General features: G+C 41.4%; 3 protein-coding genes across 4 annotated transcripts; 1 reads left to right on the top strand and 2 right to left on the bottom strand.

Annotated features, from left to right (window-relative positions):
- Positions 1 to 12,692: 12,692 nt before the first annotated feature.
- dact2 (dishevelled-binding antagonist of beta-catenin 2) lies at positions 12,693 to 21,363 on the bottom strand. The gene is made up of 4 exons (XM_062994945.1): positions 21,100 to 21,363; positions 16,596 to 16,728; positions 15,293 to 15,589; positions 12,693 to 14,663 (listed from the first exon to the last, which is right to left on the bottom strand). The coding sequence occupies exons 1-4, from the start codon at positions 21,361 to 21,363 to the stop codon at positions 12,802 to 12,804; spliced, it is 2,556 nt and encodes an 851-aa protein (XP_062851015.1). The 3' UTR covers positions 12,693 to 12,801.
- An 8,350-nt stretch (positions 21,364 to 29,713) lies between these two features.
- On the bottom strand, positions 29,714 to 44,618 carry eif3s6ip (eukaryotic translation initiation factor 3, subunit 6 interacting protein). 2 transcript variants are annotated; one of them, XM_062995774.1, is made up of 15 exons: positions 44,490 to 44,618; positions 43,854 to 43,893; positions 42,308 to 42,521; positions 41,636 to 41,715; positions 41,433 to 41,494; positions 40,614 to 40,683; positions 40,410 to 40,483; positions 39,286 to 39,457; positions 37,709 to 37,863; positions 36,811 to 36,981; positions 35,796 to 35,929; positions 34,353 to 34,526; positions 33,457 to 33,646; positions 30,336 to 30,416; positions 29,714 to 30,003 (listed from the first exon to the last, which is right to left on the bottom strand). In XM_062995774.1, exons 1-15 carry the CDS (start codon positions 44,520 to 44,522, stop codon positions 29,932 to 29,934), a joined length of 1,722 nt encoding a protein of 573 aa, XP_062851844.1. In that variant the 5' UTR covers positions 44,523 to 44,618; the 3' UTR covers positions 29,714 to 29,931. The 2 variants fall into 2 exon arrangements, with proteins under 2 accessions (XP_062851844.1, XP_062851845.1); XM_062995775.1 differs by having other exon boundaries at positions 44,496 to 44,617.
- A 5,905-nt stretch (positions 44,619 to 50,523) lies between these two features.
- Positions 50,524 to 54,781, top strand: LOC134314361 (eukaryotic translation initiation factor 4 gamma 1-like). Its single transcript, XM_062994944.1, has 13 exons — positions 50,524 to 50,548; positions 51,138 to 51,290; positions 51,523 to 51,628; positions 51,769 to 51,890; positions 51,984 to 52,047; positions 52,160 to 52,761; positions 52,916 to 53,032; positions 53,190 to 53,429; positions 53,718 to 53,822; positions 53,924 to 54,070; positions 54,222 to 54,316; positions 54,446 to 54,581; positions 54,661 to 54,781. Exons 2-12 carry the CDS (start codon positions 51,153 to 51,155, stop codon positions 54,558 to 54,560), a joined length of 1,851 nt encoding a protein of 616 aa, XP_062851014.1. The 5' UTR covers positions 50,524 to 50,548; positions 51,138 to 51,152; the 3' UTR covers positions 54,561 to 54,581; positions 54,661 to 54,781.
- The last annotated feature ends 6,971 nt before the right edge of the window (positions 54,782 to 61,752 follow it).

The following is a 61,752-nucleotide window of genomic DNA, read 5'->3' as shown; positions in this document are numbered from 1 at the left end:
GCAGACAGGATGAACCTGAGACATTTCATCTTCTGTCTGGTCAACTTCATTTCATTTATTAATAAACATCCATTCCTGCATTCCAGGCCTACAACACATTCCCAAAAAGTTGGGACAGTAAAGCATTTACCACTTTGTAATGTTGCTATTCCTTTTCACCACACTTAAAAGACATTTTGGCACCGAGGAGACCAAGTGATTTAGTGTTTCAGCTTTTATTTTGTCCCATTCTTCCTGCAAACATGTCTTAAGATGTGCAACAGTACGGGGTCGTCGTTGTCGCATTTCTCATTTCAAAATTCTCCATACATTCTCTATTGGGGACAGGTCAGGACTGCAGGCAGGCCAGTCCAGTACCTGTACCCTCTTCTTCCGCAGCCATGCCTTTGTAATGTGTGCAGCATGTGGTTTTGCATTGTCTTGTTGAAAAATGCATGAACGTCCCTGGAAAAGATGACATCTTGAAGGCAGCATATGTTGCTCTAAGATCTCAATGTACTTTACTGCATTAATGCCGCCATCACAGAAGTGTAAATGACCTTTGCCAAGGGCACTGACACAGCCCCATACCATGACAGACCCTGGCTTTTGGACTTGTTGCTAATAACAGTCTGGATGGTCCTTTTCATCTTTGGTCCGGAGCACACAGCATCCATTTTTTTCAAAAAAGACCTGGAATGCTGATTCATCTGACCACAATACACGTTTCCACTGTGTGATTGTCTATCCTAGATGCCTCACAGCCCACAGAAGGCGACGCCACTTCTGGACATGATTAACACAAGGCTTTTTTTTGCACAGTAAAGTTTTAAGTGCCATTTGTGCATGTAACTCTGTATTGTAGTGCTTGACAAAGGTTTGCTAAAGTAATCCCTCACCCATGTGGTTATATCAGCTATTGTTGAGTGGCGGTTTTTGATGCAGTGCCGTCTGAGGGATCGAAGATCACGGACGTTCAGCTTAAGCTTGCGCCTTTGGCTTTTATGCTTTGAAATTCCTCCAGATTCCTTGCACCGTTTAATGATATTATGCACTGTAGAGGGAAAAATATGCAAATCCCTTTCAATCCTACTTTGAGGTACATTGTTGTAAACATTTCAATCATTTTCCCACACATTTGTTGACAAACACATTTGGAGACCTCTGATCATCTTTGCTCATCAAAGACTCAACCTTTCCTGGATGCTGCTTTTGTACCAAACCATGATTACTATCACCTGTTGACATCACCTGTTTGGAATCACATCATTATTTAGTTTTATTTATCTCATTACTAGCCCTAAATTGCCCCCGTCCCAACTTTTTTTGCAATGTGTTGCAGGCCTGAAATGCAGCAATGGAGGTATATTAACAAATGAAATGAAGTTGAGCAGACAAAACATGAAATATCTCAGGTTCAAACTGTCTGCAATCAAATAAAAGTCAAAGTAAATGTAAGAAGCTCTGTGTTTTTTTTATTATTTGCATTTTCCATGCTGTCCAAACTTTTTCTGATTTGGGGTTGTAGGTAAAGGTATTTACATGGGCTCAAAATGGCTCCAGGTTGATCTTTTAATTAGCCCACATAATGGAAATTAATCAAGATCATATGATGGGCCAGCAATTGATGTATAACATATGGGACCCACCTAGACTAATAAACATGGGCCCCTCTGTAAATGGAGGATGTTTTGGCTCACTTTGTCTTACAATTTCTAAATTAAAATAAAACCCACCTGATTTTCTTAACCCTTTGATGCACAAGCTAAGCAAACCCCTTCTAATGCACAACATGGGTGGAAAATGACCCATATTCATCCATTCAAGAATATTTTCATATGCACATTAGTCAGTTATTCATGTATTTACTGTCTTAACTAATAAAAGCTATCTATACTAGAATATGTAAACAGCTAGCAAGCAAATAGTATTGGATATATTCAAGATTCAAGGGCCTAATCTTTGGTTGTCTTTCAAAAGATCAGTAAATATGTTTTTGACTACAAACACTTACAAATGTCAGTAGTTCCTGTCAAATTCCATAGTAAATACATAAGGGTCATTTTTGACCCATGTTGTGCATTAGAAGGGTAGTGATACAAAAATGATTTTTATTAAAAAAGTAAAAAAATATAAAACTGAAATAAGGATTTGTGATGATCAAAAACAAGTTAATTGAGGAATTCATGGAAGCTTGAATGACAAAATTAATTTAATGCAAAGATATAGAAAATAAAAACTCAGTTGGGTCACTTTTGACCCAGGTTGTTCATCAAAGGGTTAAAGTGTAATAATGAAAAACAAACAAAAAGGCTTAAACAGGGCTACAGAAAATGAAACACTACAACAACAGCTGAGCAAACGGTCCTGTTGCTGCGATTACTATTGTTATTGGTGTGTTTTCTCTCAAATTGTGGTGGAGAATACTGTCACAACCACAATTCAAATTGTACAGATGCATACCATATTGTACTTTAGGATACCTTACAATAGAAAAGGGGATTGTGGCTTTATTGTTGGCCCACAGAGACTGACAGCAGGAATAGATAATGTCCTGTCCAAGGATAGACACTGTCCTGTCCACACTGGCTATTACTGACACATATGGATTGACACAATGGGGCTGATAGGGTGCCAGATGATGACGTCCCACATGGACCTCTTTATGGGCCCCATTATTGCCTTACACCGACTGCCACCAGGAGTTAAAAGGGCCCCATATGTATCTAATCTCGGCCCACTGGTTAATATTGGTTAACACTCACAAGATGCCCAAAAGAGACCCGAATTACAGCCCATTTTAAATGTATGTCCTGGCATGCAAAAACCAAGCATGCAACTTTTTATTATACAGTTAAGGTCATTATTTTATCTACATGTATGAGCCAAAACTGTACGACTACATACCTAATATGCTGTCAAAACAGCTTTGCCCCACTAAGCCGTAAACTCCACAAAGCCTCTGAAGGTGGTCCAGGTGTCCAGTGGTGCCTGGTACCCGAATGCTACCAGCAGGTCCTTTGCAAGGTGAATTGTCCTACAGTGGTTTGTAGTGCCATCTTTTTAATAGAATAGAATAGGATGCCTTTATTTGTCATATATACACCGATCAGCCATAACATTAAAACCACCTCCTTGTTTCTACACTCATATTTTATCAGCTCCACTTACCATATAGAAGCACTTTAAAGTTCTACAATTACTGACTGTAGTCCATCTATTTCTCTACATACATTTTTAGGTTGCTTTCACCCTGTTCTTCAATGGTCAGGACCCCCACAGGACCACCACAGAGTAGGTATTATTTAGATGGTGGATGATTCTCAGCACTGCAGTGACACATGGTGGTGGTGTGTTAGTGTGTGTTGTGCTGGTATGAGTTTTTAAATACCGTGTCCACTCACTGTCCACTCTATTGGACACTCCTACCTAGCTGGTCCACCTTGTAGATGTAAAGTCAGAGATGAATGCTCATCTACTGCTGTTGGTCGTCTTCTAGACCTTCATCAGTGGTCACAGGACGCTGCCTACGTAGCGCTGTTGGCTGGATATTTTTGGTTGGTGGACTATTCTCAGTCCAGCAGTGACAGTGAGGTATTTAAAAACTCTAGCAGTGCTGCTGTGTCTGATCCACTCATACCAGCACAAAACACACTAACACACCACCACCATGTCAGTATCACTGCAGTGCTGAGAATGATCCATCACCCAAATAATACCTACTCTGTAGTGGTCCTGGGAGAGTCCTGACCATTGAAGAACAGCATGAAAGGGGGCTAACAAAGCTCTATTCTATATGGTTAGTGAAGCTGATTAAATGGACAATGTGTGTAGAAACAAGGAGGTGGTTTTAATGTTATGGCTGATTGGTGTACATATACACGTGTACAGTGTTTGGAAGTTGGGGTCAGAGCGCAGGGTCAGTCATTGTATGGCACCCCTGGAGTAGAGAGGGTTAAGGGCCTTGCTCAAGGGCCCAGCAGTGGCTGCATGGCAGGGCTGGGATTTAAACTCTGAACCTTTTAATTAATAGTCCAAAGCTCTACCCACTAGGCTATCACTGTCCCCCTTCTTGGGTTAAACAACACATTCATAGGCACAAACCATCCACATGATAAAAAAAAAAAATAGGATTCACCAGACGACCTTTTTTAAGTCCAGTTTACAGTACAAATGCACTTTGGCGCCTGTAATTAGTGCTGGCTACTTACCTTGATTAGATCTCTGAGATGCATTTGAATGCTGGGTGTAAAAGGTGCCTCTGAGTTGTGCTGGTCCAGTTGTTTTTTGAGAGCAGCTGCCGAAAGCTTTTCTCATTGTCGTGACAATGATGTTCCTAACAACAAGGCTTCTTTGCACTCCATTGTGTTAAAGCCACATCTCAGTTCACATTCTGTCTTTACAGAGATGTGTGAATAGTAAGCCCTCATAAAGAACCACAAATGGGTATGACTGACATACAGATATAAGCATGTAATAAATGTAGTGTGTCAGGTAATGTAATAATAAATGGTAGTCAGTGCAACATATACAAGAACATGAAGTTACAGACAGAATGAATGGAGGTGAAATAGCATAGAATGCCTTTATTTGTCATTTTTTCGCATATCCAAGCTTATTTGAAAGCTGGGGTCAGAGTGCAGGGTCAGCCATTGTACGGTGCCCCTGGAGCAGACAGGATTAAGGGCCTTGCTCAAGGGCCCAACAGTGGCTGCATGGTGAGCTGGGATTCGAACTCTCAGCCTATAAATTGATAGCCCAAATAATAAGATAACCCACTAGGCTGTCAGTGTCCCTAATGGTGGAATAGGGCTTGGGAATTAAACATTGCATGGTGTATTATTTGAAATATTTTGCCACTTTGCAGCATAACATGGATTATACCAAACCGCTGAGGAAGCCTATCGCAGTTTGGTTATGAGAAATTGTGCTCATTGAGTCAACAGAGCATTTGTCGAGTTTGGTCAGGACTAGCAGACCTGAATTCAATCCACATTCAGAGATGCCTATTAAAGTAAGGTCATGCTGGAACAGAACTGAAACACCTGAACTCAGTAATTACGAGTGTCCATGTACTTTTGGCCATAAATTGATGTTTAATACTTTAGCAATACATACAGCTGAAACGCATGAACTCCTATTCTATTTCAGCATGACCTTAAAGTAAGGTGTAGGTCCTGATTAAGGACCTGATTGTCATGCAGTTAAATAACAGGATGTTAAATTACACTTATGGGGTAATTGTGTGGTGCAGCAGTCTAAAATGCTAGCCCACCATCTGGCTTCATTACTCAATACAATTGGTTGTGTCAGATAGGTATTGAACTCCTTGCTGCTGCAACAGTGACCACTGGAACGAATAGTGTGGCCCTATGTGAATCTGCTGCTAGGCGATGTAAAGATGCAGCTGTAAATGGTTGTAAAATTTGGCTATTGTAACAAAGTATTTGCATTAATATTAAATTACATCAAATAAAACAGTTAAATTATGCTAAATTATGCAATCCAGATATCCTACAGTAATTTGTAGATCTGTAACCTGCCACTCATGCCTTAAAACTGTCCCATTCTTTGTTTTTAGACAAGGATACATACACAGAGGTAATGATTTGTCCGATATACTGAGCAGTCGGCATGATGTCACATTCTCAAACCCCAGGGAATCACTGGTGTCTGACTAGACTGCAAATTCTGTGATTTGTAACACAGCCCTAGAGGACCATCATTTGGTTGGGCCGAGCTGGAGATGGAAATTACCTCATCTTAAATTGAAACCCTAGAGGTCTTACCTCCTCCCCCACCCTTTTAAAATTCTTTTTCTCTAGTGCCATGACCTCACCTTCCCACTACTGATTTAATTACCATAAAGCTGCTGGCTGGTTTAGGTAGTCTCGTTTCTTTCCAGGATTTACAGCAGTCGATGTTACAGTGGCATTATGACAAATGGGTCTCTTAGTTAATACAGGGTGTCTGTGTATATTTCTGAACCATCTAGCAAATGTGCATAAGCAAGTCCACTTACTGGAGTGTTTTTAAGAAGTGAGCAAAATAGCAAGCAATATATACCGTAAGGTGAGTCAAGGTGAATCAAACCCAGATAACCAAGACCCAGGGTTCTGTGAGACACTCACTCTACCAACTGCGCTTCAGTTTTGGTAAATTCATATTAGCGTAAAGGTACATGCCTGTCATGTTGGAGCAGCAGGTACAGTTTAGAGCTCAACCCTCTGTTACTATCTGTGTAAGGTTGACACATTTCACCCATGTCTATTTGGTTTTCCATCAAGGGACAGTGGTAGCCTAGTGGTTAGAGCTTTGGACTACTCCATACAATGGCTGACCTTGCACTCTGACCCCAGCTTCCAAACAAGCTGGAATGTGTGAAGAAATATATATATATTGCCTTTGTGTTGCCTTTGTAATGTGTGCAGCATGTGGTTTTGCATTGTCTTGTTGAAAAATGCATGGACGTTCCTGGAAAAGATGACGTCTTAAAGGCAGCACATGTTGCTCTAAGATCTCAATGTACTTTTCTGCATTAATGCTGCCATGACAGAAGTGTAAATGACCTTTGCCAAGGGCACTGACACATTTTCATTTTTTTTTTAATGTGTTGCAGGCCTGAAATGCAGAAATGGATGTATATTAACAAATTAAATAAAGTTGAGCAGATAAAACATGAAATATCTTGGGTTCAAACTGTCTGCAATCAAATAGAAGTCAAAGTAAATGTAAGGAACACTGTGTTTTTATTTTATTTGCATTTTTCATACTGTCCCAACTTTTTCTGATTTGGGGTTGCAGTTTCTATCAGAATACATTGGCACACACACAAGTTTTACAGTATTTGTGACCTTATCATTCATGCCAAACCATAATACCAATGTTATAACTCTCTTTGCAGAACAGAAAATCCCTTCTGGTCATGTAGCCCAATCCACTATTTCACCCAGAATTCTTTATTTTTCCTCCTTGCTTTTTCACTGCATGGGATTTACATAGGAGAGACTGGAGCAATAACAAACTGAGAAACCCATTGATAACAAGCAAAGGCACGTCTAAAGTTTGTTGCTAGTTTTAATGTTCTAATGACTAATCAGTAGGGCAATGACTAATGTTTATGGTAGACCCGAACTTTTGTATTAATTCTACATGCACCAGCCTGATAGTCATGTTGTGTACATATTAATATATGGGTAAAGAACTGGTAGGTTAATTGGCAGCAAACCCGGATCTAGTCAGATCTAGAAATGACATGACGGGCCCTTTTCTGACCAAACCTGAGTATCATTTATAGTTTTTGGGAGGTCCTGGATAGCATTGTTTTAAAAAGAAGATAATTACTGCATTGGCAACCAGGTTAAACAGGTTACAAAACTGTTACTCTTTTTCAAAGCTCTTTATCCAGAGCTTAAAATTTTGACTTTATGTCAACATTTACTGAAATCGAGAGGGACAAAAGAGATTTAGAAGTATATAGGGATTATCTGTGTAAGATTATTTAACCCGATAGTTGAAAGAGATGAGCACAAGCACAAGGTCAGGATCACTGCTTTCAACCAAACTTCAAAGAAACACAGCTGTACACCCCCTTCCCCATCCCTGGTCTGTCCTCACCCCTCTTTTTTGGGATTCATTTCCCTACCACACCATTTGTTGTCTTTTCTAAAAATTCAGGGCAGTACTATCCTGGCTTAATCCCACTCCTCATCAGGATCAGAGGTCATCATGGCCAGATGAAGTGAGTACTAACCAAAATCCAATGATATATCATAATCAGTATGCAGTCACTCAAAAAATAAAGGGTTCTTGTGGACAGTGTGACTTATGTTCCAGCAACTTATGATTCATGACATAAGTCTGATCATTATGACACTTCCTTGCAGCATAAGGTAACTCTTTGGGTTTTTATTTTTCAGACCTCGGAAGTACACTGATCAGCCATAACATTAAAACCACCTCCTTGTCCATTTTATCAGCTCCACTTACCATATAGAAGCACTTTTAGTTCTACAAATCCTGACTGTAGTCCATCTGTTTCACTACATGCTTTGTTATCCCCCTTTCATGCTGTTCTTCAGTGGTCAGGACTCTTTCAGGACCACTACAGAGCAGGTATTATTTGGGTGGTGGATCATTCTCAGCACTGCATTGACACTGACATGGTGGTGGCGTGTTACTGTGTGTTGTGCTGGTATGAGTGGATAAGACACATCAATAATGATGGAGTTTTTAAACACCTCACTGTCCCTGCTGGACTGAGAATAGTCCACCAACCAAAACACACAGCCAACAGCACCCTGTGGGCAGCGTCCTGTGACCACTGATGAAGGTCTAGAAGATGACCAACTCAAACAGCAGCAATAGATGAGCGATCGTTACTGACTTTACATCTACAAGGTGGACCAACTAGGTAGGAGTGCCTAATAGAGTGGACAGTGAGTGGACACCGTATTTAAAAACTCCAGCAGCGCTGCTGTGTCTGATCTACTCATACCAGCACAACACACACTAACATACCACCACCATGTCATTGTCACTGCAGTGCTGAGAATGACCCACCATCAACTACAAAGTGCTTCTATATGGTAAGAGGAGCTGATAAAATGGACAGTGAGTGTAGAAACAAGGAGGTGGTTTTAATGTTATGGCTGATCGGTGTAGACTGTCATCTACCAAAATGCATTTCAAATGTACCCACACCTTGTGCAATTCAAAGTCGCAGTGGGAAAAATAATAAACAGATATGCAGAGCAAGGCCCACAGAATTGTGCAGCACCAGCAACACTTGTACCACAAGTTGTACCACAGTACAACCCCAAAGTTATTCTTACAAATAAAGTTCCTTTGGCAACGTAACGTAAGTAAGTAAAAGTAACTAATTACTATTCTACTCTGTCACTTGCTTCACTTTCCACATTTCTATTGACATAAGCATTTGGATTGTGCTAACCTTTTAAGAATGGAGAGCAGGCTATTGCATCGTCTGCGGTTATGAGGTGAGGTTCAAGCAGAGCAACAACATATAAGTAAAAGTTGATGAAATCTTTAGACAGGCTGCCACACACTTAATCCTCTTAAATCCCTGTCAGACAGAGATAAAAAGAACCATTATGAAGGCTCCACCTGTGGCTCAAATACGTACTTAAATCCCATTTCAACCTCTGACATGGCAAGAATGTGAAACTACTTTTCCAGTGTTGCGGAGGCCTTTAGAGAATCATACTTTTCAGACAGCATTAATTAACTTTGGACTTCTGGATTTGAACACAAAGTTCATACACCAATCAAGCATAACATTATGGCCACCTTCCTAATATTGTGTTGGTCCCCTTTTTGCTGCCAAAACAGCCCTGACCCTCGAGGCATGGACTCAACTAGACCCCTAAAGGTGTGCTGTAGTATCTGGCACCAAGATGTTAGCAGCAGATCCTTTAACTCCCGTAAGTTGTGAGGTGGGGCCTTCATGGATCGGACTTGTTTGTCCAGCACATCCCACAGATGCTCGTTTGGATTGAGATCTGGGGAATTTGGAAGCCAAGTCAACACCTCAAACTCGTTGTTGTGCTCCTCAAATCATTCCTGAACCATTTTTGCTTTGTAGCAGGGCGCATTATCCTGCTGATAGAGGCCACAGTCATCAGGGAATAGGGTGTACATGGTCTGCAACAATGCTTAGGTAGGTGGTACATGTCAAAGTAACATCCACATGGATGGCAGGACCCAAGATTTCCCAGCAGAACATTGCCCAAAGCATCACACTGCCTCCGCCGGCTCGCCTTCTTCCCATAGTGCATCCTGGTGCCATGTGTTCCACAGGTAAGCGACGCACATGCACCCGGTCATTCACGTGATGTAAAAGAAAACGTGATTCCTCAGACCAGGCCACCTTCTTCCATTGCTTCATGGTCCAGTTCCAATGCTCACATACCCATTGTTGGTGCTTTCAGTGGTGGACAGGGGTCAGCATGGGCACCCTGACTGGTCTGTGGCTATGCAGCCCCGTACGCAACAAACTGTGATGCACTGTGTATTCTGACACCTTTCTATCAGAACCAGCATTAATGTCTTCAGCAATATGAGCTACAGTAGCTCGTCTGTTGGATCGGACCACACAGGCCAGCTTTCTTTTGATAGAAACTGACCTGCAGTTTTCATCTAGCCACCACAATTTGGCCCTTGTCAAACTCACTCAAATCCTTACAGTTGCCCATTTTTTTTCCTGTTTCTAACACATCAGTTTTGAGGATAAAATGTTAACTTGCTGCCTAATATATCCCACCCACTAACAGGTACCGTGATGAAGAGATAATCAGTGTTATTGACTTCACCTGTCAGTGGTCATAATGTTATGCCCCCTTATACTGTATATCGGTGTATATATCACCTTAGAAGTGGTGAGAGCTGTGTCTGAAGGTTTGTATGTATTTGTGGGGTTAAATGATTTTGCTCAGAAATGTGATTGTGTGTGTATGTACTGTATTAGGTGGGGGTTTTATTCCACTTACATTCTGTTCATAATTATATCACTCCAATATTTTGTGACATTAATAAAATTTATGCCAATAGGAACTTCTTTCCTGCATCATTGGTCATGTAGATCACAAGTCATGCAGTGCAGATGTGTTTAGAAAGTTCATCAGCTGCTTATTATATGTTGGTTCATTGCTAGATCAATTATTGCATGGAATCAGCCCGTGGGTACTGTGAAAGTTGTAAAAGATAATATATATATATATATATATACACTGCCTGACCAAAAAAAGGTCACACACTCTAATATTTCGTTGACCCGCCTTTAGCTTTGATTACGGCACGCATTTGCTGTGCCATCACTTCCACAAGCTTCTGCAATGTCACAACATTTATTTCTGTCCAGAGTTGCATAAATTTTTCCCCAAGATCTTGTATTGATGATGGAAGATTTGGACCACTGCGCAAAGTCTTCTCTAGCACATCCCAATATATTATATATTATATACAGTATATATTAATTATAATATATATATATATTAAATAATAAAAAGTTGTGCACTTTTGAATGGTGTTTGTTTTCTCACTAAAGTTATTTGCAAATGGCAAAAGTGGTCACTTTGTGGACTTGGGTTTGTGTAATGGGCTCAAAACCTTACAATTCCTAACCAGCTCAACTTTAAAAAGTTTAAAAATTAAATCTTAGATAACTGCCACGGATCCTTTGCATTCCCACACACCTTATCAGGTTTGTGGTAAGAAGAATACAGCCATCCAACAAAATCTTAACTGGAAATGGAGTCTTTATAGATTTACAAGACTGATGACCACCAAGGTTTGGCTAGTTAAGTCTCCTTTTCATGTCGTCCAAAAATGATCTAATACACAGTGTCCCATAGCTGATCTAGGAGTTTAAAGGTGGACAACAAGATCTTAAAACTATCTGTGCTTTTAGACACAATGGGTGCCATTCAGGGATGATGTTATGCATGGTGTCCCATGGACAACATACATGATTAAATGGTAAACAAGGGCAATGAAATCTTAACAGGTCATATGAAGTGCCTTGTAACTAGAAATAAGGTTTTGCAGACTGGCAAGACTGGCAACATCCACACATTATCTGGTCTCCAATAGGTGATGTACAGGGTTAAAGGTGAAGAAAGAGCAACCAAGTCTTGGATGGTCATCTGTCCAGCCAAATACTACAAGTGTGTCTTAACTAAGATAAGATAAGATAAGATAAGATAAGATAAGATAAGATAAGATAAGATAAAATAATCCTTTATTAGTCCCACAGTGGGGAAATTCACAAATAAATATTATAAATATTTATTTATAAAAAACTATAAATATTTTTGCTGCCAAGCTGTAATTGCCCTGGAAATCAACTTCAAATATAATGATTTGTCTCAACAAACGAATATTATTATTATCCAGACTATGGTCTTTTCTGTGGTTCTTTATGAATGTAAAAGCTGGACTGTAAAAAAAGTAGGACAGGAGGAACATTGATGTCTTTGAGCTTTGGTGCTGGCAAAGACTTTTGAGAGCCACACCTTGAATGGCAAATCAAACCTAACCTCTTATTTAAAGCCTAGATAATTAAACTGAAGCTCTTCTATTTTGGACACATAAAAAATAAATTCATTGGAAAAGACATTTAAGCTTGAAGGACTTAAAGATAAAAGAGGAAAAGGAGTGCCAGCAACGAGATTGATGGATATAATTAGAGGAATAATAAATAAGCCATTAAGAATCCTGAATACACAACTGCAGTACCAATAACAGTATGTTCTGGAGAAACAGTATCTACATGTTAGCCAGGAATCAGAATCAACTTGACAGTACCTTACCTTTGCCTAAGCCCTCTTGCCTCCCAATAATCAGTAACTTCAGGACCAATGAATGAATGCAAAGCTTATTTTAATATTAAATAGAATTTATTTGGCAAAGAATAAGTTGCATAGCTAGAATCAAATGTGCAAAACAATTACACAACAGGTCTTAAAAGATGTTCAATACAGTATTTATGAAACACAAGGTATCGTCTTACTATGTATTTTTGGCTATTCTGAAATGCAAAATGAACATATATACAAAGAGGCTATGAATGTAATGCTTGATGTCAACTGGCAATCAAAGCAGTCTTTGGTAAATAGAAGCAAGTTCGTATTTAGTACTAGTACTAAAGTCATTTAAACAGTTTAACTCTAGACAAGTCTTGACGCATTGCATAATGATACACATATACATTAAATCTAAGAACTTGCATGTATACAGCATTAGTGCCACTTAAAAACAGGTGTTTAAATCATATACCCTGTTGACTTTGGGTAAGCTAGAGGTCTACACTAGAGTCATAACTTTAAGTGAGGCTGGTTGGAAGCGCCGGATCTTCTTTTTCAGTGCCCTGGAAGCCTTTATACGACATGCAGCCGGCTCGGGACGATGGTGCCCGGCTGCCGTCGGACCCACAGCTGCCTCAGCCCATACCAGACCCCCTTCGTCCTCATCTTCCTCAAGGAGATCATCTTCATCCAAAGATAGGCTGCTGTCTGAGTCAGAAGCAGTCTGAGACTCTTGACTGGACTCACTGTCTCCAAAGCGGTTAGTGGTATAGTCACTCAGCTCTCCCTCGCTGCTCTCTACAATTGTGGAGTGGAAGAGGGAGGCACACTCTGCTGAATATTCTGACTCGCACTTGGGTGGGTAGCGGGTAGAAAGTGGTGCAGGTGGGTATTTTATATCCAAGTTGCTAAAGTAGGAAGAATAAGACAGAGATGGTGGAAGCGGACGGGCGAGACCACCCCAGTGACCCGAGCGGGGTCTCATGCTTACACTTCGAAGCATGCCTGGCTTTTGTGGGATTCTGTGAATGGCCGCATCTTTGGACCTTTGGTAATGGCTCGGGACGGCAGGTGGAAGAATGTCTGCAGCATAGGGCCATTTTTCAGAGCTTTGCTTCTTTTTGGCTTGGAGAGGGAAAGGGCTCTCCTGGTCTGCAAACTGAGCCTTGTGGGACTTGTTGGACTTGGAGGACTGTTTTGGCTGGCGATATATCTGATGGTAGGTTCCACATGGATTTTGCGGTCCCAAAAGACTGGACTCTGAGCTTGAACGAAGCCGAGGCTCAACAAGGTGACCATCCATTCTCTCCCTCTCTTTGAAGATCTTTGAATCTCTTTCCGCCCGATTTAGCATCCTGCATCCTTTGCCCTTCTCTTGTCCGTCTCGATACGAGTGCCTCTGGTGCTTTTTGCTCGGCGGCTTCTCATTTCCTCTCTTCCGAAGTTTAACAGACTTGGGTTTCTTGTCTGCCTGACGAACCTTTACCCTCTGAGACCCTGCAGGCACAAACTGGGCACAAACAAACTCAGACTGAGTAGTATGAGTGGGATCTCCATCACTGCTTCTACTCTCTTCATTGGTGTATCTGAAGCTTGGTCGCCTCTCTGGTTGATTTGAGATGACTGGTGCACCCTTGTTGCTTTGGTCGACGTAAATACTCTGCTCTTTCTCTTCTGCCTTCTGAACCTTGCGACTGACGCCCATCACTGCAGCCTGTTTGTGATCCCTGTCACTCGCTGAATATTGACCATGACACATTTGAGCGGGGTCTTCTTTCCTAATGCTATTCAAAACCATTGGCTCCTGGTCAGATTGTGTCTTTGGTAAATTATTTTCACCCTGAAGTAAATTCTCAAAGGATGCTGTTTTCTGCTGAAGCAGTCCATGAATGTTAGCAACATCCACAAGTCCACTGTTCACTTGTTTGTTTCTGAATCCATTTAGTCCTTGACCCTGGTTATCCTTACAAGACATATGACTTTTGTCTGCACCTATGTCACTGTGGAGGCTCATTTTACTGGAGCTACGCTGAAGCAGTTTGACAATATAACCATCAGGTCTAGTTGGCTCCTGCTTGGGAAGTGTATCCATAGGAAGTCCCGCACTGGTCTGCTTCTCTTGGAATTTAGAGGCCATGGGTGATGTAGGATCTTCACTCAGGGAGAAGATAGGACTCTGGAGGGCCACAGCATGCAAGGGGCTGGGGTAGCAGTACATTTCCGTGCCGTTGCGGGATACAAGGTTGCTCTGGTATTTGGGGTCCACGGTGGGATCGCAGAGCTTTCTGTTTAGGGTGAAGGTCTTTACTTCGGTGGGTTTGTAGGAACCAAAACCAGGATTTATCACTCTGTCAAGATCACCTGCAAAAAAGAGTACAAGAAAGTGTCTTCATCAGTTCTACTAAAGATCCCAGAAGAATATTCAGAGTTCTTGAGAACATACGTTTTCCTGTAGTGTTCTACAGTGACACTTGTGGTCAAAAAGTATATTGGCTACATTTAAATAAGCAAATTAACGCACTTGTGGATTTATAGTACAGACACTTGTATTAGACTAGTATTGCCTATTATCATTATACTGCAAAATATTAACATAATAATAGCATAAATCAGTGGTCCCCAACCACCAGGCCGCAGACCGGTACCGGTCTGTGGGTCATTTATTGCCGGGCCGCACAGAAAGAATAAATAATTACAGATTGCTACAAGAGCAATTACATTTCCATAACTCTTCAGGTGTTACTGTCTCCTATCACCACTAGGTGGGAGCAGTGTCTCGTTGCAGCAAAAAAAAAAAGCTTAGCTCCAGCAATGCACTTGCACTGATTTTCCACTCTACAATTATTCTATTTTAAATCCTCCTTCCCCCACCATTCTGTGAAATTATATCTTATATGAAACCGGTCCGTGGTGAAAAAAAGGCTGGCTTAAATGTGTTTGGTTCATTTTCAGGTGTGAAATACAGCATTAATGAATGAGGTCACACTCACCAGTTGACACAGGTCTCTGCCTGGCTCTCTCTGAGCTAATAGACCCTGTGCGTATTCCGCTGCTACCCAGCCGTACTCCCAGTCCCCGTGGAATGTCCGGCTGAGCCGTGGACTCGTCTGCAGAGCGGCGACGTGGCACATCTGCCTGCAGTAGAGTGCAACGACTGAGAGGAGCCGAGGGGCCCGAGGACTGTGGTAGGAGGCTGACTTGAGACGAAGACGAGAGGCATTCACTGTAGACCGATGTGCAGGAGTTGGACAGGGAACCTAAGCCACCATCGCTGAGCTCAAAAAATCCTAAATGTCAAGAAATACCCCTCATTAGTCATAGTACATAAATTAATTATACAATTAGAATGAGCGATATCATATTTATTGCTAGTTAATTGTTGATATTGAGATGAACATATGGACAATGCACTTACTGTACATACACCAATCAACCATAACATTAAAACCACCTCCTTGTTTCAACACTCACTGTCCATTTTATCAGCTCCACTTACTATATAGAATTACAATTACTGACTGTAGTCCATCTGGTTCTCTGCATGCTTTGTTAGCCCAATTTCATGCTGTTCCTCACTACAGAGCAGGTATTATTTGGGTGGTGGGTCATTCTCAGCACTGCAGTGACACTGACATGGTGGTGGTGTGTTAGTGTGTGTTGTGCTGGTATGAGTGGATAAGACGCAGCAGCGCTGCTGGAGTTTTTAAGCACCTCACTGTCCCTGCTGGACTAAGAATAGTCCACCAACCAAAAATATCCAGCCAACAGTGTCCCGTAGGCAGCGTCCTGTGACCACTGATGAAGGTCTAGAAGATGACCAACTCAAACAGCAGCAATAGATGAGCGATCGTCTCTGACTTTACATCTACAAGGTAGACCAACTAGGTAGGAGTGTCTAATAGAGTGGACAGTGAGTGGACACGGTATTTAAAAACTCCAGCAGTGCTGCTGTGTCTGATCCACTCATACCAGCACAACACACACTAACACACCACCACCATGTCAGTGTCACTGCAGTGCTGAGAATGATCCACCACCTAAATAATACCTGCTCTGTAGTGGTCCTGTGGGGGTCCTGACCATTAAAGAACAGCATGAAAGGGGGCTAACAAAGCATGCAGGAAACAGATGGACTACAGTCAGTAATTGTAGAACTACAAAGTGCTTCTATATGGTAAGTGGAGCTGATAAAATGGACAGTGAGTGTAGAAACGAGGTGGTTTTAATGTTATGGCTGATCAGTGTATGTAGTGTATTATTTATAAATGCTTTTTAGTTTGTATTTATGTTCACCTGAACTGGGTCTGCTGTCGCTCTCCAGGTATTCGGCAGAAGCTTTCCATCCATCCAGTTTGAGCTCGCTTATTTGCTGATCCAGCTGTTGCAGGTGGGTTTTCAGTCCGATGTCCTGCCTTCGCAGACGAGTCTATAGGCAACATAAACATACAGTAGGGGGGTTACCACATTCTCAGCAGTATATTTAGCTGTACATGCACAATTAATCACAGCAATGACTGGAATCCCATCATGAAATGAGCTGTCCTTGATTCTTAATTAAACATCGATACATTTTCAGAAACTGCCTCATTTGGATAAGGGTACCAATGGATCTCAGAAATACCATACACAAATCAGGAATACATCCTGGACAGTGCATTACAGAAATGTGATTCATACTCACTCACACCTAACTACACTAACTGATCGACCACAATGTCTCACAATCTCTTAAGTTAAGACTGCAGCTGTTTTCAACACATGGTAAATGCGTGAGGTCAAGATACTGGTTTTTTTCTATAGAGTGCAAATATCAACACACTGAATGAAGCACTGAGGGGAAAGATCTTTTGAAAGGCCGGCACTCAAGCATGAAGCTGACCAGGCATTCAGCTCAAAGATCCTGTACATTTAAGTGCTCTCTTGGCTGAGCAAAGAAAATCATGGAAAACAATGGAAGCAGATCCTTAAAGATCTTTAATGAATGACATGGCCCCCCTGCAGTTATATGACATTCGGGGGAAGGAGGTAAAAGGAAGAAAGAAGGACTGTAGTTGACTATTAACCAAGCAAGGACAAGGAATGACCTGAGGGCGCAATGTTGTATGTTCACTCATCTCTCCTGCAGAGAAACACAGACCTTTGTGTACTTTTAAACACAAGGCAATACAAGACCAAGACAAATACTGAAACACTGAGCCATGGTGACCCGACTACAACCCCCAGACATGCTAAATATTGACTAACGGCTTTGAACAACCATCTGCTGAGGTATGCTTTTTCAAACAATGTATTGGTATGACATTATCATATGACTAAAGTGTTTCTATATGCTAACCACAATTATGCACACACTATCCTCAGGTCTTGGTTCTTATAAGCTTAGGAAAGAAAAATCAAGGCTGACTTTAGGATGACCTGTATGAACAACCTACCTCTCCCTCACTAAATACTAAACAGAACCACATCCTCTGAAGGAATTTTATCTAAAGTACAAAATGTTCAGTCCAGATTTTCATTACCCTCCAGCACCCCTAAGTCAAGTCCATTTACGGTCTTAGTTATCTAGCTTGAATGTTTTCAGAGATAAAACAGATCGGGAACTTAGGACCAGAACCAACCGAGGGGTCAATCCCGTGTCACCAAGCAGAGTCATTTCATTCCCTGTGACCATTCCAATTAAATTGGGTTAATGATCAGAGACGGAAACACCCCCCACCTGGCCCAGGCGACCCCTCCTACTGGCATGGAATGAACCTTGATTTATGAGCGCTCACCACCCCCAGCTGAGTAGGAGCAAACATAAGCACTCTGCATTCGAGTGTGTAATTATGGTGCATTTCCTTTATGCCTGATTTTAATCTCAGCAACAAATGTGTCCCAAACTGACCCTCCTTAGGCAATTAAAGTGCAGTACTGAGATGTTTTGAGAACCAGCGTTTGTAGAACCAAATAAGTGTAATCTATTTGGAAAATATATTGTGGTTCAAAGTACCTTTATATATTTTAAAGGTTTCCTTGTAGAAAAGGGTTCAAGAACTTTAAGAGAACCTCTTTGTAAGAAAGAAGAACAAAGGTTTCCAAAGAAACAAAGCATGGTCATAAGATCCTCATCAAAAGCTAACATACAGTTGTAAGTGTAGGTATGCCTGTCATAGCAGTCTTAGGATTTTACTAATTTCTGCAACTTCTTGGTTTCTGTGATTGAAGTACATTAAACATTGGTCACCTTTTTAGAAGTCACGAGGAAAACATTACAGTCTGGTGCTATGCAAAGACAAGTCACCAGCTTTAGTCAATTATTGTCAACAAGGAATTAATAACCACACCACAAAGTTAAACAACTTTTCAGAACGCTTAACCACTAATAAGTCAAACTGCTGTCTGTAGATTTTAGGAAACCCAGAGTAAACTTATGAAAGAACCTAATTATAGAGCAGGTTTTGTATTTCGATCATTAAGTCATTGGAAAAAAATAGCTGCAAAAAATTATGGGAATCCCTAGACTGCCATGACATACATATAGCCTACAGGTGTTTGTACAGGTCGTTTGTACATACTTAAGGAACCAATTAAATGGGTCATTATTATTATTACTATTACTAATTACTAATTCATCATATTACATTACAAATGTTACATTTTATCTGTAATATTTGTGATGTCTGAGCAGCATTTTTGGACTGTGTTTACATGGACAATCTTGGCATTCATCAAAAGACGCTCTGTTGTCTGCTAAAAGTCACCAGGTTTGAATAAAGATTTAAATAAATCTATGCATACGGCTATCATTTGTTTTACTTTACTTTACTTTAGCATGTTGGCTGTGTCCCAATTCATATCATACTGTACTAAAAAAGATAATAATATACTTTCTGGGTCAAAAGTTCAGTGAGTTAGTGGCTTTTAACAATAGACACATACAGCTCTGTTTTACTGTCACCCTTTCTTAATAGACAGCATTTAATATACAGTACAGTACATTTACAAGCATCACATTAATATGCCTGCAATGTTGGCTTTATGATCTATTTTGATAAAAGTCACTGGTGTCAGTGTAAAATAAGGGAAGAGCACAGATTTGTTCAATGTGATAATGTGTAGCTACAAAAAATGAATGAATGAATTAATAAATACAGAATATTATAAGCAGATATCAACAAGTTTACATTTTTAAATAGGACTGTGACTGCAGGTAAGAATTAAACCCAGGTGACTACCTGAACAGCACCCACTTTAACAGCTGCACCACCATAATGCTCACAGTTGTTTTGTTAACTGTTTTTAGTTTTTATTTTCCATTTGACTCTTAAAATGTGACGTTATAAAAGCTACATTTACAGATACCAACTGTTTTTTTTCTATGACTAAAAAATTGACACTTAAGTGTTTGGAAAAAGAAAAAAGCCTCAAAAATCAACTGAGGTGTGAGTTAAAAATGGTCCTTTGTAAGATCTACAGGGTTGAAATACACATACAGCAAATTAAATTATTTATTTGGTGATGGTAAGTTCTATCCTTAAACACATAGACATGGTATCATCTTTGTGTCCATGTAAATAGGGTTTGATCAACCTATTTCAAAATACATGGAAAAGTGGCCTCTTGCTAAGTTCAGTAGAAAAGCCAGATGGTCACCTTACGCTGAATGATACAGCAAATCAGATTATTAACTTGGAGATGGTGTACATTCTTTTACTTAATTGTAGGCATGGTATCATCTTTGTGTCCATAAAATAGGGTTTGATCGGCTGCACCTATTACAAAATACATGGAACAGTAGTCTCTTGTTAAGGTCAGTAGAAAGGCTAGGCGGTCACCTTACGCTGAATGGTACAGCAAATCAGATCATTAATCTGGTGATGGTAAATTCTATCACTAAACACATAGACATGGTATCATCTTTGTGTCCATGTAAATGGGGTTTACAAAACACATGGAACAGTGATCTCTCGCTAAGGTCAGTAGAAAAGCCAGACGGTCACCTTATGTCAAATGGACATGTGTCCGGATGCCTCAACCGTAATCCAAGAACCACCAAAGAATAGGTCTGTCATGATTTAGAAACAACTGGAGCTTTGGTGATAATATCCAGTCAACTGAGCTTCACATGACCATTAGGTGTATCTGCTGCCATGCAAGAAGGAAGCCACTGCCACAAAATTGCCACCTTAAAGGACCTACTAAACAAACTTACTGTGAAAAGAAGAAGTTCACACTTTCACACTGGCCAAACACCACTGTTTAGATGGGTGCAGTCAAACTAGCACTATTTATGTGGACACAAAGTCCCCAGATGTGTTCAATCTTAGTTACTGATGAATAATTAGGAGGACATGCTGTTCCAGTTGTTGAACGCATGTGCTCAGGTTATTTATAAGGAACATTTTTGGACAAGGAACAACTACAGGGATGATTAAAACTCCATAACTTACTATGTAGGTAAATAGACAGACAGACAAGATAGATAGATAAGGTAGACAGACAGATAGATAAATAAGGTAGACAGACAGATTTACATTTGCGGCATTTAGCAGATGCTTTCATCCAAAGCGACTTACATTACAGTTACAGTATACAGTCTGAGCAATTTTAGGGTTAAGAACCTCGCTCAAGGGCTTGCACAGCAGCAAACTGGCAGTTGTGAGGCTTGAACCAGCGACCTTCTGATTACAAGTCCAGTGCCTTAACCACTAGGCTACAGCTTGCTCCATTGGATGGATGGATGGATGAATGGATGGACGGACGGACGGACAGACAGCCAGACAGACAGCCAGCCAGACAGACAGACAGATCTTACCAGTTGGTGTTTGAGGGCATTGAGTGTTGCCTCCAGTCTCTGCTTCTCCTCAGCGTTGGTTTCTCCCTCTATGTGGTCTGACTGCTCAAACTTCTCTTGGTGCTCGGTGTCCGTCCTGAGCGCGCGCTGCACCATATCTCCCTGCTTCTGGCGCAGAACGTGAAGCTCGTGCAGTCCAGCCAGTGCCGCGCGCAGCCGCTCCGCCACCCTCCCGCGGTCCATAGAACCGACCACGAGCTGCATCTCCGCTTTCCTGCTCAGCATTATAGACCGGTAAACACCGCGCGCATATCCAGCGACCTGTGCCCGAGAGACAGCGCGTGCGGTTCAACGCAGTGCACGCGCTCTGTACTAACTGTATATTACTGTAAACTGAACGAGTGCAGATGTGCAGATGTGCAGCGCTCACGTTCTGTAGTACTCTAGATAACTGAGCGTAGTGCAGATACACCGAAGAGCAGAGTCTGTAAATCACGCCCACTAAGGTCCTGCCTCCTATAGGAAACGTGATATTGGTCAGAAATCGTGTGGCGTCACAAATTTAGTCCCTTTAAGAAAATAAACATGTGGACACCTGATCCTGTTCATTCATTCATTGTCTGTTTTACCACCCTTTGTCCTGGTCAGGGTCACGGTGGTTCTGATTGGACAAAAGGCAGGAAACACTCTTAACCACCACAGAACAATTTATTTATTTATTAGGATTTTTTCCCCCCTTTAGCGCATCCAATTGTTCAATTTGCATCGTGCTTCCTCTCTGTCTATGCCGAACCCTGCCCTGACCGAGGAGATCGAAGCTAACCCATATCCCCTCCGAAACATAAGCAGCACCCGCATGCATTTTTGCCACCCACACAATTATGAGTTTGGCGCCACCTAGCGTTGCATGCGGAGAGACACACCCTAAGGGCACTCTTCCTCATCTCTTGCGCAGGCACCTCTAATCAGCCGGCAGAGGTCGTAATCGCATTCTGACAGAGAGAGACCCACATCCGGTACTTTGTCCCACCCCCCAACTGAGCAACCGGCCAATCGTTGCTCATACAGTCACTCAGCTTCGAACCGGTAAGGCAGAGCTGGATTCGATACCAGGTACTCAGAATCCAGCTCAGGTTGCAGCGTGTCTTTTTACCGCTGCGCCACCTGAGCGGCTATTTATTAGGATTTTAACCTAATATGGTGGCATGGTGGCTAAGTGGGTAGCAGTGTCGCCTCACAGCAAGAAAGGTCCTGGGTTCGATCCCCAGGTGGGGTCTCCTTGAGCAAGGCCCTTAACCCTCGCTGCTCCAGGGGCGCCGTACGATGGCTGACACTGCGCTCTGACCCCAGCTTCCAAACAAGCTGGGATATGCGAAGAAAGAATTTCATTGTACTGTACATCTGTATATGTATATATGACAAATAAAGTATATCTATATATCTTACAGCCCTCCTCTTCTCGCCCCTGCTTTCTGCACAGGCGCCTCTTCCGCCAATCAGGGTCCTTACACAGCGTATGAAGAACCACACACCCACACATAGTCCGGCCCCCACCCTGCAGATACTGTGGCCAATTAGTATCTGCTGCAGGCACTGTCAATTATGCCCGCTATATGGCGCCCAGCCGACCGGAGGCAACACCGAGTTTCGAACTGAGGAGTGTCGGAATATCCCGAGGAAATAGAGATTATGATTGTAACCTAATAATTTACACACTTTGATTACATTAATGACAGGACTGATAGTTATTGGTTACACAAGATTCATCAGTTCACAAGTTCAATATCAAACACAGATGTACAGTATATCCAGTTCACCTCACTTGCACGTCTTTGGACTGTGGAAGGAAACAGAAGCTCCAGAAGGAAACCCACAGAGACATGGACAGAAGATGCAAGATGCAAGATCCACGCAGTAAGGTCCCGGACTTCCCCAACTGGAAATCGAACCAAGGACCTTCTTTCTGTGAGACGACAGTCATGGTCAAACACAGTCATGGACAATTTTGTATCTCCAATTCACCTCACTTGCATGTCTTTGGACTGTGAGAGGAAACCCACGCAAACACGTGGAGATCATGCAAACTCCACGCAGAAAGGACCCAGATCGCCCCAACTGGAAATCGAACCAAGGACCTTCTTGCTGTGAGGCGACAGTGCCACCCACTGAGAAAGGACCCAGACCGCCACAACTGGAAATCGAACCAAGGACCTTCTTGCTGTGAGGTGACAGTGCTACCCACTGAGCCACCGTGCCGCCCCCCACAGAACAAACACCTACACTCAAACACACACTCACATTTAGGGCAGTTTTTAGCAGCTTCAATTGGACTTACTGCATGTTTCTGGACTATTGGAGGAAACTGGAGCACCCATAGGAAACCCACACAGACACATGGACATGGGGGTTCTTGGTCATAGAAACTTGTGGTGATCAGGGATGTTGGGTTGCTGTCGTTCTGCCTCTCCTGTCCGATCACTCAGGTTTGATGACGGTGGGGAGATGGGCGCTGATGTCCTATGAAAGCCTTCATGACCTTGTTACCTGCTCGCTCTCCCTTTTAGTTATGCTGTAATAATTAGGGCTGCAGGAGTCTAAAACTCTCTGTAAAACTGTTTTACTCAACTAGCATTGTACATTTAACTACATTCTCTGTTGTTTTACCCCCAGGGCATTCTGATGGAAACCTGTTTACCCGCCAAGGTTAAGGATTGAAGTCGAGACTGCCGTGACAACTATGCTGCTCCTGCCGGACGTGACGGGTCTGGCGTAATTGCACCAAGAATGACAAGAACTCACTACAGACTTTATTGAAGACTAGACCGAATAATAACTCTATTATTATTCTTTATTTATTGCCAGTTATAACTTTTAGTTCATTTAATTCTGTGTTTGTTTGATGTGTGTAAATTCTACTTATTTAAAGTATCCTCCAGGCCACCCAAGAAGGATGGGCCCTGCTGAGTCTGGTTCCTCTCAAGGTTTCTTCCTGTAATTTTCAGGGAGTTTTTCCTTGCCACAGTCGCCCTCTGCTTGCTCAAGAGGGGTTTTTGTATCTGTTGGTCCTGGATTTTGTAAAGTTGCTTTGAGACAATGTCTATTGTAAAAAGCGCTATATAAATAAAGTTGACTTGACTTGACATGGAGAACGTGCAAACTTCTCACTGAAAGGATCTTGGCCGCCCAGCTGAGTAATCGAACCCAGGCCTTTCTTGCACTTCCCTCTTTGCATTGATAACAGTCACTACCCTTTTAGGAAGGCTGTTCACTTTTTTATTGTCTGTGGGAATTTATGCCTATTCATTCAGTGAAAAAAGCATATATATGGTTAGGTACTGATGTTGAAAAAAGAAGACCTGCATGGCAAACGCTTTTCCAGTTAATTATTCCAGTATAAATATTCATTGGGGTGTGTCCAACTTATTCAGACTATGTCTGGATGGACTATACTTTGCCCGAAGTCATACTGGAACTGGAAAAGGCATTTCTGAATTGAATTAAACTCAATTTATTTACTACCAGATTGCTAAAAACCATCAGAGGCTGAGGTCAAACATGCTTCATCAGTATTTAAATTCATGGTTTATGACAGTGGTGCACAACTTCAGTCCTGGAGAGTTAAAGTTTACTAATTTCCTCCCTCAAACACACCTGATTAGACATTAACTCATTTCCTAGGTGTGACAACAGGCAGCCAAAATGTGCAGCACTTAGGCCCCTGTTGTGCACCCCTGGCCCAGAGAATTAAAACTGTCTGCGGTGGGGGGCCCGACCCATTGCATTAAGCCAACAGGGGCCAGAGTCCAGCACAGTTTGACCCCTGCTTTGTCACACATAGGAAAACCTGGTAAGTAACCAATGAGTAAAAACAGGTGTGTTTAAGCAAGGGAATCAGCAACCCTGCAAGAAGTCCAAGAAAACTATCCCAAGACCTCATCTCCTGTTGGTGCCCCTCCACAGAAGTAATTAAACGTCAGTCAAAAAGCATTAGACCTATAATAGATTTTTTTTATATATAAATAAAAGGTACAGCGTACAACCTGGGTTTGAAGCTCATCTCAGGTCACTAGATGTGAGGAGTTTGCCATGTTCCTTCCTGTGTTTTCATGGGGTAAATGGTGCAGTGTTGAGACGTCCTTCAAATACACACCCAGCGTTTCTGTGTAAGCTCATGCTGTGAGCTTGTTGGACACCTTATACCCAATTCTAAGAAGTTGCCGAGTCTTGCTCCAGGATTCTTGAGACTTCAGTTTGAATCTCAGGTCATTAATTCATTGTCTTTTATAGCACCGCTTTATCCTGGTCAGGGTCATGGTGGATCTGTTTTATTGGGTGGTAGGCAGGAAACACCCCAGACAGGTTCCCAGTCCATCACATACACACACATACACACTCACGCTTAGGGCAATTTGCTACTTCTGCCAGACACGCTGGGAGGAAGCCCATGCAGATACAAGAAGAACGTGAAAACTCCTTAAGAAGGGAAGCTGGCTGCCTGGGAATCAAAGCCAGGCCTCTCTTGCAGTGAGGAAACTGCACTACCCACTGTGCCAATGCCTAATGGGCTTAATTTAAGTACTAGATGTGAGAGTGTGATGCCCTCCGATGCACTATCCAGGATGTTTAAATAAACACACATGCTTTGTTCTTAGCTAAAACCTTAAACATACACTGATCAGCCATAACATTAAAACCACCTCCTTGTTTCTACACACATTGTCCATTTTTATCGGCTTCACTTACCATATAGAAGCACTTTGTAGTTCTACAATTACTGACTGTAGTCCATCTGTTTCTCTGCTTGCTTTGTTAGCCCCCTTTCATGTTGTTATTCAATGGTCAGGACTCCCCCAGGACCACTACAGAGCAGGTATTATTTGGGTGGTGGATCATTCTCAGCACTGCAGTAACATTGACATGGTGGTGGTGTGTTAGTGTGTAATGTGCTGGTATGAGTGGATCAGACTCATAAACGCTGATGGAGTTTTTAAACACCTCACTCTCAATGCTAGACTGAGAATAGTCCACCAACCAAAAATATATCCAGTTAACAGCGCACTGTGGGCAGCGTCCTGTGACCACTGATGAAGGTCTAGAAGATGACCAACTCAAACAGCAGCAATAGATGAGCGATCGTCTCTGACTTTACGTCTACAAGGTGGTACAACTAGGTAGGAGTGTCTAATAGAGTGGACAGTGAGTGGACACGGTATTTAAAAACTCCAGCAGCGCTGCTGTGTCTGATCCACTCATACCAGCACAAAACACTAACACAACACCACCATGTCAATGTCACTGCAGTGCTGAGAATCATCCACCACCTAAATAATACCTGCTCTATGGTGGCCATGTGGGGGTCCTGACCACTGAAGAACAGGGTGAAAGCAGGCTAAGTATGTAGAAGAAATAGATGGACTACAGTCAGTAATTGTAGAACTACAAAGTGCTTCTATATGGTAAGTGGAGCTGATAAAATGCACCGTTAGTGTAGAAACAAGGAGGTGGTTTTAATGTTATGGCTGATCAGTGTAAGTACGCGTAAGACAAGAATTATTGGTCAATAGCGACCTCTAGTGTTAGATGAGACCAACTAACCGACTAACCTAGAGATTTACATTGATGCAAACGACCAGTTGCAAGTTAAAACTTTAGATACACTCGTAGGGAACAAGCACAGGAGGTAGTTTTGTAATTCTAATAAAAAACTTATCTTGTTAAGATAATTGAAAAAGTCACCTTATGCTGAAAGGAAATCCTCCATAATTAGAAGCTGGTTTTGCATCGGTTGTACTATCCAGAGTCAAGTAAACCTTACATCATAATTGCTTAGAAGTTGCCCCTGCTTCAAAATCAGCTCTTTTAAAGCTTGACTGAAGTTTATTGCTGATCACATGGACTAAAAAGTGGGCAAAAAGAAACTTCTCTCTTGCAAAACCATCTCCAAGTCCAAGGCTAAAAAAACATGCTTATTTACCCATATTTATTTGTCGTTCTTGGGTTGCATCCGAGCATTTAAACACATTTTTATACCCAAACAGATATTCAATCCTCAACACTAATGCAAAAGCAAAAGGCCATGACACAAAAATGCAATCATGTTGGGCACAACATCCCCAAACCAATTAATTTTAATTAATTTATTAGGATTTTAACATCATATTCTACACACTTTTGGTTACATTTATATCAGAACAGGGCGTTACTGGTTACACAAGTTCACAAGTTTAATGTCAAACACAGTCGTGGACAATTTTGTATCTCCAATTCACCTCACTTGCATGTCTTTGGACAGTGGAAGAGAGACCGAAGCTCCCAAAGGTGTGTGCAAAATCTCTGTGCAAATTTCACACAGAAAGGACCCAGACTGCTCCACCTGGAAATCAAACCAAAGACCTTCTTGCTGTGAGGCGACCGTGCTACCAACTAATTAAGTTTAATTAATTACTAATTAACATGCTGCTTTAACAGGGTCCACTCATCTAGAAAAGGCTTTCCAACATTTGTGGAAATGGTGTCTGTGGTAAGTTCTCTGGAAAATCAGGCATGGATATTGCTCAAGTAGGCTAGGCTCATAATTAATGTTTTGATTCATCTTGGAGGTGGTCAGTGGGGTTATGATGAGAGCTTCATCCAGGTTGCTGAGGTTTTGTGTGTGTGTATGTATATATTATAATCCACCAACCAAACATATCCAGCCAACAGCACCCCATAGGCAGTGCCCTGTGACCACCGATGGTCTAGATGAAAACCAACTCAAACATCAGCAATAGATTAGCAATCGCACAAGGTGGACCAACTAGGTAGGAGTGTCTAATAGAGTGGACAGTGAGTGGACACGGTATTTAAAAACTCCAGCAGCATTGCTGTGTCTTATCCACTCGTACCAGCACAACACACACTAACACACCACCACCATGTCAGTGTCACTGCAGTGCTGAGAATCATTCACCATCTAAATAATACCTTCTCTGTGGTGGTCCTGGGAGAGTCCTGACCATTGAAGAACAGCATGAAAAGAGGCTAACAAAGCATGAAGAAACAGATGGGCTACAGTCAGTAATTGTAGAACTACAAAGTGCTTCTATATGGTAAGTGGAGCTGATAAAATGGACAGTGAGTGTAGAAACAAGGAGGTGGTTTTAATGTTACAGCTGATCAGTGTATATACAGTGCCTAGCAATATTATTCGGCCCCCTTGCGTTAATACTTTGTAGCGCCACCTTTTGCTGCGATTACAGCTGCAAGTCGCTTGGGGTATGTCTCTATCAGTTTTGCACATCGAGAGACTGAAATTTTTGCCCATTCTTCCTTGCAAAACAGCTCGAGCTCAGTGAGGTTGGATGGAGAGCGTTTGTGAACAGCAGTTTTCAGCTCTTTCCACAGATTCTCGATGGGATTCAGGTCTGGACTTTGACTTGGCCATTCTAACACCTGGATACGTTTATTTGTGAACCATTCCATTGTAGATTTTGCTTTATGTTTTGGATCATTGTCTTGTTGGAAGATAAATCTCCGTCCCAGTCTCAGGTCTTTTGCAGACTCCAACAGGTTTTCTTCCAGAATGGTCCTGTATTTGGCTCCATCCATCTTCCCATCAATTTTAACCATCTTCCCTGTCCCTGCTGAAGAAAAGCAGGCCCAAACCATGATGCTGCCACCACCATGTTTGACAGTGGGGATGGTGTGTTCAGGGTGATGAGCTGTGTTGCTTTTACGCCAAACATAACGTTTTGCATTGTGGCCAAAAAGTTCGATTTTGGTTTCATCTGACCAGAACACCTTCTTCCACATGTTTGGTGTGTCTCCCAGGTGACTTTTTATGGATATCTTTGAGAAATGGCTTTCTTCTTGCCACTCTTCCATAAAGGCCAGATTTGTGCAGTGTACGACTGATTGTGTCCTATGGACAGAGTCTCCCACCTCAGCTGTAGATCTCTGCAGTTCATTCAGAGTGATCATGGGCCTCTTGGCTGCATCTCTGATCAGTCTTCTCCTTGTTTGAGCTGAAAGTTTAGAGGGACGGCCGGGTCTTGGTAGATTTGCAGTGGTCTGATACTCCTTCCATTTCAATATGATCGCTTGCACAGTGCTCCTTGAGATGTTTAAAGCTTGGGAAATCTTTTTGTATCCAAATCCGGCTTTAAACTTCTCCACAACAGTATCTCGGACCTGCCTGGTGTGTTCCTTGGTCTTCATGATGCTCTCTGCGCTTTAAACAGAACTCTGAGACTATCACAGAGCAGGTGCATTTATACGGAGACTTGATTACACACAGGTGGATTCTATTTATCACCATCAGTCATTTAGGTCAACATTGGATCATTCAGAGATCCTCACTGAACTTCTGGAGTGAGTTTGCTGCACTGAAAGTAAAGGGGCCGAATAATATTGCACGCCCCACTTTTCAGTTTTTTATTTCTAAAAAAAGTTTAAAATATCCAATAAATTTCGTTCCACTTCACGATTGTGTCCCACTTGTTGTTGATTCTTCACAAAAAATTACAATTTCATATCGTTATGTTTGAAGCCTGAAATGTGGCAAAAGGTTGAAAAGTTCAAGGGGGCCGAATACTTTTGCTAGGCACTGTATGTAATAAAATTTTCTTAATGTGAGTAAAAAATACACTTTTGACACTTTGTGTTTACCACATCAATTTTATTTTCTCAACTCTAGACTTACAAAAGAGCTGTAGGATAAGTTGTGAATCAAGTCGGTCTCCCTAAAATAGTCAAGCAGACACATGGTCTGATTTATCTCTGATCTGTTAGTAAATGTCTCATTTGGATCACTGCTTCTTCTGGCATAGTTGCCCAAACCTTTGAATTGAGACAACCATCGCCCTGTGGTCATTATTATGACCGTGTGGTGGAGCTGCTGGTGCCAGAGGTGCCAGATGCGGACATTTTCTTCAGTGTACGATTTAGCTGGAAAAACAAGGAGAGAAAAGAAGTAAAAATTTGCATGTATTTAGCAAAACAGTATAACAACTGTTGATCTTGGTACGTTTCACTATAATAGTGCATTGTCTATCAGAACAGCCTGAATGATTGCTTCTGTGTGAACTGTGCAACAAATGAGGTGAACAAGCTCCATTCAATGAGAAGTACAAATTGTTGTGCAAACCGATTGCTCTTTCATTCCCTGTTGCAACATGTCTGTGCAATACTACATACCACACAACAGCCAGACAAAATAAATGCACATTGCACACAATAATAATTACAGTAATTACAATAATAATTACAGTAATACTCACTTCCTCAAATTTGTGGATCTGTCGGATAAAGAAGTCTCCATAACGGCGAGCCACCTTTGTGTCTGCAATGTGGATCATATCCTGGGCAGAGAAAAAAAAAGCCAGTTTTTCACATGTTTGAGGTCACCCCAGATTCCCTGAATCTTTTGACAATATTATGCATAGTAGACGGTGAAAGATTATTTGCTATCTTGAATTAAAAAAATTTCTTTTTGAACTGACTGACAGTTCTCTCACGAAGTTTAGCACAAAGTTGTGAGCCATGGCTAGGGCTGTCGCGCTAACCGCAATTTTGAAATACTGCGGTATAGATCAGCCAACCGCAGGGCATGCCAAGCAACCGCATCACCGCAATGTTCACGTTTTTTCTTTTTTTCTTTCTTTTTTTTTTGTTGCAAAGTCCATCTTGTTTTACGCTTACATTCGGGCGTAATAAATGTTAAATAAGTTCATAATGAAAATGAGCTAAGAGCGTCATTTTCCCGCAACCTGTTCTCATGCGTTGCTGCCGAGTGTCAGAGTTTGTGTTTTAAAATGGAAACAATGGCAACATTAATTATAGGCAAGTTTATTAATGATCAAATTGAGTTCACACTCAATAAAATACTTGTAATTTAGACTATATTCAAACAGCCTTGGCGTACTAAAGCACTTAATGACGGTTAATATGGCATTGCAGCCTGAAAATATTCTCTTGCTGGAATGATTTAAATGTATTTTTTCCTTGAATAAAAATGTATTGAAATGAATAAATAACTTGAAATAAAGTATATATTGTTATGTTAATAGTAATACTAAATAGATGGTTAACAGTGGCCCGACAACCAGGCTAGATTTCCTCTGCGCTCTAAAGTCGCATGCAGGTACAGTACGCGTGTATTAGTGTAACGAGCACCATCAGAGAGAGATTTAGTGCCGCGGGAACATCACTACCCCACTCAGATCCTCTCTGGAACCACATCAGGTGAACGTGTTGGTTTTTCTAGCGCGCATGATAACGCAGGTTTAAGGTCTTACAGACTTTATTCTTTATTCTATTTTTTTTTATCATATTTTGATTAGATGTGCATTTAAAATATTTAGCCTAAACACTTTTTTTTCATTTCACAGTGTATATCTAGCCTAGGCTAGAAGCTAAATTTAATAGAGAAAAGACACGCATCTTAGCTCTGTTCTGTATTTAACAATAAACACGCATTTGATTTGTCTTAAAGCTGTCTCATCTTTGTCATTATAAAGCAATAATATACTGAATCGTAGCCTAACAATAAAGCTTGTTTATATAGCTCTAAAATCCAGATAAATTAAGTAATGATCAAAAACACAACAAAAATTGGCGATATTACCGCATACCGCGGTGTTGAGCCACGCTGAATACCGCAAGGGGAAATTCTTTCACCGAGACAGCCCTAGCCATGGCCCATCATTGGTGTGTTGGATGCTCCTTTTATACCCAATAATGATTCCCTCACCGGCTACAAATCCACCTTATTGCGGATTTATTTATTAATTAATTGGAGTTTTACGCCACTTTATACATAATTGTATTATTTATGGAATGATTGGTGTTATGTTTAAATCATTTTTACCTTGTGTCTATTTGTCCATTTATATTTTGGTATAAATTTTTGTTCCTGCCAGGACGTTTAGCATTGCTCTTGTGTTTTCTTGGTTGAGAGTTACTTTAACAGTTCCAGGTACCAGGTATGTGTAGCTGTTGTCTCTCGGGGCATTTTTTGGGGGCATTCGTTTTGCATGTTTCACATGTTCGGGGGTTGTCTCCTTTTATTTATTAACATTTTGTTTATGCATTTTCTCCCCGATTGTGTCATGCTTCCTCTTCACCAATGCCGATCCCCGCTCTGATTGAGGAGAACGAGCCAAACCCACGCCCCCTCCGACTCGTGGGCAGCAGCCATATTCATTTTGTCACCTACACTTTGATGAGTGCAGTGCGAATCAGCACTGTGTATGGAGAGACACTCCCTGACAGCACTCTTTTCTCATCTCTGTGCAGGTGCTATCAATCAGCCAACAGAGGTCGTAATTGCATTCGTTATGAGAGAGTCCCTATCCGGCTTAATATCCCACCCCTGCAATCGTTGCTCATGTGGCTGCTCAGCCCAGCCGGCAGGCAGAGCTGAGATTCGATACGATGTATTCGAGATCCCAGCTCTGGTGTACCAGCGTGTGTTTTTACCGCTGCACCGCCTGAGCGGTGTCTCCTTTTATTAAGTACCGGTGAGTGATTTTTGTATGACCAATTCTACATCTTGTGTATAACTTCATCCACTCCTGTTTTTTTTTTTTTTTCTTCTTTTTTTTAATTATCTATTTTTTCCCATTTTTATCCCTATTCTAGTCATGTCCAATTACCCTGATTGTGTCCTCTACACTGATTCGACCCTTTTGCTGCTGACTGAGGACGCCACTCAACTGACTTGCGCCCCCTCCGGCACGCAATCAGTACAGACTTGCATTTTTCACCTGCACGAGCCGAGTTCATACACCGAGAGACACTGCGCACGGAGGGTCACACCCCCCTCAATGTTATTCCTCAGCCCTGTGCAGGCGCCGTCAGTCAACCAGCAGGGGCCGCAGTAGTACCAGTTATGAGGACCTATGCTCCGACTCTACCCCTAAGCCCGTGAACAACAGCCAAATGTTGTTCATACTGCCGCCCAACCCAGTCAGAAAGGTAGAGTCGAGTTTCGATAAGATGTATCTAGAAACCCAACTCTGGTGCGCTAGCGTACTTTACCGCTGCGCCACCTGAGCGGCTTACCACTCCTGTTTCTTAATGTACTTATTTATTAACAGTTCCTTACTGTGGAACGCTGTGACTTTTTAATGTTTAATAAACTTTCAACTTTCATTTGTCCCTGTCTTTTTTGAGTGTGTTGCAAGAATCAAATTGTAAATGTGTTTAGATCAGCACAAACATTAGAAATCCTTACTTTCCACTTTGATCAGTTAAATAAAGATGAAAGAAAATTAACGAATCATATACTATTCTCTGTTTTGCATTTAACACATCATCAACAATGGGGTTTGTGTATATATACATAAAAATAAAAATCTATGAAAAAAAAACCTGTACTCATTGCACGCATCCACAAACCTTGTCGATGTAAAAGTCGACCTCGGATGCAGACTGGAACTCTCCGTCCAATGCAGAGATGCCGCTGGTCCACACCAAGTTCTTCATTTTGTGTTTAAAAACAAGCAGCTGGATCCTGAATTCCTGTTCGGTCATGTCCAGAAATCCAGCCAGCTTAGCCACGGGCATGGTGGTGTACAGTTTCAGAAAACTGCAAAGCACAAAAAGAAACAGATTATCATTACATAGACCTAATGTGATTACAGTTTACTGGTCAGAAGGTGGAATTCATGCTGGAAATGCTTGCTTGTAAAGCCTCACGGACACATCAATACAAAGATCTTTAGGAATGACAAGCATAAAAAATCCAGCATTTTTAGTGTCACAAGGTACTATAAAATATAAGAGTGTGTGTGTATATATATATATATATATATATATATATATCTATATATAGATAGATAGATAGATAGATATATAGATATATAGATAGATATATAGAATATATAGATATAGATATCAGTTGCTAAAGGGTCCAGGTAAAATATAACAAGTTCAGAAATTACACAAGGTCACCAGGGAAGCTCAACACTGGCTCAGTGGGTAGCAGTGTCGCCTCACAGCAAGAAGGTCCGGGGTTCGATTCCCAGGTAAAGCGGTCCGGGTCCTTTCTGTGTGGAGTTTGGGAGTTCTCCCCGTGTCTGCGTGGGTTTCCTCCCACAGTCCAAAGACGTGCAAGTGAGGTGAATTGGCAGATGTTTGACATTAAAGACTTGACCTGATAAATCTTGTGTAATGAGTAACCACCTGCCCCGTCATGAATGTGACCAAAGTGTGTAAAACATGACGTTAAAATCCTAATAAATAAAATATATACACTGTTCTGTCCAGATTCTGAATCACACACACACAGTTACCTGCGGATGGTGGAGAGCTGAGCCTGCTGTTGGACCTCCTCGGCGAACACTTTGAGCTGCTGCTGGAAAGGTTCTTTATGGTAATTTGGGTGCACGTTGTCATAGTTGGGAACGACCGGTGAAAGGAACTTGGGACAGGCGAAGCTAAACAGCTCCTCAAACACCTGCAGGTCTCTGAAACAAAGCCACACAGAAGTTAATGAAACATGAGCCAATGAGTTTAGCAATAACATAATATACCTTTTTGAACACAATTTCTATATAGTGGTACCTTGTAACTCGACGTCCCCTAAACTCGAAATCTTTAAAATTCGATAAATTTGTACCCTTAAACTTGACTGCCTCTTTGTTCAGCGCTTGGCTTAAGCAGTGCAGTAAAATGCCATCAAAGTGAGAATATGAGACAAATCTGCATTTGTGTGGAATAACCGTCAAATTCACTCTGAAAGCGTCATGTATCTGTGTTTAGCTGGATTTTCCTCCTGTTTCACTTTTAAACTTGTGTTACAGCTTGAGGTGCTAAGAAATTGTAAAAATCAGCTTTTTTGGAAGTCTAAAACAAAAGCATAAAGTATTCAAAGAACGATATAGGAACACTAAACCTCTCTTAATCATTACTGCTCATAATTTCTCTCCACTAATGAAATTCCTCACTCGTTGTTTTAGTACAATAAGTCACGTTAAGCTTTGTGCACCGTCACACTCCATAGGAAATAACAGCAAAGCCAGCGCAAAAGTGATTGTGCTGCTTCTCGTGTGAATGTGCCCTTACTGAACTCGCTACGGAATACGGTATTCCAGGATCAAGCATCTTCACGATTAAGAAGCATAAGAAAACAATAAAGAGGTAAAGATAAAGTGCAGGTTTTATTGTATTTTCGTACAATTGTATTTCGAACAATTGTATTTCAGTGTTTTTTATATTTTACTTGTGTAATTTTCAGTGTATAAGTGTGAAAAACAACTCCATTATTTTACATTAGCCTAAAATATATGCAGTTCCACGAGACCATGGAACGCATTAACAGGTTTCCCATACATCCATACATCCTTATGGGAAAAAATACCTTGAAATTCAAAGCCATTTAAACTTGATGCCACTCCCAGAACCAACTGACGTTGAGTTTTAAGGTACCACTGTACTCAATTACCCTGAGCACTCTGACGACCCCTGCTGGCAGGGGCCACCTGACACAAAGACAGTCTTGCCACATACAGAGGACCCTGCTACTCCCTTTGTATACTTCTCAATCAGATTGTCACTGTTCCACTGGCAAAAATGTTACCCCCTATACACCACCCCTTTAGACATGAACCATTTCTGCTCCAGCCAGACCTAGACTTAAGCTTGAGATTGGTGGTGGGCTCGCACATAAGACTGCTAAGACACTGTAGTACCTAAGTATTGAATCCTTCATGTGCAAATGTGTGAGTGTATCTCACCCTTTCTGCATGCGCAGCATCTTATCGCCGTACTTCTCCCGGAGCTGCGTGTGGATGCTCTCATCGATGCGCATGGGATACATGGTGAGCGCGATGGCAAGCAGCCCGTGCATCTGCTCGTTCTGTTTGTTTATCTGGAACAAATGTACAACACATGCTTAGTATAACATGATAGAGTTGCAGGATACATTTCTATCAATTAATTAATACTGGTCAGGGTCACAGCGGATCCACTGGGAAACACATGTGCAAGGCCTGTATAAATATTAGGAATCTGCATTGTGGACCTGGTTCGCATAAACAGAGTTGGCACAATTTTGATGCCAGATGCCTGACACAACCCTCCTATTTTTTTCATGCTTGGGACCTGCACTGAGAGAGCATCTTCCAGAGGCTAGGCTGACATGGTTTGACTAGTTGGTGTGGAAACCTGAAAAATCCTGAACAAAGCCCTTACCCCCCTCAAACCCACTAAAAAGTTTTGGGATGAACTAAAATTCTAATACCCTATCTCACAAATTATTTCTATTTTATTTATGCATTTTCTCCCATTTCCTCCCTAATTGCAGTCAAGGAGGGTATATATCGCTGCTCACGCCTCCTCTGACCCGCGCACATTAGCGGAACCCTTTTTCATGCACTCTGCACAGGTGCCTCTCTATCTGCTAATCAGGGTCCTTACACAGCGTTTGAATACCCCACCCACATAGTCCGGTCATCCCACCCTAGCAGAAACGTGTCTGCTGCAGGCACGGCCAATTATTCCAGATAGATGGCACCCAGACAACCAGTGGCAACGCTGCGTTTCGAACTGAGGAGTTCAGAATCTCGACGCTGGTGTGCTGGCGCCTCCTACTGCGCCACCTGGGCGCTACAAATGTTCTTTTGACGGGGAAAAATTCCCACAGACACAATTCAAAATCTTGTGTGTCCAAGCACCCATGGGCTGGTGTCCACATACTTTTGGCTACATGGTGATGTACATGTTTTGTGTGAAAATAGCAGGTATGCTTACCATTTCAAATTTGTAGGTCGACCTCTGGAACATGTTGCGGGTTCTCTGGATGTAGAGCAAAATGTTGGCAAAGACACGAATGGCATCCTGGTAGCGCCGCATCATGAGGTACGCAAAGCCAACGTAGTAGTAGGTGGTGATTTGGCACTCGGGCACACGTGAGTACATGCTCTGAATATTGGGGAAGAAGAAAACCACATACCTGTAGTTTAATGAAACCGTAAACAAGTCCATGTCCATTTAAATAGGTAATAATACCTTCTCAACCACTGACCCTTACCCCCTTTCTCCAATATAACCATTTCCAGTTCCCAATTAAAATTCACAGCAGCTGACTGAGAAGAGCCGTGCTGTGAATTTTAGAGGGACATGATGTGCTCTCTAGTTTCTCACCCTTTCTGCCAGTGCCTTAACCAGACAGTAAGACAGAGCCAGTGTTGCGGTGATTCCCCCGGCTGGCTGCCCTCCTTCACACAGGGCAACTGTGTCTTTTGAGCACCACTTAAACTCTGACTCCAGTATTCACATTGTTAGCGTATTAGAACGCTAACGCAAACCAAGTGCAGATTGCTAGCAAACTGCCTAGTCGAATCTAGGTAATCAAACCCAAGCTCTTTTTAAGAATCCATCAATAACTGGTGTAACAGAAGCAACATGGGAGTTCACACCTGTAGGACAGAGCAGGTGCTAGTCTGTGCCAACACATTCTCCTGCCTACAGATGTGTCTCTTACAAAAGGAAGCACCTACATAGTTTTGCCACCATAATCCTATTTTAAATGTAAGCGATTTTCAGCCACTTGGTAACATGTACTCTCTACAATAAACGACCCACAAGAACTTTTGGTTGTTGAGCCAGACTCTACAGTTTCTATGCTATAAAAGTCTAAGGGTTGCACCTTCTTGTTGAGCTCGATGTTCTCCAGAACTTTGATGGCCTGGTAGTAATCTCCCAGCAGAGAGTGCAGTCTCAGCAAGCCCACCAAACTGAAGTAACCCAGCATCTTGTAGAGAGAGTGACGCCCATATTCTCCAGCCACACTCTCTGGGTCTCCTTTAACACAGAAAAACACACACAACTTCATCAAAATGTCTTCATTAAACATTTTATGTCAAAAGATGATAGAACATACCACTCAGGTGGCGCAGCAGAGCTGACATTTCGAACTCGACAGTTCGAAACTCGACAGCTCTGCCATCCGGCTGGTCGGCTATATGAACAACCATTGACTTGTTGTTCATACAGGGAGGAAAAGCCGGATAGGGACCTCATAACTGATGCAATTACAACCTCTGCTGGCTGATTGATGGCGTGACTCTCTGTACACAAATCTGATCCGCATAAGAACTCGCCTCGTGCAGGTGAAAAGATGCATTTGGCTACTGCACATGTGTCGGAGGGGGCGTGTGTTAGTTCGCTCTCCTCAATCGGGCGGGGGTCAGCACCAGTAGAGTGGAAGCAAAACGCAATAAAAGATGATGGAACACAGGGGTAAACACACCTCCATCCAAACCTTTTACGCTGGCACTACACTACACGATAATATGTGCCTGATATACACTGTCTTCAGTTAAAGCATACAACACAAGCCAAAAAATTGGGAGTCAATATTAAAATGGGAGATTTATGGAATAATCAAACTCCACTTTGTGAAAAACTACATAAGCATAAACATTTCATCAGACAAAATAGCAAAAAATCGAGGGATTTCACCATCTACAGCCCATAATATTATTAAAAGATTCAGATCATCCGGACAAATCACTGTGTGTAAAAGGCAAAGCTGAAAACTACATTGCAATGCAATAAAAGTCAACATGCTTCTTACTGAACATAACCACATGGGCTTAAAAAAACACTTCAGACACTTGGTAAACACAGTTCATTACTGCATAGTTAAATGCCGTACATCAACAACATCCAGAAATGGCACTGACTTCTCTGGTCTCAAAATGAAATGGACTGACACAAAGTGAAATAGTCTGATGAGTCCAATTTTTGTTCTCCTGATCAAATAAAAAGGGGCCTGTCCTTTTTTTGGTATTGGGTTTGTAGATGACTCAATATCTTGATAGTATTTGATAGAGATGGACCGATCAGGGTTTTTGGCACCGATTCCGATCTCCTTTCAGGGACATCGGCCGATAGCCGATTCCGATCGGGGGGGGGGGATTAGCAGTAAATAAACTTAAAAAGAGCCTCACAGTAAAGATAAACCAGAGCAGCGTGCGTGTGTGTGTGTGTTTGTGCCTTTAGAAGACACGCAGTTACAGAGACGCAGTAACCCCCCCCCCCCGTTAATATCGTATACCACGGTATTTCCTGAAGACGGTATGAAAATCGGCAATATCGCCCAACCCTACTGAGGTGCATTAGAAATACAGTCTATTCTTTATTCAATCCGCTGCTATTGCATTAGCTGAACACATAGACCATGCACACCATGGCTTAAAGTATGTTCAGCCCTCCACTCACCTCCACTGGTGTAGACCTCCAGCTGACGGTTGATGTTGCTCTTGTCCACCAGAGAGTGCAGCACGTTCAGCACGCTGTGGACATTCCAAATCTTCGGGTTGTTTCTTAGGAAGTCGATCTCCTCCTCTGACTTCTTGGCTGTCTTACAGCGGTACTGGCTAAATGATTGGAACTAGGGGAGAAAGGAAAAGCGTTTACCATCACTGTATCACTTTACAATCAAGATATGATCAGGTACAAAGACCTAAGTGTTTACTGGGGGCCAAACTGTTACAGCCATACAACTGAGTTATTTCTGAAACAGTGAGGGGGGCTCACATGACGCAGCAATAAGTACCCACAAACAGTAGTGAGCAGAGACAAATCATAAACTGCCAACAGGGTTGCTGGACAGCCAAGACTCATTGATACCAGAAGACAAAGAACGCTATCTGACCTAGTACGGACCAACAGAGGGACTACTAAGGTTCAGCTAGCAAATCAAGGTATTAAGGTGAATGTGTCACAATACCACTGCATCAAGTACTAGTTATAGGACACAGGCCAATCAAAGAGCCCGGCTAACTCCTGTCCACCATCATATGTGACTACAGAGAGCATGTGAGCTTCAGATCTAGACATTGGAGCAATAGAGGAAGGTTGACTGGTCAGATGAATCCTGTTTTCTTCTAGATCTTGTGGCCAGGCACATGTGCGTGGTTTACCAGTGGAAAAAAATGGCACCAGAACGCACTGTAGAGCGATCCACCTCAGAACACATGAGTTGAAGGATGTGCTGATAATTGGTCTTGGTATTAAGTACCACAGGACTCCTAACAGAGGTCTTGTGGAGTTCATGTCTTGGCAGGTCAGGAGTGGACATTATGCTTGGGTCATTATGTTTAGGGCTGAATGGTGGCACTGTAGGTTTGTTTGTTTGATTTTAACGCCGTATCAGCACATTGAGGCTATTTATACGGCAGTACATAGGTTGTGTGCTTAGTCTATTGTCATTTAAAACAAATTATAGAAAATGTCACTCCTAGCTGTAAGTAGGTAAAGGTATGGAGCCCTGTCTAGGGTGTTTCTCCATCCTGCACACACATCCAATGAATAAAAGAAACTGGAAGCATATATGGACCTACCTGGTAGATGAACTCATCAATTATGTCCCAGAGCCACTGGTTGGGAAGCTCCAACGGGGCAGGGCCATCAGCATCTAATAAAAAAGAACCGATTCATTCTGAAATAAATGACTGGTATCTGGTTATTTACATAAACCAAAGAAAAAATCATTTGCTGACCACACAGTCACAAAATTAAATGAAATAATGAAGATTGGGACTTACTTAGAATGTAGTTGAAAAGGTTGCAGTAATTGTAGTAGGACTCAAATCTCTGATCAAGTGTTGGTCCACCCTACAAACCAAAAAAGGTAAAAGAAATTAAGTATGGATAGTTTAGCTAGGACAACTAATCAACAAAATCAATGGAAAGTGACTGGTCAGTATTAATTACATTGTCTAATAAAACCAGAATTCCAAAACGGCCTTGCTGACTAAAAGACATTCATACTGGGCAGTGACGCAGCGGCTGAATGCGCCAGTCCACCACAGCTTACATTCCAAGCTCTCCGGGTCCGACAGCTGTGCTACAAACTCACTGGATGCCTACACAAGACACGACTAGCGGTGTCCTGAGGGAGGGATGGTTGACAAAATAGAGAGTAGTGTGCGACACTCTCTACAGCTCTCTGATTTTACTGCCTTCTTTCAGTGGCTCCCACATATTTAGGGGTTGCCACAACACAGTTTTATGCCAGATGCCCTTAACAAATCACTTTTTTAGTGTATTTTACACAACTTCCCAGCTTAATTTTGCTAACAGGGTTTGTATATCCCAAGAACTAGGTTGTTTAGCCACCCCACGCCTTCTCTTAGACATAGCCAATCAAGCTTTTGTAGATGCCTGGCTGGCTGGCTGGGAGAACACAAAGCATTAGACTGTGGACAAAGTTGTGGAGTCAGAAATTCAGGTAAACTCTTTCAAGACTCTTAATGACGTTTAAAGGAAACTATATAATGCATAGTAAAATACAGTACAAAAATAATTAAAGAAAATAATTGTTAGCTGGAGACTGAGAGGAAGGTAAACGGTAGAGTACTTACACTGACTTTGGCGTAAATGTGTCGGTAATACAGTTCTTTGTAAAGAATCAGGAAAACTGCATCTGGGTTAAAAAAAGCCCACAAAAAATTGAATATTACAGATTGTAGGTTACATTAAAGGTGGAAAAAGTTCATCTTGGTCTTTTTATTACATCACAAAAAGATTGCATTTTAACTAGGGGGTGTAAACTATGTCCACTCACCATTTCCGACCAAGGAGGCAATTGCTTCTGCCTCGGGCCATGGAGACGTCTTGAAGAATCGCTCTGTCAACTTATTCCAGCTGAGAATCAACCAAAGTAACAGCAAGACATTTAATGTGATGTATGACATTAGTAGCAAAACCCAGCTGATATTTGTTATAAATATATCTGGTAGGGATGTAACGATACACTCTACCCACGATGCGATACGATTCATGATACTGGGTTCACGATACGATTTCCCCCCCATTTTTTTAAACAAAATGAGATTGAAGACAAATTATGACAAAGTTTCCTTTTATTATTTCTCTTTAAAAAATCTAAATAATAAATGCCCTTTTATTTCTGAGGTAGGTACAAACTATGCCAAATAATGCTTATTGTGTAAAAATGAAGAAAGTATCAAGAAGAAAGTATCCTCACATAAATAAATCTGGCTGGAAAATCCTCCACCTGGCAACTTTGTGAAGTGCCGTCAACCAGGCAAGGTGAATAGCGCCAGTGCCCTCTGCTGTTCAAAGTGAATATCTATTCATCTTAAATGAATAACCGATTCGAATCGTGGCACATGTGCACCAATTTTTAACTGTCTTGTGGTGCATCGTTACATCTCTAATATCTAGCAACCTGTGGTTAGTTGTAGTGAACCAGCACAGATATAAAAATGTGTACCTGTTCTCGTAGACATCCTGAATCTCGTAGATCTTCTGCTCGATGCTCTCACTGGAGACGCGATTGGCCTGCAGCTCGTACACCTTCTGGTCGATCAGGTCTGAGATGGTCTTGTGAAAATACTGTAGGAAGTTCTTGATCACCTCGGGGATGACGTGGTATGTCTGCTGGTGCTCGTACTGGCGCTCGTACGCCAAATCTGCTTTGGGGTCACCTGAAGACATGAAAGAATTTCAATTAATCATACTTTATTAAATGAATGACTTGGATTCCAAGAAAAAGTGCATGTGTAAAATGGGTTTAATTATGAACTAGAATTGTTTAACACACTTTGGTTACATTCATTTTAATGTTAAACACAGTCATGGACAATTTTGTTTCTCCAATTCACCTCACTTGCATGTCTTTGGACAGTGGGAGTAAACTAGAGCTCCTAATGGAAACCCACGCAGACACGGGGAGAACAGGCAAACTCCACACAGAAAGAACCCGGACCGCCCCACCTAGGGATCGAACCCGGACCTCCTTGCTGTGAGGCGACAGTGCTACCCACTGAGCCACCATGAAACTAGAATTAGAATTGTCTTGCTTGACTGTAAACCTAGTTCCCCTTAAACAGTGCACGTTTAAATATTTATGATGTCACTGGAGTTGTAATAGTCGGTTTTAGTGTGTTTGCTCACCACAATTTTCAAAAAAAAGAGTCATTTTTAAGTTATAACAGTTTTTCTGTTACCTCGAACCAGGCTGACCGCTTATTATCAAGCAGCTATTGGCCACAGCTTGTTTGTTTATTAGGGTTTTAACATCATGTTTTACACTTTGGTTACATTCAAGACGGGAACGGTAGTTACTCATTGCACAAGGTTCATTAGTTCACAAGTTTATTTGAACACAGTCTTGGATAATTTAGTATCTCCAATTCACCTCACTTGCATGTCTTTGTACTGTGGGAGGAAACCAGAGCTCCTGGAGGAAACCTATGCAGACACAGGGAGAACATGCAAACTCCACACAGAAAGGACCCGGACCCTTGCTGTGACGGACAGTGCTACCCACTGAGCCACCGTGAAACTAAAATTAGAATTGTGTAGCTTGACTGTATACCTAGTTCCCCCCAAAAACAATGCATGTTTAAATATTTATGAAGACTGGAGTCATTTTTAAGTTTTAATAGTTTTTCTATTTGCCACAGAACTGCCACTTACTGGATATTGTGAGTGAAAAAACCCCACAAGATCAGGAAACCCAGTAGCCTAGTGGTTAGGGTACCGGACTAGTAAGCAAAAGGTCACTGGTCCAAGTCCCACCACTGCCAGGCTGTCACTGTTGGGCCCTTGAGCAAGGCCCTTAAGCCTCAATTGCTTAGACAGTATACTGTCACAGTACTGCAGGTCAGTTTGGATACAATTATTTTACATTTTCCCATAAATGCAATAAAATAAGTCAACAGATTCTCTTAATAAAATGTGATCAAATGGATGTGTTGGAAACAAAAAACAACTTTGTCATTTTGGTGTTTATATTTATTTTCAGACCAACTTACCAGTATGAAGATCATAGTCACTGTAGCTGTAGGGTTCACACTAATGAAAAAGAAGACAATAATTAGACAATAATTTTGGTATTTTGACAACATTCCCAATTTCACAAAGCTTTAATAATAAATGTATATAATGTTTATTAGAACAAATGTTCCATTATCTAAAGTTAAACTAGTTATTTAGGAAATACACACGCTTGGAGAATTAATAAGCGTACTACACTACAGTACTAAACAGTATAGTATAGTGCTACAATACGAATTGCCCCCTCAATACTAAAACATACTAGTCCATAAATTAGTATGCATTTCACAGCCAACAGTCACATATTGTTTCCCGGGTGATAGCTAGATAATTTCTTTCTACACCCGTATTCCGTTATCCAACTTCATGTGCTACGATTGGTAGTTTACACTGTCAGTTTACAAACAACAACTACTGGGCCAATAGACGTACAGACACCGACACTGTGACCCAATCGTATTTATAAAGGCGGGGATTGACGTAAAACGGATAGGAAAAGATGCACATAAGCTACAATGATATCTATCTGATCGCTACGCATTGTCCACATGACAGTTTTTCATTAAGCATTCCTACAAACGAAATAATTCAACAAACGAAATAATTCCACAAACCCTTACTTCTTCGTCCTCGTTTGGGTAAGACATGGCGGAAAGCGGAGTAAGCTTAGCAGTTTTAAGAGCTAATGCATAAATCCAACTGTTCCCCGCGACCACGCTCAGTCACCGGCAGCGGAAGAGAAAGGCAGAACAGTGAAGACCTTCCGCTGACGGAGGGTGCGCACGAAAAGCATTGTGGGTAATGGGTATACAGGGTTGCCAACTAGTGGTGTGCGATACTGCAGAATTTAGTATCGATCCGATACCAAGTAAATACAGGGCCAGTATCGCCGATATCGATACCGATACCGATACTTTTTAATAATTAAGGTAGATGCATCATCAAATTGTTAAATCTGAATGAATTTTCATGACCTTTAGGTGTATTATTGTAATACATACATTTTTGTAAGTAGCTGCTCTCAGTAGGGTTGTAAATAAATTCAGTTGTTTAAAGTGGTCCGATTTCTTGTTTCTAGGTGCTTTACTTTCTCACAACGTTACCATCATGACGTATCACCACCAAGCGGCTAACGCTTGGGTCCATAGTTGTGTTTGCTGGATGAATACATTTGTAAATTTTTAATAGTGACTGAATACATGTGTCCTTGTTCATTTCAAATAAAAAAATCGATGCTATTTATAAGCACAAAGTCAAAAGAACAACTCTCATTCACCAAAACACGGAATAAGAGCCTCACTACGCATGCTCCGATTCATTTGCGTAGGGAGCGCAAAGTTTCGTAAGATGTGTCCGTACTTTACGTACGTATAGTTTACGCTATTACTTCCATAAAATCACCCCAATATCTGCAAAGCAAAGTATTCAAAAACGTACAATCTTACTTACAATGCCTACCAATGTACCGACGTCTGTTAGGATTTTAACAACATAACAACGTGACGGTTCCACAACAAAACACAGCAGAGCAGGAGGGGAGGAGCGAGCTGTGCATGTAAGATGTGAGAGGAGCGAGTCTGTACACACACGGTCTTTACTTTCGGACGAAACGGGAGAAACGTGCTGAATGTGGCGGAGAAAAAGTCAAACTAAAGTATCGATCCCATCACACTATTATCGATCTGATACCAATACCAACATTGGTATCGACAATATTGATATTTGGATCGATCCGCCCACCACTATTGCCAACTTTCAGAACTGGAAATAAGGAACACCCTGGGCTGACGGGTTGGCGGAAGGCATAGGGTAGGGGGTGGTATGGCGGTGTTTACCTGAGCGGGAGGGGGGGGGGGGGGGGGGTCGGTTAGGGTTTCACCTATAAAAAATATAACACAGTCATAGGAACATTATCAAAATATTTTATTTAGGCTGTTTAACATTTATTATTTTCATTCTTTATAATAGTACATCATGTAACATTTTTTCTCAATAGTGCAAACAACATTTTTACATAATCCATCTTTACACTGACATGCAGCCCCAGTTCTGGACTGCGTTGCTTAGGGGGCAGTGAGAAAAGTGTCGGCCCTGCTTGTGTTACTTTACTGTCGCCCTAAGCCGGATTCGAACCTAGGGCGGAAAAATACGGGCGATGCGCTCTGCCCACTGGGCTATTCAAACATTGAAGTAATAACAGGTTGTTACACTGATAAGCCTGTGCACACACGGCATTACTAAGACTAAAAGTAAATACTACTTAAAATAATAACCAAACGCTCTTTAATTCCAACGGTAGCAGCAGTTTCCTTCTGTTTCATACATATCGCCGTGTCTCAGTCTAATCTGCAGCATTTCTCTCCCATTGATAAAAATACGGAACACCACGTTTAGTTTCCAAATAAGGAACGATTACGTGTGATGCAAGCACGTAAGTGCGAGCCCTCCCGGAACTCATTCAAAATGCATTGCAGTGCCTGCAGTTCGTAAAAAAGAGCTTTAACATGAGAGTCTATAAGAGCAATCTGGGGCGATTTTCAGTCAGACTGAAGTCGCCCCAAAAGGGGCGTTACTGTACGGAACACAACTCGACATTGATCGGACGATATTCAGAGGCAAGTCAGACTGTCACAGCTAGTTTAACACTGGTTGAATGTGATAGAAAAATTTCTTCCCTTCACCCTTTGGTGGTGCGTCGCCCGATCGCCCTAAGGAACGAGCCGCCCCTGTTTTGACCTCACCCCAATAAATACACCGCGTTCCAAATTATTATGCAAATTGGATTTAAGTGTCATAAAGATTTCATTTTTTGTTTCTCAATTAAACTCATGGATGGTATTGTGTCTCAGGGCTCCTTGGATCACTGAAATCAATTTCAGACACCTGCAATAACTAGTTTGCCAGGTGAGCCCAATTAAAGGAAAACTATTTAAGAAGGACGTTCCACATTATTAAGCAGGCCACAGGTTTCAAGCAATATGGGAAAGAAAAAAGATCTCTCTGCTGCTGAAAAGCATCAAACAGTGGAATGCCTTGGACAAGGTATAAGAACATTAGATATTTCATGAAAACTTAAACGTGATCATCGTACTGTGAAGAGATTTGGGGCTGATTCAGAGCACAGACGGGTTCGTGCAGATGAAGGCAGAATGAGAAAGGTTTCTGCCAGACAAATTCATCCGATTAAGAGAGCAGCTGCTAAAATGCCATTACAAAGCAGCAAAAGGTACTTGAAGCTGCCAGTGCCTCTGGAGTCCCGCGAACCTCAAGGTATAGGATCCTCCAGAGGATAAGTATAGCTGATAAAAGATCATCGCTTTTGTAAAAGAAATATATGAGCATCGTGGCAACAGGGCATCTAAAAATGATTCTACTGATTTCACATTTTGCTGCCAATCCAAATCACTGGGCCAGTGAGAACATTTCCAGTGCCAGTTTCAGTTCATACCTGTGACATTTACAATCAGTCATGATTTTCAGTGTGGTCACTGGACTAGATGGGCGCTCTATAGAGACAGTCTGAGGAATAAAAAGCTGGCCATGCCACTGTGACAACAACACCTACTGTCTGCTGCTGCTTGCTTGTTCAAACTGCAGCAAATGGAATTGTTACTTCACCCAGCACTAGCTGCTTCAGGGGTGGAGCACTGAGCCTAAGTAAAACTATTAAAGATCTGTGCCCATGAGGGTGGGAAGGTCAGGCAGGGTTTTTTGTTATTGCCACTGCAACTCTGAGCGATGGTGACTTTCCGTGCGTACAGCTGTTTGTGAGAACTCATTACTAGTCGATACATAATAAGCATAGGGGGCGTGACACTCTGCAGCCATCCTGCGGCCAGAAATCAGATAGAGCAAGCTGCATAGGATTGCAGTACACAACAGGGAATTGGAAATGACTAAACTGGGGAGGTCAGAAAAGTCGGAGGTGTGATAGAGAATCAACACACCCGACAAGCACTTCTGTTTAAAACAAGCTTTCAACAAGTTCTGCATTATAGAAGCTCCAAGTCAACATCTGAGGGTTATGGATCTAATAATGGTGTAATGCTGATTTAGAGACATCAGATCAATCACTGTTTTGAACGCTCTTTTTTATTGCAAATTGTTGCACGTAGTAACAAGTAATAAAACAGGTTAATTTCAGAGTAAGAATAGAGATATAATATACATTGTTTACTTTAACAGCAACAAGTTCTAAAGACAGGGTCAGTCATGACTACAGTAATGCAGAACAGTACACAGATTTTAGAGCAACATGTGCTGCTTTCAAGACAACATATTTTTCAGGGATGTCCATGCAGTTTTCAACAAGGCAATAAAAACATTACAAATGCATGACTGAAAAAGAAGAGGGTACGGCCTGCCTGCAGTCTTAACCTGATTCAAATAGAGAATGTTTGTAGAATTTTGCAAGGAAAGATGCAACAATGACAATGTTGTACCGTTGCACACCTGTAGACATGTTAGCAAGAAGAATGGAACAAAGTAACACCTGAAACACTGTAATGCTTGGTATCCTTAGTGCCACAACGTCTTTTAAGTGTTGCAAGAATGAATAGCAACATTACAAATTTGTAAATGCTTTACAGTCCCAACTTTTTTATTTATATGAATTTTCCAAACTGTGATGACCTTATCTGATTTAAGGTTGTAATATTTAAGTTACTGTGTTGTTCCAAGTACAGCAGATAATCTGCATTAATCTGACAATTACCTACATTAATCTGGACTTAATTCTTTAGACAATAAGTATCTAAGAAGTGACTGCTATCACTGATAACAGTCTGGATTACTAATTTTGTCTTTGAAACAGTGAAGTCGGCATCCATTTCCCCCAAAACAAGCTGAAACGTGGGCTCATCTGACCACAGCACTTGTTTTAACTGTCTTTGGGTACATATTAGGTGAGCTTAAGCCCAGAGAGCTCAGTGGTACATTTAGTGACATGATGATTTGTCATACAGTGTCATCTAAGAGTTCAAGGGTCATGCACATTTAACAGTTTTTTCTGACCAGATATACAACACCAAATCAGAAAAAGTTGGGACAGTATGGAAAATGCAAATAAAATAAAAATACAGCATTCCTTACATTTACTTTGACTTTTGTTTGATTGCAGAAAGGATAACCCTTAAATTATTTCATGCTTTGTCTGCTCAACTTCATTTCATTTGTTAATAAACCCTCATTCCTGCATTTTAGGTCTGCTAAAACTAAAACTAAATGATGATGTGATTCCAAACAGGTGATGTCAACAGGTGATTGTAATCATGGTTTGGTACAAAAGCAGCATCCAGGAAAGGCTGAGTCTTTGATGAGCAAAGATGATGAGAGGATCTCCAGTTTGTCAACAAATGTGTGAGAAAATTATTAAAATGTTTGAAAACAATGAACCTCAAAGATAGATTGAAAGGAATTTGCATATTTCTCCCTCTACAGAGCTTAAGCTGAACGCCCGTGATTTTCAATCCCTCAGACGGCACTGAATCAAGAACCACCACTCAACAATAGCTGATATAACCACATGAGCGAGGGATTACTTTGGCAAACTTTATCAAGTACTACAATACAGAGTTACATGCACAAATGCTACTTAAAACTTTACTGTGCAAAAAAAGAAGCTTATGTTAACAATGTCCAGAAGCAGTATCGACTTTGGGCTTAAGGCATCTAGGATGGACCATCACACAGTGGAAACGTGTATTGTGGTCAGATGAATCAGCATTCCAGGTCTTTTTTGGAAAAAATGGACGCAGTGTGCCCCGGACCAAAGTTGAAAAGAACCATCCAGACTGTTATCACTGTTGTCATGGTATGGGGCTGTGTCAGTGCCCTTGGCAAAGGTCATTTTCACTTCTGTGATAGCAGCATTAATGCAGAAAAGTACATTGAGATCTTAGAGCAACATATGCTGCCTTTAAGACATCATCTTTTCCAGGGATGTCCATGCATTTTTCAACAAGACAATGCAAAACCACATGCTGCACACATTACAAAGGCATGACTGTGGAAGAAGAAGGTACAGGTACTGGACTGGCCTGCCTGCAGTCCTGAATTGTCCCTGATAGAGAATGTGTGGAGAGTTTTGAAACAAAAAATGTGACAACAACGACTGTTACACATCTTAAGACGTGTTTGCAGGAAGAATGAGACAAAATAAAAGCTGAAACACTAAATCACTTGGTATCCTCAGTGCCAAAACATCTTTTAAGTGTGGTGAAAAGGAATGGCAACATTACACAGTTGGAATGCGTTGCAGCCCTGAAATACAGGAATGGATGTTTATTAATAATTGAAATTAAGTTGAGCAGATAAAACATGAAGTATCTCAGGTTCATCCTGTCTACAATGAAACAAAAGTCACAGTAAATGTTAGAAACTCTTGCGTTTTTTATTATTTGCATCTTCCATGCTGTTTATATATACAGTATATATTCTGTGTGATTACTTTATTGTGTGAACTCACTGTGTGATTACTTTATTGTGTAAATCAATACAGATTGTGTGTGATTACTTGTTGTAACAGTTTAAATGAAGCAGTCAGAGCATTTAAAGTCACTTCTGAGGCGATGATGTCACAATCACGCTGTTCTACTGAAGGTTCTATTAATCTCACACTCATCATTAGGATTTACACTCAGCACGAGTCAACACGTATTCTACAGAGCTACAGGTAGTTTTGTTTTATTATCTCTTTATTTCTGTTTACTTGTATTATAGTTATTTTATTTCAGATTTAAATAGATACTAATAAGTAAAATGTAATATACTGAAGTTTGGAAAATCGTGTAATGAGTTTTAATGCATTTTAAACATGTAAAATGATTTAACACATATATATCATCACTGACATTTTTTAATTAAAACTGTGCATGAACTGGTATTTTTAAGAAATAAATAATAAACAGTAATAGTAGCATCAGGTATTAAAACAATTATTTAGTCTGTTTTTTTGTGTTTTGATGCCTGAAAAGTAATAAAACAGAGCTAGATTGCTCTGACAGATTTTTCATATTAGCAAATGAGATAGGTACCTATGTCCTTTTGCCATCCCATAATTTTAGGCATAGCTGAGTGCTTAGATGACAAATCACAGTATCAACCATTTTGGCTCACAAACCACAAACCACAAACAACTGTATTAAACAGCATGTATGATTAGTGCAGATTTTTCTGTGTGTTAGAGTTTTGACCCTAGGTACAATTTGAGATACTAAGGCATTTTATATATTGTGCTTCTGTATCTTCCTCTGCTGTTCCAGGTGTATTACGCCAATATGACCAGCAATCTTCAGTGGGAGGCATCCGCTTACTCACTGCACCCCATCCCTTACCCCTACACATTCCCTAACTACTTTTCAAAAATGATGGCCCCACAGTATCAGGGCTATAACTACTACACTCTGTATGGTCAGGTAAGGTTTTTTGCTTTACATGAATCCTCTTAAAGTAAAAGATGTTTGTACTGAAGTGGATGTAAGCCAAAGTATGGAGCTGCATCAGAAGGGCAATTTTTTATTTAAAATGTGTGTAGACCTTAGTGCAGAGCAGCGTCAGGGGGTCTATAATAGTATAAATGTAAAGTACATGTACTGATGTGTTCATTATGGTTAAGCTCTACTCAGCAGTTTTGCTGTTCTTTTGCAGTACTGCTCACCAGACAACCAGCATGTGCAACAGTATCAGTACTCACTGGCCAGGGCACCAGAGGGTGTTCATCATGGAGCCATTTCTGGTCACGGCTCTGCTTATGGTAAGTAGCTCTAAAATGGCTAAAGTTAGATGAGTTTTCTAAATCCACCTCTAAAGAGCATCCTTTTCCTTTACACATAGTTGAATTCTGATTCGGGACTGGACATGAGGGGGGATTATGTGTTGGTCTTCTTTCTACAGGGTACTATACTCAATACCAACCGTCTGTGGCATCTTATATGACTAATCCTGTCCAGCAGTATCAGGCACCACTGGCTCAATGGCGAGCCACGGCTTCACTGCCCAAAAGAGTTCGTAAGCAGGTAATAAATCAAAAAAAGCACTTTTATATTTACATTTTAATTTCAGTGTAAAAGTTGTGAGTACTTACAAATTCCAACTTGATTTTCCTACAGATCACAATCCGAGACCCAAACCAGGGAGGACGTGACATTACACAGGAGATCCTGTCTGGATTAAGTATGAAAACTCTGTAATAATATAGAAGCTTCATGCACGACTAGCTACTGTCTATAATATAAACAGTACAATAATATTTGATTGTTAATTATATTCGTGTTTTATTCTTTAGACCCTGACACCAGATCTGTCCAGGATCTACAATCTGAGCCAGTTTCCTCCACCTCTCCAGTGGCAGAAGAAGAGATCTGCACTGATTTAGAGGAAGTGGAGCAAAAGGATCTTGAGATGCTCCCATCAAAAGATTTGGGATCTGTAACTGATTCCACGTCTAATGAAGTGCCCACTAAGAGTGCTTCTGTTTCCAATGTGGAATCTGTTATCTCACTGACTGTGTCTCCTTCCACAGCTCCAGATATTCCTGCTCTGTCTTCACCAAGTGGCAGTGTGGAATCTGGAGAAGATGTGGAACAGAACACCGTACCTGCAGAACTGAACTGCAGTGGTTTAAAGGAGGAGAAGTCCAAGGATGCTGAGATATCAGTTTCTAACTCCACCTGTAATGAAGTGCCCAAAGAGATCGAATCTTTTGCCACTGGAAAAGCGGATAAGGAGGACAAGCCAACGTTGGAGCCCTCAGACACAACTCTGTCTGATGGTGAGGAGCTCAAGATGAGGAGAGTCAAGACAATGATCGACTTCACTGTAGAAAGAGCAACATCGGAGCCAAACACAGCAGTGATGTATGCAAACTTCTGCTACGGACTGAAGGATGTGAGTGAAGTTTCTCCACGTCCAATTGTCTATCCATTATTATTAAATAATTATTAGTAATGTGCAGAACTGGTATAGACAAACAAAATCTAGGTTTTAAATGAATATGTTTGTATGAATTTCCCCTGAATTTGTGCTTGTTAATGACCGGCAGGACGTGTCCACTATGAAGAAGATGCTGCTCAGCCGCTGCCAGGAGGAGCTTAGAAAGGAGAGGAAGCATGACATGGCTCTCGCTAAGAAGCAGAAAGAGCTGAACGACGCCAAAATGGTTTTTTTTTTTAAAGTCTAGTAAAGTGTTAAAAGTATTTGGTCTTTTTAACTTTGGACTTAATGCACAAATCTTCATTAATCATCAGAAAAACAAGTCATTATATATTGAATTATCACATTGATGACATTTAACACATTACTAACATTAACTGTAGGTAAAAGTTTGGCAGAACTTGAAGAAAGACCTTGAGGAAGAGAAAATCAGGTCATTTCAATGTTCTCTCCTCAACATGGAGTTCATTGCTGAGCTTTTTAAACGAGAGATGCTCCCCAGGTCATTTATCAACAGCTGGATTGAGCAAAAGCTGGTGGTGAATCCAAGCGAGGAGAACTTGGAGTGTCTCTGCAGGCTGCTGACCATTGCCGGAAAGGACCTGCATGATGAAAAGGACAAGGTAGGGGGCTGTCTGGTTCTCTTTGTGCACCAGTTGCTTTGTAGTAGATAAGAGAAAATCGGAATGGTTGAACAGATGTTAAAACTGAGCTGCACTAACTGAATGGGTTGCCAGATCTCTGATCCGTTGGTCTTATATTCAGCTTAGTTCAGTTCAGGTTCAGTCTGATAACCACTGAAATGAAATGTTGAATAGTAATAAATGAATGTGTCTTTTTTATCAGTTCTTTTGGTTGCAGATTGTGCGCTGGTATTTTATTGTGGTGACGACGTTTGTCTTTTTGTGTAGTACTTAATGGATCTGTACTTCTCTGCGATCAACAAAATCATCCAGCAGAGGAAGCTTTCATCCAGGATCTGCAGCATGCTGCAAGGCATTGTGGATCGAAGACAGGTAAATACTTTACAATCTCTTAACTTACTTAGTCTCAGTCACTCTCTTTTGTATTTCCTGCAGTTTTTAATCTTTTTTTTTTTTTTATTTGTGTATAACAGAATAACTGGGAGCCCAGGAGCAACAATCAGCAGGTGCCATCCAAAAAGGACTCAAATCGAGACATTAAGAAACATGATGACGGTTCAATCACGGTGACCATCAAGAACCAAACCGTCAATACGTCCCACCTAAGCCACATCAACAAGGTACAAACCGGCATGAGCAAACACGTCTAGTTTTTTACTGGATTTAGGACACGGTTTGAATGTGAGGTCATGTGGCTGTGAAGCTCCTTAAGATCTTATAGTCATGACATCCATTTATGCCCTCCTCTTCTCTGTTCCATTCAAATCCCAGCCTGGAAACAGCTCATGGGAACATTGGGGCAAAAAAGGCAATAACAGATACGAAGCAAGAGCCAGCACTGAAGTGAATGGAAGTGCTTGTATTAGGTAAGTCATCCTCCTTGTTATCGATTCACAGTTTGATATTGAAAATCCTTTAAATGGGATGTTCAGTGTCGTGTTAACACCAAGCTAACCAGAAACTTTGATTTCATCCACACTTTTTCTTCTGTACAGAAAGAACTACAGAAAGAACGAGCACTTTCAGCACTGTGACCGAGATCAGGTCCATTTTAGGTGCTGGGACCAACGGGACAGGAGGTACAGAGGACAGGACATGCATCGTCTTTAGTAATTTCATCAAACAGATCAGGTAGGGTATAATGTTTCTACTTCCTTTACAAAACTACCATGTCTGTTCTGAGCCTTAACAACGTTCTTCATCTTTGCAGAGTCCTAAACCAGCTGAAGACTCAAGACGAAGCCGGACTCGAAAAGAAACAGCTGCCTCCAAAATAAACATCACTCATACAATGACCATGAGCAATAAAATTCAATAAACCTTGAGCATTTGATTGTGTTCACATTGGGTTTTATTTCTCTATCTGTACATGTGAAATGATGACACAGTGTTACTTTCCTCTGCTAGTAAAGAGGTGTTGTGTAACATCTAGCTTTTTAAATCGATGTATTTCATTGGAGTATTCCATTAGTATATTTTGAGCTTACCCCAGTAAATAATGCAATATTGTTTACGTTCTTACATTCTGTTATGTTCTTCCTCCTAATATTTTATGTGGCTCCATCTACTGGTCACACTGCACTATGTAGGTTTTGCAATGCTATTATGTTATATCCTGATCCATGTGAAATGGCGGGAGACTATAGCAGGGTTTGCCTACACATCCCTTCAGGAGGCAAATTCAAGTTTTGCTTGTTGAATTGGTTGAACCTGTGGACGAGGAACATGTGAATACACATAAGGGCTGACTGTACAGATCAATTTCATCTATTGTGATCGAAATTCATGTTTTTGTTTCACCAGGACACACGACACAAAAGAAAAGACACAGACCCATAAAAAAATACAAAAATATACTTTTTTATATTTTCCTTTCTTTTTTATTTCCTGGGAGATCAGAGCATAAACAGAGTGACAAAACAATGTAATTATAGAAAAAATAAAAAGCTCTTGTGCACGCTTGCTGTTTCCTCCTGCTTGTCGACAGTGATTTAGCTCATCTAGCTGACTTTGTGATCTGAAGAAGCGGAGTATGAGTACACTTTCCCCAGCACTATTCGGTCTCTGAGCAGTTTAAAGAAAGCATAGTAATTGCTAAAAAAGATTAAAGCTAATGATATGGTCTGGTACCATTTTTCTGAACACATGAATGAGTATAGCTGATAAAAGATCATCGCTCCTTCCAAGATGATGAGGATGTTCAATATTCGAAGAGGCTTGTTAAAGAAAATCTGTGGGGAGAAAGAGAAAGACTGGTATAAGACATGAGGGAATAAATAAAACAAATAAATACGTCTTAGTTATATTGTGTCTCTTTTGTAAAAAAAAAAAAAAATTACCATCATGACAACAGGGCATCTAAAAATGATTCTACTGATTTCACATTTTGCTGCCAATCCAAACGACTGGGCCAGTGCCAGGTTCAGTTCATACCTGTGACATTTACTATCGGTCATTAGGATTTTCAGTGTGGTCACTGGACTAGATGGACGCTCCATAGAGACAGTCTGGGGAATAAAAAGCTGGCCATGCCACTGTGACAACAGCACCTACTGTCTGCTCTGATCCCACTGCTGCTTGCTTGTTCAAACTGCAGCAAATGGAATTGTTACTTCACCCAATGCTAGCTGCTTCAGGGGTGGAGCGCTGAGCCTAAGTAAAACTATTAAAGATTTAATAGATTTTTTGTTATTGCCACTGCAACTCTGAGCGATGGTGACTTTCCGTGCGTAAAGCTGTTTGTGAGAACTCATTACTAGTCGATACATAATAAGCATAGGGGGCGTGACACTCTGCAGCCATCCTGCGGCCAGAAATCAGATAGAGCAAGCTGCATAGGATTGCAGTACACAACAGGGAATTGGAAATGACTAAACTGGGGAGGTCAGAAAAGTCGGAGGTGTGATAGAGAATCAACACACCCGACAAGCACTTCTGTTTAAAACAAGCTTTCAACAAGTTCTGCATTATAGAAGCTCCAAGTCAATATCTGAGGGTTATGGATCTAATAATGGTGTAATGCTGATTTAGAGACATCAGATCAATCACTGTTTTGAACGCTCTTTTTTATTGCAAATTGTTGCACGTAGTAACAAGTAATAGAACATGTTAATTTCAGAGTAAGAATAGAGATATAATATACATTATTTACTTTAACAGCAGCAAATCTAAAGACAGGGTCAGTCATGGTAGTGGGTTGTGCCCTTGGCAAAGGTTTGTTTGTTTTATTAGGGTTTTAACATCATGTTTTACACTTTGGTTACATTCATGGTCATGCTATCTTTTCTTCACTTCTGAACCCTCCTCCTCCTCCCCCATCTGCCTCTCTTAATGCTACTGACTTTGCAACATTCTTTCAGGAAAAGATTGACAAAATCAATCAATCCTTCTCTCCGACTGACCCACTTTCAACTGACCCTCAACCCACCAACACACACCAGCTTCACCCCACTCACCATGGATGAGGTTGCACAGCTCCTCTCATCCAGCAATCCCACTACATGCACACTCGACCCTATACCATCCACCGTCCTCAAAGACATCTCACAGGACCTAATCCCTTTCATCACACCCATCATCAACAACTCCCTGACATCAGGTGTTGTCCCTACTGCTTTTAAGAAGGCTCAGGTCATTCCCCTTCTTAAGAAACCTACACTAGACACTACAGACATTGACAACTCCTCTCTTTTCTATCAAAGATTCTTGAACATTCTGTCTATAACCAACTATCTGCCTTTCTTACTCAGAATGACCTCCACGATCCGTACCAGTCTGGCTTCAAGGCAGCGCATTCTACGTAAACAGCACTTGTAGCTGTTACTGAGAAGCTTCATGCAGCCAAAGCAGCCAAACTGTCATCTGTCCTCATTCTTCTTAACCTCTCTGCAGCCTTCGACACAGTGAATCACAGCATTCTCTTGTCCACTCTCTCCAACATTGGAGTAATCGGTTCGGCATGGCAATGGATGGCCTCCTACCTCGAAGGGTGCTCTTACCAGGTGTCATGAAGGGGATCCATATCTCCTCCATGCACTCTCTCAACCGGTGTTCCTCAGGGCTCTGTACTTGGCCCACTTCTATTCTCTATCTACACCCGCTCTCTGGGTAAGGTCATAGCCTCCCATGGCTCCTATGCAGATGACACTCAGCTCATTCTGTCATTTCCTCCTTCAGACACACAAGTCTCAGCTCGCATCTCAGCATGTCAGAGAGATATCTCACAATGGATGTCAACTCATCATCTGAAACTCAATCCCAGCAAGACAGAGATGTTGCTCATTCCCGGAGATCAATCTCCAACCCAGGACCTTCTCATTTCTCTTGATGACTCCCAGATCAGACCATCTGATAAGGTAAGAAGCCTTGGTGCTGTCCTGGATAACCAGCTGTCCTTCTCACCTCATGTAGCCAACATGACAAGATTGTGCTGGTTCCTCCTCAACATATCAGGAAGATTCGACCATTTCTCTCCAGGGAAGCTACCCAGATTCTTGTCCAGTCACTTGTAATCTCACGGTTGGACTACTGCAACTCCCTCCTGGCAGGTGCTCCAATGTCCACTATTAAACCCTTGCAACTCATTCAAAATGCAGCTGCTCGCCTGGTTTTTAACCAACCTCAACACTGCTACATCACCCCACTGCTGCGTTCTCTTCACTGGCTCCCTGTAGCTGCACACATTCAGTTTAAAACACTGATGCTCACCTACAAAGCCAAAAATGGACCAGCTCCAAGCTACCTTCGCGGTCTAATCAAACCCCGCTCTGTACCGCACAACCTCCGAGCCACTAGTCTCGCTCGACTTGATCCTCCACCCAGGACTAAAGGAAGACAAGCATCAAGGCTCTTCTCTGTTCTAGCACCCAAGTGGTGGAATGAACTTCCTCTGTCTGTCCGAACAGCTGAGTCTCTTGCTGTCTTTAAAAAACGATTAAAAACACAAAAAAAAACAACAACTTTGGTTCTAACAGGTTTCAGCAGATTTGTGTTTACTTCGACTGTTGTTTACTAAAACTTGAGAAATGAAATGTTTACTATGGAAGCACTTCTGTAAGTCGCTCTGGATAAGAGCATCTGCCAAATGCAGAAAATGTAAATGTAAATGGTCAGGTCTTTTTTGGAAAAAAAATGAATGCCATGTGCGCCGGACCAAAGACGAAAAGGACCATCCAGACTGTTATCAGCAACAAGTCCAAAAGCCAGGTTCTGTCATGGTAAAGGTCATTTACACTTCTGTGATGGCAGCATTAATGCAGAAAAGTACACTGAGATCTTAGAGCAACATATGCTGCCTTCAAGACGTCATCTTTTCCAGGGACGTCCATCATTTTTAAACAAGACAATTCAAAACCACATGCTGCACACATTACAAAACCATGGCTGCAGAAGAAGAGGGTACGGGTACTGGACTGGCCTGCAAGACATGGTTGCAAGAAGAATGGGACAAAATAAAAGCTGAAACACTAAATCACTTGGTATCCTCGGTGCCAAAACATCTTTTAAGTGTGGTGAAAAGGAATAGCAACATTACAAAGTGGTAGATGCTTTACTGTCCCAACTTTTTTGGAATGTGTTGCAGGCCTGAAATGCAGGAATGAAATAAAGTTGAGCTGATAAAACATAAAATATCTCAGGTTCATCCTGTCTGCAATCAAATAAAAGTCAAAGTAAATGTAAGAAACTCTGTGTTTTTTTTTATTATTTGCATTTTCCATGATGTCCCAACTTTTTCTGATTTTGGGTTGTATATTACATATCAGTTAGGTGCTCGGGTGGTCTTTTATGCCAGCCCCACCACTTGGTTTGAATCTCAGCTGTAGTATTGACTGGCCAGGTGTCTACACAGACTTGATTGCCTCTGAGTATGTATTGCCACCCTGTCCAGGATATTCCTGCCTTGCGTCCACTGTTTTCCAGTGATACTGGACCAACCACGACTCCAACCAGGATAAAGCAGATAGTACCGTACTTTTACCACTTTAGATAATCTGTGATCAGAATGAAGCATCTGCCATTAAAGGTCAAAAACAGAGACATTTTAAGCTGTTTTTCACCTGTGACAATTAAAACGACTGTATTTAGCGCATTGGTGGATCGGTGGGTAGCACTGTCACCTCACAGCAAGAAGGTCCTGGGTTCGATCCCCAGGCGTGGCGGTCCAGGTCCTTTCTGTGTGAAGTTTGCATGTTCTCCCCGTGTCTGCCTGGGATTCCTGCGGGAGCTCCGGTTTTCTCCCACAGTCCAAAAACATGCAGTCAGGTTAATTGGAGACACTGAATTGCCCAACAGGTGAATGGGTGTGTGTGTGTGTGTCTGCCCTGAGATGGACTGGCGTCCCGTCCAGGGTGTTACTGTGTGCCTTGCGCCCATTGAAAGCTGGGATAGGCTCCAGCATTTTTTTATACTATGCTTCATTCCAGTACATAATAAAACACGTCCAGCAGAGGGCGGTATGTATCCATAGTTCCTGTTAGAGAACCTTGAATGAGTTGCACTACAATTAGACGCCACATGAGGGAAGCATGTGTTCTCATTTGATTACCCATTTAGATTAATCAGTTCCATCATAATATTCACAGCACTCAAAAGTTCATCATGTACTGACAGGAATGTTTAAGGTGTTTGTCATGGCTTTGGCTTTTGGTTTGTTAATTTGATTATAATTAAAAGTTGCTGTTTAATAAAGTTTAATAATAATTGTAATAATTTTATGAGAACTGTGGGAAGCTCCCTCATCTCCATCCTGATTGCTACTCATTGTGTAAATCATTCCAACCAATTGCAACATATTTTAAAATGAAACCAACTATTAATTAACTGAGAATATTTTAATATTATAAGGTATTATTATGGGTGGCACGGTGGCTAAGTGGATAGCACTGTCCTCCCCTCACAGCAAAAAGTTCCTGGGTTCGTTCCCCAGGCGGGTCAATCCCCAGCCGGGTTTTTTCTGTGTGGAGTTTGCATGTTCTCCCCGTGTCTGCGTGAGTTTACTCCGGGAGCTCCGGTTTCCTCCCACAGTCCAAAAACATGCAGTCAGGTTAATTGGAGACACTGAATTGCACTGAATTAGGTGAATGGGTGTGTGTATGTGTGTCTGCCCTGAGATGGACTGGCGGCCCATAGAGGGTGTTACTGTGTACCTTGCGCCCATTGAAAAGCTGGGATAGGCTCCAGCAGCCACACACCCCCCCCCCTCTCCCTGATTGGATAAGCGTTTAAGAAAGTGAGTGAGTAAAGTATTAATACCTGAATCATACCTTGATTTAGTATTTACATTTATAAATTTTTAATAAAGCGTCTAAATACTTGTCTAAGACTTTTTTTTACCTTATTTCACACAAAAAAATACCTTTTGTGTTTATTTCTTAAAATATAAATACAAATACAAAACCCAAAAAGGTTATAAAGGTGATAGTTTCTAAAATGCAACATAATCAAGAATCCGGGATTTGTTAATTTTCTTGAACTTAATTTGATTTCCAGTGTTTTCACTAAGTAATTTGATCGTGTTTTGTAAACACATTTAGAATTTAATACCTGCAACACACTCAAAAAAGTTGGGACAGAGGCGTGTTTACCACTGTCATCAACTTTATATTTCTGAAACTATGCAATTGTTTGAAAACTGAAGACAATAATTGCTGCTTTCTTGCCCGTTCTTGCTTGATACAAGATTTCAGCTGCTTATTTGTGTTAACAGTACTTTTATACATCAGCAGGTCACCCACGCACACACCGTGACAGAAGTTGGCTTTTGCACCTTTCGCTGATAATGGTCTGGATGGATTTTGTCTTTTGGCAATAAGAACATGGTTTGTCTGTGTTTCCCCCAAAACAAGATGAAGCTCGGACTCATTTGACCACAGCACACGTTTACATTTACATTTTCAGGACTTAGCAGACGCCTTTATCCAAAGCGACTTACAGTACTGAGACAGTGTACAGTCTGAGCAATTGAGAGTTAAGGGCCTTGCTCATGGGCTCAACAGAAGCAACCTAGCAGTGATGGGGCTTGAACCAGCAACCTTCTGATTACTAATCCAGTACCTTAACCGCTAGGCTACAACGTCCCTTTCATATCTATTGTCTTTTGGTCCGTCATAGATGAGCTTTGACGCAATATACTCAACAGCTTTTTTTCATATAATTAATTTATGGTTTCTTCTTTGTGTAATAGAATTTCAATTTGCATTTCTATATTTACTAGTGGACTGTAATAAGAGACAATGATAACCCTGAGTATATTGTGGCAATATTTACCACAGTAGCATGACTGTTTGTCATATAATGCTGTCTA

Source organism: Trichomycterus rosablanca, chromosome 5, assembly GCF_030014385.1.
Source record: "Trichomycterus rosablanca isolate fTriRos1 chromosome 5, fTriRos1.hap1, whole genome shotgun sequence".
NCBI lineage: Eukaryota > Metazoa > Chordata > Actinopteri > Siluriformes > Trichomycteridae > Trichomycterus > Trichomycterus rosablanca.
The sequence above is the reverse complement of the archived record's forward strand: the minus strand, read 5'-3'. Positions and strand labels throughout refer to the sequence as shown.

Bases quoted from the DNA above. Each gene is read 5' to 3' on its own strand.
- dact2 (XM_062994945.1), bottom strand. From the start codon at position 21,363: ATGCTGAGCAGGAAAGCGGAGATGCAGCTCGTGGTCGGTTCTATGGAC. The intron at 15,590-16,595 runs GTGAACATAAAT...CTTGACATTTAG, and splicing joins CGACAGCAGACCCAGTTCAG to GATTTTTTGAGCTCAGCGAT. The intron at 14,664-15,292 runs GTGAGTGTGACC...TCTTTTTTGCAG, and splicing joins GCAGAGACCTGTGTCAACTG to GTGATCTTGACAGAGTGATA.
- eif3s6ip (XM_062995774.1), bottom strand. From the start codon at position 44,522: ATGTCTTACCCAAACGAGGACGAAGAAGTAAGG. The intron at 35,930-36,810 runs GTAAGCATACCT...CATTTGTTCCAG, and splicing joins CGACCTACAAATTTGAAATG to ATAAACAAACAGAACGAGCA. The intron at 30,417-33,456 runs GTTTGTGGATGC...TTCTCTGCCCAG, and splicing joins TCGACTTTTACATCGACAAG to GATATGATCCACATTGCAGA.
- LOC134314361 (XM_062994944.1), top strand. From the start codon at position 51,153: ATGACCAGCAATCTTCAGTGGGAGGCATCCGCTTACTCACTGCACCCC. The intron at 52,762-52,915 runs GTGAGTGAAGTT...AATGACCGGCAG, and splicing joins TCTGCTACGGACTGAAGGAT to GACGTGTCCACTATGAAGAA. The intron at 53,033-53,189 runs GTTTTTTTTTTT...CATTAACTGTAG, and splicing joins AGCTGAACGACGCCAAAATG to GTAAAAGTTTGGCAGAACTT.